At 48.2% G+C, this 72,089-nt stretch overlaps 1 protein-coding gene across 1 annotated transcript; it reads right to left on the bottom strand.

The window, feature by feature from the left end:
* Positions 1 to 26,845: 26,845 nt before the first annotated feature.
* LOC144117958 (protein argonaute-2-like) lies at positions 26,846 to 38,231 on the bottom strand. The gene is made up of 3 exons (XM_077651256.1): positions 38,195 to 38,231; positions 34,644 to 35,062; positions 26,846 to 28,933 (listed from the first exon to the last, which is right to left on the bottom strand). Exons 1-3 carry the CDS (start codon positions 38,229 to 38,231, stop codon positions 26,846 to 26,848), a joined length of 2,544 nt encoding a protein of 847 aa, XP_077507382.1.
* Positions 38,232 to 72,089: the final 33,858 nt, after the last annotated feature.

Genomic DNA, 72,089 nt, shown 5'->3' with positions numbered 1-72,089 from the left:
TCACTGCACGCGCCAGCTGTAGAATGCCTGCTGTGACACAATCGCACATCAGTTGTGCTGCCAGCGCTCGACTTGCTTTCCCACAACACAGCTTTGCGCTGCTTTTCGATTGTTATGATATGTTGCTACTAAAAAAATTCCAAGACAGTGAAGGCAACAGAGCCAATATGTACATCAAATAAAAGTACAACAAAGTAGGCACAGCTGCTTGTGAACTGACTCCTAATACCTCTACTCGCGTCTGCGTTAAATGTGTGTGCATGTTTTCTTGCGTGTTTGTTTATATTTGTTATTTTCCCCTTTTTGCATTTTAGATCTTAGTTTTCGCGCTCACGTTTGTGTGCATGTGTGTGAATATGCGAGTGCTTCTGTGCGTGTATGTGTTTATTATTCCTATTTCTGTCCTTTTATTTTTGTGTTTGTTCTTGTAAGCATGCTGCATCCACCTCTTCCTTTACAATTTCATTAACTTGTCTCATTCAAAGCACCAAGTCCTGTGAATGGCAGGGCTGGCCTCTTCGGTGTCATTAAATCCTTACACTCTTGTCTACCTTGCCTCCTCAGTCTGCCATCTTGCTGTGTTTTCTCCTACTATTCTGACCTTGCTTCTTGTGCTGTTGTCGCAACGTGATTAACCAACTTGCAGTAAAGAAACTTCTATCAGCTGTGACAACAGAAATACTGACCGATACAAAATATTAAAAGCATCACGTGGCTTGCGCAATAACTTTGTCTCTTACCCCTGTTAATGTGTTTATGCATCAGTGCATACGGCAGCTCGCCAGGAGTGCACATGAAAGGGTGCCATATTGTGCAACCGCATCTTGCAGTGTTGTTGCATTCAGTAGATGGTTTCGCTGCCCGTCACATGTGGGGGTACACATAACATTGTGCAGTGGATTATCATTTCCTGTCTTGACGCTTTCATCATTATAAGTGCAGTTTTCTAGTGAATGGAGTCCAGCAAAGCACCAATATCACTGTCTGAATCTGGCCGTCATTTTGCCTACGGCTTGTATTCAACAAAGTGACTCCCTAAAACACGTTCAACCTTGCTGAGCATTTTTCCGGTACCTAAATATGACAAAAAAATGCTAGCAAAGTTATTCACGTTAATAATTGTGCTTGCATTCGCGTTAGTGCCAAAGTCCGATAAATAAATTAAAAATTGGCTTTGACAAGGCTGCGATTTTAGGTGCATACTGCTAACAGAGCCATAAAGCGTGCTCTGACTACTGTTATTTCAACATGGGGCCCGTCAAACTCGACGATGGCTGCCTGAATGAGCATTTTGGGCCTCAATAAGCTAATGATGTTTTATATTTATTCTCTTATTCTCATTACTTGTGTGAGCCAGATAACCAAAATAAACTATGCAACCACATGAATGTGCTTTGGCGTGCAAGCTGCTAACAGTGGCTGTCAGTTTCGTGTTGATTACTGGTATCGCAGCAGCACTGGCTATGACATGACTGTGATTTCCAGTGCAGACTGCTAACAGAGCTATAAAGCGTGCCTTGTATACTGTTATTTCAACATGGGGTCCGTCAAACTCGATGGTGGCTGCCTGAATGAGCATTTTGAGCCCGCCAAAGATAATCAGAGTTAACAGTTGTGTTTCAATTCAGATATACCAGCATTTAAACATGTTTCTGTGCTACTTCTTAAATCAAGCACAATGTGTGCAGGACGTTGCTTATCAGAATTGAGCTTCTATTATAAGGAATACGCCATAAATGGAACTGCTTATTTATTTCAGAGGTCACGGAATGGATGGCTGTCTGTTGCGAACCAACCGGAAAAATTTTGGTAGCCCTAATAAAGGCTGTTCTTTCGTTAAAAGAAGCCGTTATGCTTCGTCGAGTGGCTCAATGCCAGACAGCTCGCAGTCGGAGTCGGTTTCTTCAGTGTCATCTTCATCCAGCTGGATGATGATGGGTTGAATGTGCTCGCTCCCAGACGTGTCAAGTCTGAACTTTGCCTCCAAGTCCATCATGTGCCGAATGCTCTTCGCCCAGTCTTCCGCCGCTACGTGCTTGATTTTCTTCCTCAAGATGGCGCCGACTGTGGACAGCTTGAAGTTTCTGTTGTCCGCAGCGATGCCATTTTTCACCCTAGGCCCACACAAGCTCAATGGGATTAAATTCGCAGTGGTACGGCGGGAGCCTGAGTACAATGCAACCAGCGCTTACAGCTGCATTGTCTACGATGTAGCTCAGAAAGCGTGACTTTACAGATGCCACCAGCTCAAGCAGCTGCTTCTTTATCATCCTTTCAGCGGAGGTGATCTTCTTGCTTGTGAGCCACTCCTGTATCTTCTCTTTCTTCCAGGCCGTCGTTGGCAATTTCTCTTCTCGCCGGCTATCGTAAGGTGCATTGTCTAAAAGAATGACGCTACCAGCTGGCAACTTCTGCAGAACGCCATTAAACCAGCCCTCAATGCGATTGCCGTCTATTTCCTCGTGGTAGTCGCCTGTCTTTTGGCCTCGGAAAACATCCAAGCAGCCGTCGACGAAGCCATCCTTGCTGCCGATGTGCGAGACGATCAGGCGCTGACCTTGCCCAGAAGGTTGTTTTAGACCCGTCGTTAGGCCATTTGCTCGAGCGAACAGGCGTCCGCGCTTCTGCACCACGGTGTCTGTCCACACGATCGACCGAGTGTGTCCCGCTGTCAGCCATGTCTCGTCCAGGCAGAAGATCTTTCGGCCTTCCGCTCAGTAGCGCTCCACGTCACGGAGGTAGCGATTCCGCCAATCGGTGATGTCATCCCGGTCGATAAGCAGCGAGTTGCGGCTTCTCTTTTTGTGCTTTAAGCCGATCTCGGCAAGCAGGCGGCGCACAGTACACCGCCTTAGTGATGGCAGCTCCATACGGTCCGAGAACTCGATAGTGATCTTCTCGACCGTCGGTATCTCGTTGCGGCGAAAGAAATCGTGCACACATGACCTCAGCGCGCACAACGTGAGGCTGTCAAACTTCGCGCTGCGTCTTCTCTTCTCCGCATTGCGTGGACGCTTTCGCGACGGCGTCGTCAGTTTTCTACCCGAAAAATGCGAAGCTTTAACTTCCTCCCTCACCCTGAACACAGTCCTTTCGCTGACACCGAGCATGTCAGCGACAAACTTGCTCGTCTCCTCTACGCTGCGTTCAGGCTCCCTGTTACGCCAAAACGTGTAGCAGTGGAAGATCATGTTGCGTGAATCGCTGTTCAGGATGCGGCCGCTCTTGCTCTTGCCGAGGCTCCTTGGTGGTGTGATCATCGATGCGACACAAGGCTCGTTTGGCAACAAAGGCTCGCGTTCCGATGTCACCTCGCTGGGCTCCATGGCGGAAAAGAGGTACGGAATGCCGTGCGCGAACTCACGAGATTGTAGGTTCGCAACCGCAATAAAAAAGAAACAAGTAGCAATTGAAAAATAAGCCTCACACATTAAGAAAATAAGCTTGTGAAAACACACAAAAAGTACATATGAATCCTATGCTATTGAGCCAGACTGTTTTGTAATTACACGCCCGGTGCCGTCGATCTCGCTCCGTAGCAGACGACGCACAGCGTTGTAGAAGGCACGGAGTTATTTTTCTCTCGCGATCCGGCATGTGCTGAAGCATTTGCATCATGATAGTTTTACTAAAGCACTCATCAAGATACACAAATCTTATTTATACCGAGAAATACGCGTTTTAGAAGCAGTCACAATTTTTTGAGCGGGACTATTTCTTTAGTCGCGGAGGCAATGGATTGCTGCGCTTCGGTCATCTGACGTCACATTTTTTGACCAATCAGCGTTTCCAGCCTACCGACCCGCAAACGCTTGTGAGAAGATGAGAAACGCGACGTTCTTCTGTAGTATTCTAGTTCACTATATCTGTAGGTCGTTTTCACCTGCCTCGCTGGCCACAGCTACTCCCTAAGCAGAATTCTTTTCGTCAATCTGTCTCGAAAACGAACACGGAACAGCTGGCGACACCTGGTTTGTGCGGCGGAAATCAAGAAACAGCGCGAACTTGGGAATCGAAATTGCATTGAGGAGAACAATGCTTTATCTTAGGACATTGCAACGGAAGAAGGCGCTTGTTGATGTAAACTGCGTAGAGAGCTGAGTAAGCCGGTGGGATGGTAAGTTGATTACATACATGTTTGTTTGAAAAGTGAGAGCTGCGAATGACCGGAAACGTTTTCGAAATGCCACTACATTAAATGTGTAGTTATTCCTGTGGATGACGCTCGAATGGAGTTCAAAAATGGCGTTCGGTAGGGATGGGCGAGTAGCGTCTGTTTAGTTCCGGTGTTCCAGCGGGAACCTTCCGTGGTCCAGGCTTTAATTGTACAAGGCAGTACTAGAGCACCGCCATATTGAGTTCTTGTGATGAACTTTGTTCATTACCTTGTGCATTTCTGACGGCTGTCTAGGGTTAAACCTCTACGACGATAAAAGCAACGCATCCGCTGCAGCAGTGGCGAAGTACCCCGCGCTCTGCCAGGCAACGTCTCGTGAGCTAAAAGAAATTTTTCATGCCTAAAAATTTGTCCACAGTTTCATGAAACAACGCTACCAGTTGTACTTGATTAGGAAAGATGTGCTCCGCGATAAAGCCTAAGGAAGGATCTGTGGTGGAGCTAGTCGAGGCGAAAACCATTGCTACAAGTGTACAGTCGCGAGGTTGAGCATCCGCCTCGCATGCAGGAGGTGTGAGGTTTGATCTCCAGTGTCGCTGGGTACCGAGCGGTGATACAAAGGGTACAAGCTTTCCCTGGCCTGCTGCTCGGCTTAAACAGGGTGAAATGCTAGGAAAAATGGGGCTTTGATTCCATCTTGAGCAAACGAAAATACCTTGTGCCATGGCGACAGGCAACGTTACTCTTAAACTATACTCGGATGCAACTCAATAACAAAGCGACAGATGCCCCTCAGAGGAGTCACTCCGGCCAATGGTGTCGACCGATTCTCCCCTTGACCGTTTACTTCTAAGCTGCCAGCGTGAAATACCAGATGGGGGCAGAAGGATCGGAAATAACCACGGCTAAATCGGATTAACTGTGGCGTCATGAAAAACCGGTCAACGCCATTGCCTCGAGGGTCTCCTTTGACGGGCGTCTGTCGCTTCGTTCTTGAGTTGTATCCGACTATAGCTGGCGTCACCGGCGTCAGGTCAGTTCAGCAAACCTTGTCTTGAGACCCGATCTCGGAGGCCTTAGCTTAGTATAAATGCTACTCGTTTCATGCCCTGACGTGTGGCTCTAATTCATTGTCTTTCGTCGTTAAAATTTTGATACGTATAATTTGACGGTCATAAAATAATACGTTGACTTCGCGTTGAGATGACCTCTTAGTGGAGACAAGTGTTTCTACTTTTAACAGCTGTAGAATTCCTGAATGTTTACAAACAACCGAGGTGGCGCTACAATCGCTAGCGGGCTCGAGGTAGGAAAGGGGCCGGGGGCGTCATCATGGGGTAGCCCTGAGCACCGGTTTTTCAAGGCTTGAAGGTGCGTTTTCAGTCAATGGGATAAACAACAGTGGTAGATGTTTTGCATGGGTTCGTGTTGACCCACACCCCTCACCCCCGGCCCTCACCCCCGGCCATCCTCATGTAATAGTTCGCATCCATTTCATGCGGCACGCACCACAACAGCGCAGCTATAAACGGGCTAATTTCGTATGCAGCGAAGTATAACGGGGATAGCAGGGATTTATATAGAAGAGAACTTACACGAGATATACTCTGTCCTCTTATGATTGCACACTATCTTCACGAGATAACTAAAGATACTCCTTGAGAGTGTCAGATATAATAATGAGTCTAGAATAAAATTATGAAGGAAAGAGGTGTGAAGAAGACGGCGTGGTTTAACCGAAGAATAAAGAAGATGAAGAAGCATTCGGTGAGATGGAGAGAGATGACTGGTGGAGAAGCATTCGGTGAGGTGGAGAGAGATGATTGGTGGAGAAGAGAAGAAGGAGAAGACGACAAGGATTACGTGGACGATCCCGAAGGCTATAAAAGGGCGAGGGATAGCGAGGCACGGTGGGGAAGAACGGAGATGCAGAGGCTGCGGCGAGTCATGGATGCTTCGGCTGGAAGAGAGCGACGCCGGCCACTGCTCCGGTGAGCTCGCGTTCTACGGCTTCGCATCGTGGACACCGTGCCGTTCCTGAGCCCGTTACGGGGAGTTAACTGAGGACGCTACCACCTGCTACGGTAAAGGACGTCTCCGGCCCTGTTGCCACCCAACCGGGTGGTGCCCCCAACGCCAACAGCACCGGCATCAGCTCCAAGGGCGGTTGGACCGAGAGCTTGTACGACGCCGCCAGCGACGCCAGCCGCAGCATGTCGAACGCCTACTCGACGCCGACTACTGGATCCATACAACGCCGCAGCCGCACCGAACCAACCGTGAGCACGAACGCCGACCGCTAACAGTAGAACGCTAGTAGTAGACGCTGGTAGCAGTGAGCCCGTGTCGTGTGTATTTTTAATCTTTGTGTTTTGTGTTAGTTTTGTGTGCTAGTGTGTGTGTCAGGTAGGGTGTATTAAATGTGCATTTGTGTGGGTACACCTGTCGCCTAGTCCATTCTTTCGGTCCTAGTGTTCTCCGGGGAGATCCGTGACAGACAGCACTGTGCCTTTACATCCGTTTAAAATGCGCAGTGTCTTCTTGGGATGCGCACTCCGTTGCGTTCGAGCACCCGTTCCTCAACTCCCTCGTACGTGCTCTTTTACTACGCTATCACGTGTCTTTCAGGAGGTATTTCGAGGCCTGAATTGGGAACAGTTGGGAATAAGAATATATGGAGAATACCTAAATAATCTGAGATTTGCTGATGACATTGCCTTGCTGAGTCACTCAGGAGGTGAACTGCAAATCATGATCAACGAGTTAGACAGGCAGAGCAGATCGATGGGTCTAAAAATTAACATGCAGAAAACCAAGGTAATGTTCAACAGCCTAGCAAGGGAACAACAGTTCACAATTGGCAGCGAGAGCCTAGAAATTGTGCCGGAATACGTCTACTTAGGGCAGGTAGTGGCAGCTGATCCGGATCATGAGATGGAGATAACTAGAAGGAGAAGAATGGGGTGGAGCGCATATGGCAAATTCTCGCAGATCATGAGTGGAAGTTTACCAATTTCCCTCAAGAGGAAAGTGTACAACAGCATAATCTTATTGGTACTCACCTACGGGGCAGAAACGTGGAGGCTAACGAAAAGAGTTCAGCTTAAGTTAAGGACAACGCAGCGAGCCATGGAAAGAAAAATGATAGGTGTAACGTTAAGAGATCGGAAGCGGGCAGAGTGGGTGAGGGAACAAACACGGGTTAATGACATCCTAGTCGGAATCAAGAGAAAGAAATGGGCTTGGGCAGGGCATGTAATGCGAAGGCAAGATAACCGCTGGTCTTCAAGGGTAACGGAGTGGGTTCCAAGAGAAAGTAAGCGTAGCAGGGGGCGGCAGAAGGTTAGATGGGCGGATGAGATTAAGAAGTTTGCAGGCAAAGGGTGGATGCAGCTGGCAAATGATAGGGTTAATTGGAGAGACATGGGAGAGGCCTTTGCCCTGCAGTGGGTGTAGTAAGGCTGATGATGATAATGATGATGATCACGTGTCTTTCTACACGGGGGACAGTGCCCGCGTTCGTTCTTTCGCGTGAGCGATTTTTTGTGGGTCTGGTTGGCTCTTCGGGTGCACAAAATGGCTGTAAATGTGCTGGTATCAGCAATAGCGTACTGGCTCTTTGAATTCTCCAGGTCTACCTCACCTAGTGCGCGTGACAGCATTGGAAAGAAAATTAGCTTTAAAAAAATGGTGCATGATTTAGTGGGATTAGGCCAAATGCGAATTAAGTCTGCTAGAACTTTGGCTTTCACTTCGATTTAGGTTCCAGGCTCGTTTATCAAGGTCAAGCATTCGCCTCAGACAAAGATGGGCGAAATCGGACTTAAGTTCCGCCTTAAGGATTTGACGCGCTGGCATTAATGGGCTGATGCCCATGTATGTGGAATTGGTCACTCTCCACTTTTCATTCATAGATCGCTAGTAGTCCTTGCACCACTGCTGGCGCAGTGGTGCAGCTGTTAAGCGATGCGCTTCAGCCCTGCGATGGCAGGTGCTGCCACCGGTGAGGTTTGCGCGACCCAGGTTTCTCTTACCGAGAAAACTCAAGGTTTCGGTCAGACAAGCGTCGGTGAAATCTGAGATTGGGGGTATTAGTGCTGGCGTACGAAAAAGATGCGTGCGCCGAGCCGCCGATAACAGGCGATAATTCCAAGCGGACATATCGTACACCCTACGTCATCGCTGAATGCTTACATGCGACGTAACATCCAAAGAAGTGCAAAAATTGTAAATGCAAACCAAAGTTGACCAATACAAAGATTCTAGGCAGAAGTCGTCACACTGTGGCACGATAACTACTGGTAGCGTTTATCAGAATAAAAGGCTGATACGTGTATGAGTGACACTTCAGTGCGTTTGAAACGAAAAATCATTTCTCGTGGAGTCGTGCGTAATATTGTGAAGATTTTGATATGATGGATGACTTCATGACTGTATATTTGCACGCGCGTTCTTTGTGAATAAAGAGTTGTGAGTTAGCGCGCCTTTATTGTCCCCTTCGTGTGTTGCGCTAAAAGTAGTCCCACCTTGATAACGATACAAGTGCATAAAGATTTCTAGGCTGACAATCTTTCTTGTGTTGTTGCTTGCGTGTGGATGAGATCAAAACAATGAACAGTATGCATGCATTCCTGCAGTGGGGTAATATAGGTGTAGCACGGATTATCCTGCAATTTTTTAATCGACCAGCGTCGGCCGCATTAGGATCAAGCTGAAGGATCAAAGTCACATAAGCTCGCACTACCGTACAACTTTTCTTCAGGATTCCCCTCTGCTTCCTGCTGCTGCGCACCCACCCCTCGCCGTATTTCACTCATCCGCATGGAACGACAGCCGAAAAAGCGTGTTGGCGTGGTGCTCACGTCACAATGAGACAAGGCTTTTCGTGGACAGTGATACGAGTCGGTAACCAGGGGCTGATTCATGTGTTACTCTTGGAAATACTGTTCGCATTTGAACCGTGTATTTCTTGGACTTTTTTTCGTTCAGATAATGGGGTCCAGCCTAGCTGGGGTGGGGGGCTCCCTTTACTCCCATAAATACGCCCCTGTCGGTAACCCCAAAGATGTGCCATATACAGCTCCAACAATCTAAACACGAATAAGCCGATGTAGGTGTAAAAACAGAGTAAGCTGTCTTCTAGTGCGCTCACATTTAGGGGCAGGGTATTTTGCCGAAGGTGCGTAGGAGAATTCGGTCATTAAATTAACAGAATGCTTACTCGTCGCAACGCTAGTATATTCCCACTCCAAAGCACGGTAACTTGATGCAGTTGTCAAAGGAAGGAGGCATACAAGGGCAGCGGCAGAGGCCCTTAGGCTTGCAAATACAGGCGATTGAAACCTCTCGGTTAAAATCTTCGTAAGTGCTAGAAATTCGCTTGTTTTTTAAAGAAGCAATTTGTTTCCGTTCCAAACCTCTAGAAGTTGGTATTTTTGGTGACAAAAATATACCCCAGGACATGGTGAGCGTACCCTGCCCCTTAAATGGAGTGTGCCAGAAAACGGCCTACTCCCTTTTCACTCCTTTCATGTTTTGAGTGACTGTAAAAATTTCTTTGTGAACTGTCTGCAACCAGCCCAACTCCCAGTGCTGTTATAAGAGGAGGATGTTTCGGGTTTATAAGAAGGCCTTGTATTCCGCGTAATGCAAAGAACAAGGAGAGCGGTTACGTATGTTCCAATAGACGGCGCAAGACCGCATGCTTATATTTGCGGACCCAAGCTCACGATGGGCCGAAGGATTAGAAGCTTCCCCTTCAATCACTGCGCCAAGAAAGAGCTCGTCGTGGTGTTTTTCTCATCGCTTGCACGTTTCACAGAACAACGTGGCCCACCACTGCGCAACACTGATTCTCTTGGGAGCACACAGAGCAGTTCTACGGCCATGCAGCGCTCCTACACTTTGTTCTCATCATATGTCATGCGATTAGAGCCACCTCGATTTCAGTGGAATAACGCTGTCCCCGTGCTCAGATAACAGCGTGAATAGCGTAAGCTTTCTCGGACAATGTGCAGGATACAAAAAGAAAATAAATCAAGAATGAAAATAACACCTTTACATTTTGGCTAACATTCTTCCATGTTCAAACTGCATGAAGGAATAAAACACGTTATCAATGGGTCACACATAACAAAATCCGTATACCCAGGCTTACGCCGCACAGCAAATCAAGATATCGGATCAACATAGTAAGATGCCCCGAACAGAACCACAACAACAGAACACTAAGCTACGGTTCCAATTCCAGCCGAAGGCAGAGATTGCTGCTTCCGGATAATCCGTGTTCCCTCAATGCCCCGATGTATACAGGATCCACGTATCCCGCAAACACAACTTCCTTACCCAAATTTGGAACGACATATTTTCCGACTGGTCGAATTGCGCTCCTTACAGTTAATTGTCTCGTGCAGTAGCTAGGATCGATGAGAACTAGCCTAACCTTCTTATCCGTGGGCCAATTCAGGAATTTGTCGATCAAGCCCTCGAGTATGTAAACACGAAGCCAAACACGGAGGTCTTCGAAGCAAAGGCACGGAACTATAAGGTATCCATAGTGGTAGCTAGGCTGGCCATCGCTGCTGGTGCTGTATGGCGAAGAACGTGCTTGGGCGAGAAATTAATGCCAGTCATCTATGGTTCATTCGAAAGGAACTGACTTGGCGAGGAAGTCACCACCGATGTTCCGGGAAGCGATGGCCAGCTGTTCCACAGCTTTGGCCTCGTCGTCTACTGACGTGGCCTGTTTTCCAGCAGACGCCGCCGAAGCTGAAGATCCGGCATCTCCCAGCGTGCGATCTTCACACAAGGCCTCTACGACCCTGTCCTTCATACAAAACGCTGTCCGCTCACACTCCCGCCTGACTACCTCTTTCGTGGCCCTCTCATTTCCAGCCAGTGCGTCCCTGATTTCCGATGCTAATTCGCGCCTGTGTTCAGCTAATTCCGTCTCGGCCAGGGGCTTGAGTCCCGAAATCTTGTTTTCTAGAGCGTCTGTCACTGCACTGGCGATAGTCGTGGACTGAGGTTCTACGGTGTTTTTAGTCTCAGGGCGCAGACACTGCTCGAATGAATCCAGCTTTATGCGCAGGGCAGCATTTTCTTCCTGTATTTTTCCTAACGCTTCTTTTACTTGCATGAAGACGTTGGCAAAGTTATCGTCTAGCTCGCGTGCGCGGGACGATACACAGTCGCGGTCCAGATGTTCCTCAATGAACTGGTGCAGGACCATCTCGGTGCACATGGGGGAGGTTAGGGCGTGGAACTGGCAGGTGTTGGCGAAGTGCTCCAACATTGCGGATGCCACGCACTCGGCATGACAGCCGTGCTCAGCGTTCCAGCAGCGTACCTTTCGGCCGAGAAAGTTGCCCCTGCGGATGGTTGTCCACGCCACGTCTCCCTCCTGGAAAGGCTCTTTGTGCAGTGGGCAGTGGCTGCGCTTAGATGCGGCGCCATCGTAGAAGGGCTGGCATAGGGAGTGCCGGCATGGCAACTCTGCCGCCAAAGCAGGGACGAGACCGCACAGACTGCACACTTTGCTCGAAGGGAAAGGGTTCAAGAAGAACGTCGGCTGCCGATCGAGGCCGGTGCCGAAACCGAACACTACCGGCATGCATGCGGGCGCTATAGCCTGAGGCATGTAGTCAAGTGTCTTGAGAGGGAACATCCGGCGCACACTCAGCTGAGACTGCCGCCTGTCTGGGCGACCGTTATTAAAATTTTCAGTCGTCCTTGTCCTGTCTGCCCTTATTACCTCAAGGTAGGGGCGTAAAAAGTAGACTATACTACAAAGCTCACAGCGCGGCTGCGAGTGGACCGAATGCAATGTCCTAGTAGTTTCTACTCATTGCCGAGGCGTAACCCTGACCGCGCTAACGTGATACCCTATGTCCTTCGCTCTCGCGCCGGCGTCTTCGCATCGCGAGAAGGACCCAGAGTTTTCTGGAAGGCGGTTTCCGCGCTCGACCAAAGGGGTCGCGCGCCCGGCGGGAGAATGTGAAGGAAATTGTGCAGTTGATAGCGCATGTATGTGCGCGCCTGCCTTGAGGCAAAGAACGAAAAGACGCCGACCGCACCTATAAATGAGGGCATTAACCGCTGTCGGTCAGCCCGAGCCGCCGTTAAGCTTCTGACATGCGCGCCCGCTCGACTTCCGGTAGAACGCCACTCGACCCACCACGGACCAGCGAGACAACGTGCGCCAGTCTGCGGATCGGCCCCGTCGTGCTCCTCAGGTCGTCGACTGTCGCAGTGCCCGGGGAACAAATTGTGTTTTGTTTCTCTGTGTGCTAGTGGACTTTAGGTGCAGGGATTTCGTTGAATTGTAATCTCTCTTCATTGTTACTTTGCATGAGTTGCACTGTATTTGTAAACCACTTTGTATGGGCTCGTACGAGTGATTCTGAAATCGTCTGTATCGTCTCTCTGCTGTATAAACTTTGTTTTGGTTTGTGAACCTTTGGCTCCGACCCATTGACTAACTTGCAACCGGCGAAAGCTGGGCACCAAACGACCAACACCCTTGTCACTTGGTAGCTGGTCTCTGGCTGAGCTTGCCACGTTGGGTCGAGGGAATCTTCTTTGTGACCAAGACCGCTACACCCACACGCTCTAAGGGTGTCTGGGAGAGCACACAAAAGTGCGCGAAGCAGTGACACCCAGGAGCACAACTAATCGGCCCAATATTGGAAATATATTGGGAAATTTTTATCACCAGAGTGAAACGAGTCATTCCCAAGTGTGGCCCGATCGCCTGCGCGGCTTGGGAATTCACTACTTGACGAAGTATAATCGGCTGACCGTGCTTGCGTGGAGCTTGATTTTGAGTGTCAACCTTGGCGCATGGAAAAATAAAATGTAAGTATTGCTGCGACTGGGTGATGAACCCGCGGCGGGCGAACAGATCAGCTTCGCTCGCCACCGCACGAGAGCGCTATGCTATCGCCGCAACCGATCACACCTCGCGTCAAAAAGCCACGCACACTCGTGCTGTGCACTGCACGTCGTCTTCATCAACGTCCATCTGCGGCGCGAACAGATCAGATCAGCTTAACCTCGATCAGAGCTTAACCTGAGTCCAATATCCCAGCAAAGCAAAACCCATCCAGGATTGGATTGGATTGTAAAACTTTATTTGTCCAACAGATGTAGGGAAGGCTTTAAGCCTTCCCACCTAGACGGCGGCCAGGAGTCCTTGGACCCTAGCGGCGGTTTCGGCCAGTCGGACGGTCTTCAGTTGAATCTCCGGATCGGAGCTGAGTAATAAGGTCTCCCATTGTTCTAAAGACTTTATGCTTCCCTCAGAGGGAGCCTGTGCGCATTCCCACAGAATGTGATTAAGATCAGCCCTGGCTTTACATAGCTTACACTGGCTGGAGTACTGACCCGGGTAGTAGAGGCTGCACGACACCGGGCTTGGAAACGAGGTGGTTTGCAGGCGACGCCAAGTGGAGGATTCGCTCTTGTTTAATGATATATCAGCCGGAGGATATTTAACCCGTCCTAGTATGTAGTGTTGCGTGATCTCTCTGTAACACACTAAGCGGTCCCGCCTCGTGAAGCCTTCGGCTAGCCCACCAGCTCGTAAAGTAATTCCTCGAGCTAATTCATGGGCCGCCTCGTTCCCAGCGAGGGAGGCGTGCGCAGGTGCCCAGATTATTTCAAATTTTCTGCTATCTCTGCAGGTCTGCAGGATTCTGTTCTCGGGAGAAATTCTGCTTCTGGCAAAGTTCATCACCGCAACCTTAGAAGCGCCGACTATAATTTTGGCTGAAGCACTTGCAACTTCAAATGCTATGGCAGATTCTTCTCCAATCTGTGAGCAATCCGTTGGAACAGTGCCACTGGCTAGCAATCTAGTTTCAGCGCTCGCTACAGCTAGGGCCATGCGGCCGTTGCCATAGTCTGCAGCATCAACGTAGAGCACGTCCTTCGAGTTTTTGAAACGCTTTTCAAGAGCCTTGGCCCGTTTCTCTCTGCGTTCCTTGTGATGGATTGGGTGCATGTTTTTAGGTAGTGGTGGGATTATGAGTCGGTTCCGCACGCTTAGCGGAAGGTCGACTTTGATGCCTTCCTGCCCTTCATAGTTAATGCCTAGCCTAGCTAGGATTTTCCTGACCGCAGGGCTTCTCAAGGCTATCATACTGCGAGATCCTCACTGCTTCAATAATCTCCTCAAGAGTGTTGCGGAGCCCTAGAGCTAAAAGCTTTTCATTTGCAGTGCGGACGGGAAGCCCCAGCGCCTGTTTTATACTTTTACGTATGATGCCCTCAATCTTCTTCTTCCCGAAGGACCTAAAGCTGAGGAAGGGAGCAACATAAGCTATTCTACTTATAAAAAAGGTCCGGACTAGTCTAACCAGATTCGCTTCTCTCATCCCGGACCGCCTGTTGGCAATCCTGCGGATGAGCCTCATGGTCTGCTGTGCGCAGCCGTCTAGTTTCCTTATTGTTTCGCCATTAAAGCTGTTGGCCTGAATCAGAAGTCCCAGAACTCTGATCTTGTCCACTTTTGGAATGGGGATCCCCCCAGCTGTGAGGGAGATTTGCGTTTCCTCCTTACTGGCTCTGCCTTTCGGCTGGTATAGAAGCAGTTCACATTTTTGCGGTGAACATTTAAGTCCCCTAGGTCCGAAGTAACCTTCAACTTCCTGGATAGCCCTTTGGAGGGTGTCCTCTATTTGGGCATCGCTGCCCCTAGCTATCCACAACGTGATTGTCATCAGCGTACATGCTGTGGTTTAGTCCTTCAATAGCCTCCAGTCTTTCAGGGAATTTGATCATGGCCACATTGAAAAGAAAGGGCGAGAGCACAGAGCCCTGTGGGGTCCCTTTGCTGCCTAATTTAATGTCATCCGATTTGCATTCTCCAATCTGGATTCGTGCTTCTCGGTCTGACTAAAAGTCCCTTATGTAATTGTAGGTTCGTTCGCCTACTCCCAAGTCCTGAAGGTTCCCCAGAATGGCTTTATGTGTGACGTTATCAAAAGCCTTCGCTTGGTCAAGCCCTAGGATTGCCTTTGCGTTCCCGGTTTCCGCATCGATGATTTGGTGTTTTAATTGCAGCATCACGTCCTGGATGGAGAGCCTGGGCCTAAAGCCCACTATCGAATTCGGATAGAGGTCATTATCCTCCATGTAGTTATTGAGCCGCGTTTGAAAAACGTGCTCCAAAACCTTGCCTGCACAAGAGGTTAGAGAGATAGGTCAAGTTCTATATCTGGAGTTTCCTGCCTGGTTTTGGGAGCATCAGCACCTTAGCGGTTTTCCACTGATTTGGTAGTTTACCCTCTTCCCAGCACTTCTGCATAAAGTTAGTTAATGCAGTTATAGAGTTATCGTCTAGATTGCGAAGCATTTTATTGCTAACGCCATCCGGGCCTGAAGCTGACTTGGTTTTGAGCCTGGCAATCTCCGCCCGGACCTCCGCTTCGCTGATGGGTTCGTCTAGGCTGGAGTTGCCTACGCCTTCCTAGTTAGGTAGCGGTTCCTTGCTAGTGTCCCCTATGTATGTCCCCTATATTTCCTTAATTAGATCTACCTCCGTACCTTCGTACAAATGAATAATTTTTTAAGGTTCTGTCACTGCGCTGTTTTGCAGCCCTGTGGATCCAGCAGGTAGCGGAGTAGATTCCATGTCCTAGCTAGGCCTATATTTCCGTCCATCCTATCGCAGGTGGACTACCAGTTATGCCTGGTTAGTTTTAGCGCGTAATCTTCTATATTTTTATTGAGCCTAGCGATCCGTCTCCTGAGATTGCGGTTCCACCTTTGCCTCCTGAGCCTTTTTCCATGCTGAGCTTAGCTTCCCACATATGGAGGAAGTGGCTGTCCGCTATTTCCAGTGCAGAGTCCTCCGTTATCTCCTTGGTTGCGTTCTTTACGTCCTGGCCCAGTTTCTTAGCCCATTCATCAATATCTGTTATGTCACTCACTTCTGTCTCGCTTCTTATTTCGCGAAAGGCACCCCATTCAACAATTAGCTGGTTTCTGCCTTTTCTCCTGGCAGGGCCTGCGTTCACCACTGTTTCGAGAATAAAGTGATCGCTGCCTAGGTTTTCCTGGATATTAACCCAGGTTGCATCTCCCACGTTTTTGACGAAGGTGAGGTCGGGTGAGGAGTCTACGCTGACACCGTTCTGCGTTCTAGTGGGGGTTCGGGGGTCGGTCATTAAGGTGAGCCCCTCTTGCTGTGCATCCAGCCAGAGTTCCCTTCCCTTAACCCTTTCTTTGTGTACCCCCAGGCAGCGTGTTGGGCGTTAGTCTCCCACCACTACCAAAGCTTACCTTTTGGCAATACGCAGAGTTTTTTGGAGAAGAGGTCCAAATCGGGCCTTCCTCTGTTTCGGGCTGCTGTAGATATTAAGAACAAAAAGGCTGCCTTCTTTTTTTTTGGCTGGAATAAGTTCAACATGGACGTGAGTTACGTTGATAACCTCCGTACGTGTCATGCTTTACGACTGCTAAGTTTCTCCTGACCAGGGTGGTTACCCCGGATCTTCCATCATCTGTACTAAATGATATGTAGCCCAATAATTTTGCCATCCCCGCAGTTTCTTGTAGAGCGATTACGTCTGGATTGTCTTTGCCAAGAAGGAGCTGCTGTAGGACCGCCCTTTTGCGATGGTGCCCGCGGAAATTCCACTGCCAAATCGAGTGTTTATTGTGACTGGCCATGATTGGATTGTGGATTGTCACCCAGTGGTATTAGGGTCGCAGCCGTCTGTGATCCACCATGTACCTTCTGCTCTGTTTCCCTCTGCCAGTTACTATTGCTCAGCAACTCGGCCCTGTGTTTCTGGCTTTCTTCCGATAGCGCCTGGATGGCTTGGAAGACTGCTGCGAACTCTGCTTCCCAGCTCGCCTGGAAGTCGTCCATTTTCTTGCATCGATCTGCCATTGTGGGCTCTTGCGACGCGTTCGCGCCTAGTTTCTCTTTCATAGGTGGGGAGCGGGTATCAACTACCTGCATCTCTACAGTGCTTTCATCGGTTGAGTGGGTTTTAATCGTGTTAGCTGTTTTGACTGCGTTAGCTACTTTCTTCTCCCTTTTTAGCATAGCGTTTTCCTTTTCGAGGTCATCTACACTTTTAGTGAGTTTCTCTACCATGATTCTCAACTTGGCTAGTTCCTCGGACTCCGTATGTTTTGGGGAGACCTTATCTACCCAGCTCACCTCCCTTTGCCTGTTGGCTTCAGTCCTCGGCCTTGACGATGATCTTGCCCTGGAGCCGGAGTGGCCTCTGGAGACAGAGCGACACCGGAGCTGGAGCAGCCCTTGGAGCTGGAACGGCCCGGGAGATCGAGGCGAGGGAAGGAGTCGGATCGGCTCCGGAAGCCCTCCCGGCTCCTTGAGCGGCTTTTCCGCCCAAGCGGGGGTGTTATCTGCGCCTCCTCTTCTTGGAGCTTCCGCTCCCGCTGGCGTTTCTTGACGACGTACGGAGTTCGGTAAATCTCACGACACTTCTTGTTTCCCAGTTCATGTCTATTTCCACAAACAGCATTTGGGATCGCACAAGTTTCCATCCGGTGGCTTCACCGTACCGCAGCCACGACACTTGACGTTGTCCGGGTCCGGACACACATCAGAGCGGTGCCCAAGGTGTCCGCATGCGTTGCACACTTCAAACTTCTTTTTGTGGAGGAAGCACTTGAGGAGCCCGCCTCCATAATAAATCCAAAAGGGCACATTCTCGTCGACGAAGAGTAACAGAACTGAGGTCGATGTCTTCCCCATTCTTCTGATCCCTCTGATTTTGGGGTTCCTTGAACAATCCAGGTTGTCCAGAATTTGTGCTTGTGTGTGTTCCACCGGAATCCCATGAATAACTTCTTTGCCACTACCCTCGGGGGATGACAGGTAGGCGTTTACGTCGTACTTTTTCTGATCAACCTGAAGTGTTTTTATCTTCAGGTACCGATGCATTCTTTCTTCACTCATGGTGCCCACCAAAATGTTGTTTTGCTTGGTGTTAAGTTGAATAATGTCTTTCTTAGCCTCCTTCAGATTCACGCCCGCAGCGGCTCGCACAATCTCATAATCTTCACGTCTCCACCCAAAGATAGAGCTTTTAATCCTCCGCTCGGTCTGATTATCACCTTATGGAGGCCAGTAGGTAGGCGTGGTTGCTGTGACGCCACGGCGTAATAATAATAATTGTTTTTTTAGGGGAAAGGAAACGGCGCAGTGTCTGTCTCATATATAGTTGGACACCTGAGCCGCGCCGTAAGGGAAGGAATAAAAGAGGGAGTGAAAGAAGAAAGGAATAGGTGCCGTAGTGGAAGCTCCGGAATAATTTCGACCACCTGGGGATCTTTAACGTGCACTGGCATCGCACAGCACACGGGCGCCTTAGCGTTTTTCCTCCATAAGAGCGCAGCGCCAACTTCCTCCCTGCCATCTTGATTGATTTGGTGCTCACGTGGCCGCCATCTTGTGGCCGCCGGGACGACGCGTCGAAGTCGAAAAATAGCCGCAAATTAGATCCACTTGCCGCAATTTCGGTATCCAGGTGATCCTGGCGACTTCCGCTGATGATTCCAATCGAATTTGGCTTGAGCACAAGCATAAATCCGCCAGGAACATCGAAAAACCGGGGAGCGCACGCAATACACGTCCGCATGCCTCGGCGTCCGAGGCCGAAAACCAACCCATCCAGGAGAGCAAAACCATGAGTCAACCAAGCTAAACACATGCTTTCACACGTCTACTCGGTTTAGCTACGTCTCGAAACCCGATCACTTTTTTAGCATGTGTTGTAGCAGAACAGACTGGCTTCGGCCAACGCATGGCCATTGCAAGCGTTAGTGACTGCAAAGCAAGGAAACCTCATGTAACAGTCAACTTTATTGTCCAATTTTTTTATTGCAAATTATAAATTTCAAGGCACAGAAACAACAAACAACAATGTTGGCACCCGCACTCTTCGGACAGCCCATGAAACAACAAACCAAGGAAATCCTTCGCCTTGCGAGCCTGCAAGAAAACAAACAAAAGGTGCAATTAGTGGCGGCGTGGCTGACTCACGCTAACCTCGAAATTGTTCCGTCGAATTTGAATGAAAGCAAGCCCGAACCTCTAACAAAGAAAACCACCGATTAGTAGTTGCTCATACCAGGCTCGAGGAACTACAACTGAAATATACTGATCATGCATTTCTTCCAAGAAAATAAACACCTTTTTTCATCGTCTCCGATTGTTTGCCATTGTTTCTGATCGCAAAGAATGGTTTTTGATCTCTATGTACATCACATTGGTGTCTATAGAGAATGCTGCAAAACAGTGACAAGTGGCACATACAGCAATCTCACAGAACGGACTCCGAGATCCATGCTTCCGCTCGAAAAGGCCAATGTCATCTAAATAGGCAAATAGCAAACAAATCACCGCTATGAATTTAACTCTCACCGTTATGCACTATTCATGAAGTGAACACTGTCAGCCCCTTCGTGGGAGATACTGCGCATCACCATTTAATATCTTGTAGCGTTACTTGTCCGTGCACCTGAGTCCAAATTAACTGCCCATTTATGCCTTGATCATACTTATTCTATTTTTATTCTTTTACTTCTTTAAATACATTTTCTGCGCTTCTCTCCTTGAGACTTTCTCGCCCCACGCAGAGTATGCTCTAAACATAAAGGAGTAAAAAAGGAGTAAGAAAGGGGAGTAAGCTTTCCTATGCGCTAGAAGGCAGCTTCCTCTCTTATTTACTCCCATACGGGCGTATATTTGTGTTTAGAGTGTAGCATGCGAGATAAAATCTCTTGTTTAAATTATAGGGCTTCTCCCTCTATCTATCGCAAAGCGACACCCGCGGGGCTTGACAACTAGCTGACGGCTATGCAGTTGAACGTCGCGAAGGCTGCGGTTTTTAAAGTTGGATCGCATTTTTGTGCAGCTACGAAATGCTCTCAAGCATGCAGAAATCCGGTTAAATTTAGTTCAGGTTCTTCTCTGCCTGCAATACATACAGCATATATGAGTATAGCAAGTCGGGACGCAGGCAGCGAGGAAAAGAGAAAATATCGCCGGACAGTGGTCAATAACATTTTGTTAGGACAAGACAAAAAAAGCATATTAGGCGCATTTACATTTTACGCAAAATTTTAGTTGTGCGCTCATAAAAGATGCACAGATGAACTAAGCGCAATTAAACAAACACGTGAAAGCCACACAACACAGGGCAGGCGCTGTGCGTTCATGTCCCTGTTCAGTTGCGCCTCTGTGATGTACGTGTAGCTTACTATGAACCAAACTGAAACACTTTAAATTTCGATCATAGAATTTGGATCAAAATTCTCTCGTTTTTAATTTCGTCTGGTGGTAAACTTCTTGTTTAGGTAACACAAAAAAGAATTTACAACCGACTAATTTTTTTTCTCGTGGAGGAATTCAAAGCAGCAGTCCTGAATGTGAGCGGAGCAGCACTTCACAGTTAAGTCGTCTCTCACTCCGACAAAACGCATTAAAAATTGTTGCTATACGCCAAGAGGAACTGGAGAAGATGTTCACTTCGTGTCACGTATATCTTGTCCTCTACGTGTTGCGCACATGTCCATTCTTGGACAAAAAAAAAATGAAATTTGGGAAACTATAAGATTCTGGTATTGAAATATTCAAGGTCCATTCTTCCGATATCTGGAAGAACCTTCCTTTTATACTGTTTCCATCGCTCGCATCGAGCAGTTAAGACTGTAATAGAAAACCAATGAGGAACGCTTTGGACTGTAGCAAAAACGTTAATAGCAAAGAATGCAAGCCTGCAGGCGGGAGGTTGGGGATATATTGATCGTTGTGGTAGAATCTTACAAAATATGAGGAACACTGCGCTCATAATACCCTCCCTATACCCTATGTAACACCCTCCCTGCAAAGGCCTTTAAATGCTTTCCCGTTCAAAAATGCTTTTCTCCAGAACTGTTGGGTATGACGTGAGTGGTACTCCTCCAGGCTCACCGTAAACGGAATGCAGGGGCAGCGGAGAACCTCCTCCATTACACGAAGTACATGGAGGCCTGCAGTTCCTGCAGCACCTTGACGGCCTCCACGTATTGGGCAGTGGTCAACACTGCGTCCCCGCCGCCCTCAGACGACTGGCTGACCGCGCCTGAAGTCTCCAGCTTGCTGGCGATGTGGTGTTTTGCGCGGAAGGCGGCCAGGTGCGCGTAGTACACAGGGGCCGGGATGCTCACGCTCCTTGCACACCGGGAGTATGTGTGGCACAGGTAGAAGCTGAGCTTCTGCAGGTCGTCCGCGCTGAACTTGGAGTCATCCCACACGATATAGTAGTGGGCCGGCCGGCTGGTGCCCTGCGGGAGCGCAAAGGAGTAAAGTTATTCACATGTCCAGATTCCGAGTGCCATGTCGGGCTGGGTCGCTTCGCATCGTGGTATGTGGTGGTGCGGTGTGGTCCTGCTTGTGGTGCGATGTGATGTGGGGTGGTGTGTGCGGTTTGAATACACTTATTTTATTAGCACACATTACGTGGGAAGGAGAGTGTTTAAACGCAATATACAAAAAACTGGCAGTGCCTGTGAGCACAGCACGTGCTCGCCTTGCTCTTAATGCTGCATGCACAACATGTTTCTCTCTTTATTTGGCCTTAGATGCCCTCGCGCCGATAAATACCGTGAATAACTATTATTTCCTGCCTGGCTGTCATCAGCGCATTGGTCGGTCATCGTCATCTATGTCGCTGTCCCGACTTCGGTACAGCATAAAAAAACGAGGCATACAAGCAGACACGACTATTTAAAAAAATCAGTTTTTTGGCCGTTTTTTGAGACCGCAAAGCCGCGTCCCGCTTTAACGTACGAGCAACCAGGCCCAGCCGAGCATCAAGCGCTTCTCTTTTCACCCAACCCCATGCATTCATTGTCTGAGCAGACGCCATCCTGAAAAGAACTAATGACCACATCCGTATGACAGCATCAATCCGCACTGGACATAAGGCCCCCCGTGCGCAACTTCCGATACCGCTTCCTCAAGGTCGAACGATGACGTTACAGTCACTCATAGCGCTCCTGGTGGCCTCGATGTGACGCGGAATGCTTCCGCCACGGTGTCGCTCGCAGGTGATCTCGGAGGCCATGCTTCCCTTTCCTCAAGCTGCGGAAGGCCTCCACCGCAGGTGCTCCTGGTATTTGTAGCGCACTAAAGACGCGACGCGACTGTGGCGACGCCGGCGCCCGGACTATTTCCTCCGCAAATTGATAGACGAAAACACCGCTGACCATTTCTTCCCGCTGACAATAGCAACAAGGGCGGAGAAGAGGTCGCCTACCTGGATGCCGAAGTGGCTGCAGAGGAAGAAGTCGAAGTCCAGCGGGTGCGTGACCACCGAGTCTACGGTCGTGCCTGGTGGGACGTTGCGGAACTTGCCCACGCCGTCGCGGTCGTTGGCGGGCATGAACCTCGTATGGTGTCGCTTCTGGACCACGATGAACGTCAGCGGTGGCTCGTAGGTCTCGGTGGGACACATTTCCGCACACGCCAGCCGGATGGCGCTCACCTGGGAGATTCGAGAGCGGAAACAAAGAAAAACTTGGTCAGGGTTTAAAGGCCATTCGACGAATCACGATATATACTTGGTACAGAATGTAAACAAAACGCTTTGGACCTTCACGAACTCTGCTGTCCTATCTTATATAATTGTCGTTTGGGAAAAACTCTATGGCGAAGAGCAGCGTTTTTTTAGCAACGCTATTATCGGTTGTAATCTGGTTAAACGAGCAGTTTCAGCAACTGTTCAGCTCAACGGAAGTGCAGCTTTTCCAACCAACGCCGAAATGAACAGCAGTCAGCTGCAGTTACTCGCACACTCCGCTAAATTGAGTTCACGCGGTCCACATTCTGGATCACATGATCGGTTTATATACATAACTCTAGGCATTGACTTACTATTTGACTTCACTCAACTAAAGTTTCTGTGCAAGCGTGGCGTTTGAGTATGCCGTCAGTGAACAACCACACAGAGCCAAGAAAATTCAGTAGAGGAACGCCCGGCTTCACCACTCAGCCGTTGTTTTCCTGGTGCCACTTCGCGGCATTTTTTTTTGTGGCTAAACTAATTCCAATGATACGACTCAAGAATGAAGCCTCTTTTCCCCGTAAAAGTACCCCCTTCCAGTAAATGGCGTCGGCTGGTTTTCACGAACCTGCAAGGTGGACAATGCAGCGAGCGCGGTGACAATGACAATAGTCTCTCCTGTGAGGGGGGAGACTAACCCCTTCCTTTTGCGACTTCCTACATGGTTACCTTAGGAGGCTCATGAGAAATGGTCTACGCCATTGGCTGCAAGAGAGTCCTTTCAGGGGGAAAAGCCGCTTGGTTCTTGAGTTGTATCCGACTATAATGGAAGTTGTAGAGTGAGACTTATATGAGCCAGGATAGCACTCGGCCGATGCAGCGGGTCAGTAGACTGGTCTAACTGCGACCCCCTACGGAGCTGAGATCTCAACTGCAGGTGGCGCTGCCTTTTATTACCCGTGCCACACGCGCACTAGAAATAACCGCAGATGTTTGTAGCCTTAAGTTTGTCTATGCCATTATTTTCGGAGCTGGCGCTACACGTCCAGATTTAACGACATTACAATTTATTGGCAGATTTATTGATATTACAGATTCGCAACTATAACAGAGGATATTACAATCCAGTCAATGACGAAATTCAAATGTTTTCTGATAATATTCTGACGCCCTCTTTTCAATATAGGTCAGTATTAGATAACCGCGGGTTCAATTTAGAGACAAGCTCGCCTAACTTGTAGCCAAATGTGTCCCGCTTGTCACGCTATCAAATCATAAATCTAAGCTTTGCTTTACAAGAAAGCATCGACAAATGAGAAATAAGAAAAAACGGTTGTACAAAAATGCAAAGCACGAATGTTCGCCCTGTACGCGGGGTAAATATAAAACCTACCTAAAGCTGTGTTGTGTTGGCCTTTGCGTCGAAAAAATAAATACTTTTTCAAAAGCCCTTCCGGCGCTACTTAGGAACAATAAAAGCAAGCCCTTAAAAGCAATACGTCCGAACAGTGTCAGTAATGATATATCAATACATGATATTCACAGCGCCCCCTACTTCGATGCTGAATGTCCTAAAGCTTTTAATTCGTTTTTCGCATATATTTTCACCAAGAAGATAATCCTAACATCCCGCAAGTACCAGATTTCGGTTACCCGTACATGGCACCGGTTGACATTACACTTCATGGCTTAGTACACCTGATAAATAGCCTAGTACCCTCTTCTTCTGGGGTTGATGAAATTAACTGAAAATACTAAAGAAATGCCATTTCTGTCTCCAGCATCATCTTCCTTCATATCTTTAAGCAGTCAATATCTACAGGTGAGGTTTCCACCGGTTGGAAAACAGGAAAGGTTGTACCGGTTTTCAAAAGTACTAACAAACACTCGCACGGAAACTGACGACTTGCACCTTTTTGGACTTTGCCAAAGCATTTTATCGGGTAGAACATTGCCGACAAATATCTAAGCTTTGTGCTCTCAAATTAAATTCTTTAACTCTGTCATGGGTCCGTAGTCTTCTTTCTAATCGCCAGCAGTTCACCGCTGTTAACAATTATTAATTTCCTGTTTCCGATGTTACATCGGGCGCGGCACTACGAAGCCTCCTCGGTCCATTACTATTCTTAATTTACATTAATAACCTGCCAGCAACACTCTCATCTTATATGCGCATATTTGCTGACGACTGCATTATTTATTCACCAATAAAATTTACTAGTGGCCACCTTGAACTTCAAAGTGACCTCGATTGCATAAACGACTGGTGTAAAACGTGTCTAATGACTTTAAACATTTCTAAGTGTAAGATAATTACTTTTAGCCGAAAATCAGTCACCTCGAATTTTCCATACCACAATAATAACGATACATTGGCTCGGACTACGCAGTATAAGCGTCTAGGCGTCCATATTTCACCAAACTTTTTTTGGGCTGAACACATAACCATCACTTTCGCTAATGCTTTCCGGTCACTAGTTTTCATTCACCGTAACCTGCAATGCACTACCCCTCACGTGTGTGAACAAGCCTCCATTACTTTTGTCACACCGCAGCTAGAGTACGCTTCATCCATCTGATCACCTCATCAGAAATATCTAATAGAGAAGTTGGAAGCTGTCCACAATGGGGCTTGTCGTCTCATTTCGCAAAATTGCAGTTATCAGTCTAGTCTAACCCAACTAAAGATCAAACTTTCGCTCTATGCATCCGTTGCAAATTCGTCGCAAGACTGCCCTTTTATCTATCTTTCACAAATGCGTCCATGCCACTGATTCACCGCCAGCACATCTGCAATGTCCCTCCTACTTATAAAATAGATTACATAATAACTACAGCTATGCCGCATTTATGGCAACACACATGCTTTCAACTTCTGGCCACTCCCGCGTGCCATCCGTCTCTGGAAGAATCTTCCGGACTGCATCGCCCTGCAGGCTAATCATGACACCTTTTGCGAACATCTACCCAAACACTTCGCTGATAACGGTTAGCACGTCATTTATATACTCCGGATTCGTGCAACTTCGTTTTCAGCAGCTTGAGACCTATTGCCTCTTTGGTTCCGTGGATGCGCAACTTTGCTCATTTATGCCTGATATGTTTTCTTTGGCTTTTGTATAACTCGACTTCGTGCATTTCCCCTGTTTTTGTTCCATGATGCAGTTTTTACTTTTATCCCTTTTTGTGAATTGCGATATCTTATCTGAACTCACCTGCTTTATTGTGTGTTTTGCTGCACTTTTACTATTTTTTTTTATTTGTAACATATTTTGGGCAACGTTCTGTATTTGACCCCCCCCCCTTTTATTTTTACACAATGCTTTTGCGGAGACCTGTGAGGTGTCTTTAAATACATAAAAATAAATAAAGAAAGAAAGAAAACAAAATTTAAATAAGTCACGGTGATGATAACGCCTTCAAGGGAGTAAAAAAAATCACCTGAATATAAACAGTGTCAATGAGTCAGAACCTCAGCAATGTCATTCAAATATAATATAAAAATAAATTTGTAGAAAATGCCACCGTTCTTGCTTGACAAGTCGTAAAAGTCGAACTGGTGTGCCAGCTCACAGGCTAACAGTGCTTCAGAATTGCTGGTAAAAATGGTGCTCTTTATGAATAAGCCATTATCCACAGGATAGTGACTTTTCACAAAAAAGTTGCATATCTTTCTGCATGCGGAATGGGGACAAGAGTATGCACTGCTGTGGCGAATGAGTTGTGGCGAACTCAGTAGGTCGCAAACAGCAGTTAGTCTGTCTAATGCCATTAAATACGAGCGCGTGACACTGTTCCGATGGCGTTAAAACTTGATCACTAAGTAATTAATGACATTAAACATGACCTTGTGAAACTGGCATAGCACCTCTAACTGTCGTTCAGTTCAACGGACGGTCAACTGCATAGCCGTTAATATCGCCCGTGCGTAAAAGGGGTGAGACACAGAGCGGGCACGCACAAAACCCAACCACAAGCCTCAGTCTTGGATGTTTACCACCTTTTGAAGAGAAACGATCAAGCTGACGTCAACTAACACCGAGAAGACGTCTCCAGAAATGAATGTCCCGAATGTCCTGAAATTGTAGCGCTGTGGAGATCTATTCGGTGCCGTTACGTATATGCACAGGAAGTCCGCTTGTCATAAGACAAAAGGTTATCCAATGACGCTAGCGGCATTGAATGCGGTATAGCTGTCTTAACAAGATGAGAGTTTAGTGGACACAGTATTGCAGTAGGCGCAGTTGCTTACCTCATGGTTACGGACTTCCAAGAACTGCCCCTCGCTCACTCCATCTCTGTAGAAGACGATCTGCAGGGGCTTGTGCCCGGTGGTGCGGTAGAAAACCAGTAGCAATTCCTTGATCATGTCCTTCAGGTCCTTGATAATTTCCACACGCGCCTTAGCCTTGGAGTCTTCAATCTGTACCCGAATGGTGGCGTGAAACTTGGACGGTACAGAGTCTAGGCTTCCGACGCACGCGGCGATGGATGGCCTGATCTTGTCTCCAGGCGATGGGTGCGACACGTCTGCTCCGATGACGATCACGGGCCTATGTAATAGCTTCGGCTTCTCCTGCATCAGGAGACTATTGTTGATGCCGCCCATCTTGGCGTTGATCTTTTGGCACAGGTTTTGGATGAGCGCTGCGTTACACTTTTGGACCACGTTGTTGTCCAAGATGCATTGTGTGCGCAGGGAGAGCTCAGTCTCTGCCACCTGCTTGATCTCAGCGTAGTTCGTGGCTTTTGTGATCACAGCCACAACCATCTCCAACTGCGGGCGCTGCTTGCGCTGCTCCGTGAGAACGGTCCGCATGGGCTTGCGGTTTGTGTCGAACGTGATGACCGCAAGCGGCTGCGCAATGCGCATGCCCAGTTCTTGGCCGATGCGGATCAGCATCTTGATGAAGTTGTCCAGGCACTCCTTCTGCGCGAAGCGGCTCACGTTGAGAACAATCCACTGTGTCATCGACATCGCCTTGTAGAAGCGCTGCCCTCGGAGATCCCACGTACCGTCGCGCGGCTTGCACATGCTGTTGTTCTCAAAAACCAAAGACGGCGGGTCGAGAATTCTGCCCACAACCTGAGTGGGTTCGGGGTTGATCTTGACGCCGAACTCTCGCAGGTACTTGTCCGAGGTGCTGACCATGTCGCGCACAGACTGACGAATCTCCAGGAAGCGCTTGGCTGGCGGCTTGGCCGTGCGCTTGATCATCTCGGCGGTCTGACTCTCCTCGAGTTTCTTCCGACAGTGCTGGCCTTCAGCCAGCTCGCACACCTCCAGAGGAATGTAGACCGGATGCGTCGGGCTGCCACTCTGCACGCAAGGGAAGTTCGGGTACGACAAGGGCCTGTAGCGGCTCTGGAAGTAGTCGGCGACGGAGATCTGACTACCTTCTGATTCAAAATAGATGTCCTTCGCAGCTTCCCTCGTGATCTTGACCACTTTGTACTTGCGCGGATACGGAAGGTGCGTCACTTTTACGCGGAGTCCTTTGAGCTCCCTATTCAGCCGCGCGTACTGGTTGTCGCGCAATGACCGTAAGTCCGCGGGTGTCAACACACGCCGGCTGTCGCTGAAGAACCTGCACATGAAGTCTACCAGTGGAAGCGACTCGTAGAATGCCGTTGCTGACATGTCGACGTTAAGCATGGGCTTCCATTGGGCGGGTCGAACACTCGTGTAGTAGCCAAACCACACCTCCCGGCCTCCTCCGAGGTCATTGTGCTCGTTGGGTCCCGGCGGTCTGAAGAACGAGCGTCCAACTGGCGCAAGGTTGATCGAGGGGCTGTGCCTCAAGACGATGTCGATGGCCTGGAGGACTTCCTGGGGCACAGTTTGTACGCGCTTTTGGAAGACGCCATGCAGGGCATCCAGGTTCACGGTGGCTGCATACTGGATCTTGATGATAAACGTCTGGCTTCCTTGGTCTTCCTCGAGGTCGACTGTGAATGTCCGCTCGCGGAAGTTGAGCTGGCGGCGCGTGTACAGGTTCTTGCGGCCATCGAAAGCCGGGATGCAGTTGGCCAGGTCTTGCCGGTACTTCTTTACTAGGAGCTCGATGACTATCCTGTTGATCTTTGTACTGAGGCATCGGTAGTTTTTCTGCTCAGGAACCTTGGTCTCCTTGGCAGTCTCCGAGGAGATGTCGACGTCGTAGTGGTAGACGCTGCCGGTCGGTATCTCAATGCTGAAGTGGTTGGCAAGAAGTTGTATGGTCCGGCCCAGCTGGCCGTGGGCGGGCCTCCGCGGGAAATGAGAGGGCAGGGTTCGCTCGAGTTCCTGCGCCGTGATTGGTGGTAATTAGAGCAGGGCATGAAGAAGTAAGTATGCACGCACTGTTTCGTGTGTTGAGCGTCACACAAGTTTGGCCGAATGGTCTTCGATCTACACTACAGTGCAGGACCGGTTCCGGTGAGTCTTAACGGGGAAAGCCTCCTGCACCCCGTGTGTTGTAGCGAGCCTATTAAAGGACGGCGCTTGAACATTAATATCCTCCCCTGAGAATGTCTTAAATGTTTTGTGCAAGCGAAGTTATCTGCAGTCAATATCTAAATTTCAGCGCCTTCTAGCCTTTCTATCTCCTTTCATCACTCTTTTCATGCTCACAGGTCGGCGCTCTTCAGCCAGCCCTACCCACTCGGCCCCACCGCCGGCTGCAGACGCGTTCGGGAATTTTCCCGGTAATGGTGGGGGGAGGAGGCTTCCTGAACCGCCGAAACGACTTATTATTGGCAGCGGCCACAGTAGCTGCCATACTTCTTAATCTAATCGACAGCCACATCTGAACAAAAATACGTAGGAGCGCGAGGCGGAGAAATGCGCGGGCGTGAAAAAATCGCTGGAAAGAGGTCGCCAACCTTCGCTCGGGATTGTGGGTTCTGTGCTCAATGTAGGAATATATGGTTCAGGTGTTTATGACGAAACCTCGTAGTACTTGAGCGAGGTTATGTACACGGTTGGTGAAAAGTTCCGGGGCCACAGGGCTTGCTTCTTTCATCGGTATATCGTGGCATTTAAGGTGCGATTAAAGCTATTAAGGTTTGCAGAGTATAGAACGATACCTCTTCCGCCTTCTACGGATATTTTGAGTCTTTGGGTGTGTCATGTCTGCCTGATTATACAGCTCAAAATCAGACCCTATGACCTGGGAACTTTTGACCTACCCTGGACTTTCCTCAGAAGGTATATCAAAGCCTTGTTTTATCTTGAGCACATATGACAGGGACGATCGGGTCGACTGCAAAATCAAGGAACCGCACTGCGTGGTCGTGGTGTACATCAAAAGTGAGACAGTCAGTACTAGTTCTTTCTGTGCCTTAATTTATTTATTCAGGGAACCCAGCCCATGATAGCGCCAGAGCTGAAGTATTTCTTCCAAGGTTTCAGAACCACTCAAAGGGCAACTGTGGGCGAGTTTGAATGTTTTAGACGTGGTATTGTGTTCCTATTCGCATAACATTTCTTGGGAGTCAATTCTCTGTGCCTTTAAAAACATTTTTCAAAATCCTGAGTAGAAGCCCTTTAAACCAGCAAAAGCAAAGAACACCGAAACTAAAACTGGGTTTCTCCCGAAGAATGACGTCAAGATAGAAGCTTGTCGTCATGCATACTGTCACAAAAACTTTCGGCGCGTTGACTGACTAAACTGGAGACTGTAAGCGACAGACCACTGTTTGGTGAAATGACCAAAAACAAAGGTCTTCATTTTCTTCTTCTTGCGCAAACTCCAAGCAAATATCGAAGGGCATGCAGCTGGTGACGTCACACGTGCAAGGTCGCCCGCAGAAATCGTCTCGATTGGGGCGACAAAATTGGAAACATTTAATTATTCGTGCTGAAACAAACCGACGGCCGGCGGCGAAGCTCGGCACAAGGAACTGCCTTGGAAATATCGGCATTCGTGGAGGCCAAAAAAAGACGTCGCAGCTGCCCATTAACAGCGAAAGATGAACATTCACACGAATATTTCTGTGAATTGAGAATGTGCAGACGCGTAATTTATAAGAATCAACAGCTGCAGCCCAAGGAAACATCAGTTTGCCAAAGTGGATGTTCGGGCTCGACGGTGCACCATTTCGCTTCGAGTAAAAGAGCATTTAACGAGTGACTAAAAAAGACAATACACTCACCGCGGTGGCTCGGTGGTTAGAGTGCTCGATCACTGATCCGGCGTTCCCAGGATCGAACCCGACCGCTGCGGCTGCGTTTCGATGGAACCGAAACGCTAAGGCGCCCGTGTGCTGTTCGATGTCAGTGTACGTTAAAGATCCCCAGGTGGTCGAAATCATTCCGGAGCCCTCCAATACGGCACTTCTTTCTTTCTTCTTTCACTCCCCCGCCTTTTTGTCCTTTCTCTTACGGCGCGGTACGGGTGTCTGCCGATATGAGAGAAAGGTGCTGCCCCAATTTCTTCCGCCCCACCCAAGAAAATTTAATGTGGATTAGCACAATAATAATAATAATAATAATAATAATCGATTTTGGGGGAAAGGAAATGACGCCGTATCTGTCTCATATACCGTTGGGAACCTTGACCGCGCCGTAAGGGAAGGGGAAAAGGAGGGAGTGAAAGAAGAAAGGAAGAAAGAAGTGCCGTAGTGGAGGGCTCCGGAATAATTTCGACAACTTGGGGATTTTTAACGTGCACTGACGTCACACAGCACACGGGCGCCTTAGCGTTTACCCGCCGCGGTGGCTCAGTGGTTAGGCCGCTCGGCTACTGATCCGGAGTTCGCGGGTTCGATCCCGACCGCAGCGGCTGCGTTTTTATGGAGGAAAAACGCGAAGGCGCCCGTGTGCTGTGTGACGTCGGTGCATGTTAAAGATCTCCAGGTGGCCGAAATTATTCCGGAGCCCACCGCTACGGCACTTCTCTCTTCCTTTCTTCTTTCACTCCCTCCTATATCCCTTCTCTTACTGCGCGGTTCAGGTGTCCAACGATATATGATACTGATACTGCGCATTCCCTTTCCCCCAAAATTATTATTATTACTTAGTGTTTTTCCTCCATAAAAACGCTGCCGCCGCGGACGCGTTCGAACCCGGGAACTCCGGATCAGTAGCCGAGCGACCTAACCACTGAGCCACCGCAGTGGGCCAGAATTCCGGCTCAAAACTTTTAATACAGCCAAGGTTTAAGCCTAAAATCGTTTGATATCAAAAATGAAAATTTTCATCCGCGTGATGAGTTTTGGGATCTAGTAATCATGGAAATATTTATTATGAATTCACACGTACTGTGCTACATAAAAAAACCGGCACGGAGCATTGTATTGTAGTGTACTGTATTGAGTTATACGGCGTAAAAGCAACTAAGGCTATCATCTTTAACGTGCACTGACTTCGCACAGCACACGGGCGCCTTAGCGTTTAGCCTCCATAAAAACGCAGTCGCCGTGGTCGGGTTCGAACCCAGGAACTCCGGTTCAGTAGCCGAGCGCCCTTACCACTTAGCCACCGCGGCGGGTTAGATTAGCCCCGCTAATCCAGGATATACAAAGCGAAACCGAGATTGAGGTCTCCACTGAACCACGGAGCCGATTGTGCGCTTTTCGTTTCGTGCAAATGAACGGTCTTTGCAAAGTTGTCCACGCCAATGAACTCTATGAACGCCTTCGGCTCACATGTTTTGTTTGGTTTTTTGAGGAAAGGAAATGGCACAGTAACCGTCTCACATATCGGTGGACACCCGAACCGCGCCGTGAAGGAAGGAATAAAGGAGGGAGGGAAAGAGGAAACTAAATTTAAATTTGGATTTTGAGGAAATGTGCGGCGGTGCGCAGCGGCAGAACACCTGTGGCTCGGTGCTACTAGTGGCGCATGCGCAGTAGTGATTAGGGATCGAGAGAGAGAGAAATGCGCCATGTGTCGTCAATGCTCCTCGTGCATGCGCAGCACGGCTCTCCGGGAATCACGCGAAACTGCTCAACCTGCGGTAAGTAAAGCTTCCGCTTTAAAGAGAATTTCACACGCTGGCAACACAACACTCAGCCGCTGGTGCGTAAGTAGTGAACCCAAAGGCTAAACCTGACGACGCAATAATTCCTCGAGCCATCCTTTATCCAGGCGACGACTGAGGCCCTGAACCTCACAGAAGAAACTGTGAGAATTGAAAATTGGTTATCGGGGATAGGAAATGGCACTGTACCTTTTTCACATATCGGCGGACACCTGAGACGCGCAGTAAGGGAAGGCAAAAGGCGAGAGTGAAAGAGGAAAGGAAGAAAGAAATGCCGTAGTGGAGGGCTCCGGAATAATTTAGACCACCTGGGGATCTTTAACATACACTGACATCGCACAGCACGCGGGCGCCTCAGCGCTTCGCCTCCATCGAAACGCAGCCGCCGCGGTTGGGTTCCAACCACTCATCTAAATACGGTCGTTACGTCACAAACTTTCCTTTTAAATTTCGCCCACTCGCCTTGTCTATATCACTGTTGACCAAGGAACCCATTGCGGTTCCCAAACGTTGTTCTCTATCTTGACTTTCCCCCGCCGCGGTGGCTGAGTGGTTAGGGCGCTCGACTACTGATCCGGAGTTCCCGGGTTCGAACCCGACCGCGGCGGCTGCGTTTTTATGGAGGAAAAAACGCTAAGGCGCCCGTGTGCAGTGCGATGTCAGTGCACGTTAAAGATTCCCAAGTGGTCGAAATTATTCCGGAGCCCTCCACTACGGCACCTCTTCTTCCTTTCTTCTTTCACTCCCTCCTTTATCCCTTCCCTTGCGGCGCGGTTCAGGTGTCCAACGATATATGAGACAGATACTGCGCCATTTCCTTTCCCCCAAAACCAATTATTATTATTATTATTATCTTGAATTTCTCAGCGGCTAAATCTGATGTTTCACTTCCAAAGCGCCCTATACGTCAATCACTACCACGATGCTTGCTACCCACAGAACTTTTTGTTAGTAAAAACTAAGCCCTGCATAGTCGGCTGCAATTCTAGAAAGAAGCGACGGATGCCCTACCAAGGAAGCCTTGCAGCCAACGGCGTCGGCCGATTCTCCGGACGCCGCTCTCAATCTGATTAAACGGTGGTTCATCTCCTTTCATATGCCACTCCCTGAGATGTCACGCAGGTCCAAGAGGATTGACTAACCATGAAGTCATGAGAACCAGTCGACGCCTTTGGCTGGAGGGCCTCTTTCGAGAGGCACATGCTGCTTCGTTCTTGAGTTGTATGCCCCGCCGCGGTGGCTCAGTAGTTAGGACGCTCGACTACTGATCCGGAGTTCCCGGGTTCGAACCCGACCGCGGCGGCTGCGTTTTTATGGAGGAAAAACGCTAAGGCGCCCGTGTGCTGTGCGATGTCAGTGCACGTTAAAGATCCCCAGGTGGTCGAAATTATTCCGGAGCCCTCCACTACGGTACCTATTCTTCCTTTCTCCTTTCACTCCCTCCCTTATCCCTTCCCTTACGGCGCGGTTCAGGTGTCCAACGATATGTGAGACAGATACTGCGCCATTTCCTTTCCCCAAAATCCAATTATTATTATTATTATTCTTGAGTTGTATTATACCGGGGTTTGGTTCTCGTACCGTCTGTACAAGTCGATATTTTGGAAAGGTGATGTTTCCTCTTGCCTTGAAACTAACAGTTAAAGCCCTTTGTAACGAAGCGGTTTATAACGAATCAACTGATATAACGAAGAAATTATGATTGCACGTGGAAGCTCAGCCAACAGGAGCTATAACGAAGCTACGCTTACAAAGAAGTTATCGCCGGAAACTTTCAACTTCGTGGAAAGAGGTTCAACCGCTTTAAAAGGTGCAACTTTATATGGACCCCTGGCATAACAAGCTGCACAGCATGGTTTATAACGAAATAATGGATATAACGAAGGAATTACGATTCCCCGTGGAAGCTCGGTCAACACTGCATATAACGAAGTAACAGCCGCGAACGAACTTTCTACTTTGTTATAACGAGGTTAAACGAGCTACATGCCATTGCCCAAGGTGAAGCCCTTTTCGGAAAACAGTACGCACCTTGATCCTGAGATCGTCGCCTGGAGTGGCCTGGTCTCCAGCTTCGGGGGTCTGCTCTGTTACCGCAACGGGCGGCGTACATGATGACGACGGTGGTAGGGCAGCTGCTGCCGGCTGACTGCGACTCACGGCGGCTGCTGCGGATGCAGGCCGCGGGCTGCTGGCCGCTACATTGGCGTCACCTGCGGCGGCGGCGGCGGCCCCGTAGCTGGGACGGGAGGCGCTGGGCTGAGCGGTGGGCTGCGCGGTGGGCTGAGCTCTGGTCTCCGCGGCAGGGGTCGGGCCGCGGCTGACGGCGCGCGGCTGCGGGCTGGGCGCGGCGCCCTGCTGCAGTGCTTGCGCGAATGAAACCCGCGACGGACCGGCGGGCGACGGAGCAGGAGCGGGGGCTTGATTGCCACCGCTGGCCGAAGGCACCGCTGCGAGCCGAAAATGCCCGTTTAACGTAGCGTTGATACATCTGCTGCGTTTGCGATCATAGCGATCGTTACGACACGCATATATACACCGCCGAAAGCTGAAGACTGGACAGCCGTCACCGGAGCTCCGTTGGTAGAGCACCGGACGCTAAATTAAGAGGTAGTGGGTTTCGGATACCAACGGCGGCATGTGGTTGTTTTCCTTCTGCTTTATAAACAATTATCTTTAAAAAGTTTCGTTTTTCTTCACAGCAACGAAGAAGCAACAAATGTCCCGCCGCGCATTCAATATATTTGCGACACACGCGCACGCTTTCCTTCTAGTTGTAACTTGAGAACAAAAAAAAAACAATTTTAAATTTAACTTCGCTAACCCTGGAATTCAGCGAAAACAAGGACGCTTGCTAAGCACCTGTGGCTCGTCCACGGCAGCGCCTGCATGGACAGCCGTTCTATAGTATATACACACACGACCACGTGGCTTAGACGTATCTCATGGTCTTGCACCCCCATCAAATGTGTTTAGGGTCAAACGTGAACCCAAATGTCACCTAATGTCAAAGATCAGAGGTCAACTAAAGGTCATGGGTCAAGGGCAGAGGTCAAGAGTTCCACGCCATAACTGTACCACGTACGGTCATACATGGCTAACATGGTTGGGCTGAAGGTCATTGAAGGCTATTCTCCGGGCTATGCGACGACTTCTTTACCAACGTGGTGAAGCTTTTCGCTTCGTGTTCAACTGCCGTGACTTCTTTAGTTTCATTCCTTTTAGAGCCCAGTTCGCCCGTTGCTGCGTTCCGCGTCGTAGTCGCTGTAACATGCTACCTGACAGGTGACGTGTTACGGAGTGTGACAGGTGACGTGTTGGCAGGTAGCAGCAGAGCGAAGCGCCACCTGACACACGAGAGGAATGGACAGCCGGAAGGCGGCTGCTACGGGACGATGCCGGAGGGTCGCTAGCAACGTAACAAGAACCTGCCAAGCGGTAGCAAGCGGCTTGCGAAGAGCTGCGCTCAAATTCCGAATTACCGTCTGTCATAATGGGTCGTCTGTCTGTCTGTTACTGCCAGGAAGAAAGAAAGGAAAGTGCACAGGCCTGCTCACTGGCTCAAGCCGAGCCACAATCGCTACCACGTGCAGATAGTTGGAGAGTTGAAAGATCGGATAGAAAGACAGGAGAGTAAAGACGCGCTAAAGACAAGACCGATCCCGGAGGCAGTGCAATACCGGGCCAACCGGTGGCGGGAAAGAAGCATCCTTCAAACTCCCCGCCACATTTCCAAATATAAGTCCAACTTGGACCCGTAAGAGATACTCCACGGGTCCGGACAACTATAATGGGGCGTCAATTTTTTTTCATTTATATATCGGGCGTAAAGAATGCACCTTTCCTACCGCGGACAACGCTTGCTGTCACGGAGAATGTCAACACATGCTGGTTGTGGGAAACGTTTCCCCAAATCCCTGTTTTTCCTCAAAATCGACGGAGTCCAGAACATCGTCAACGCCAATGCCAATGATCACAATGAACGCGGCGGTGGCGGCTGAATGACGTCATAGCTGTCACGTGGTTTGTCCTCGGTTCAAGGTAAAACTCTCCTACACGGCGAAGCAGCTACGCAAGGTAGTAGTAAAGCATTCCCTTCACAGGAAGGGGATGATTAGATGGCTGCCTGGCCCTATTGAGCTGCGATGTAGGGGCTGCCGCACATGTGGCGAGGGCTGCTTGTCACCGGAAGTACCTGTTGCTAAACCGTCGTCGTCGCTTCAGATGAGGCGGCTATTGCGAGTCCTTTCTGCCAATCTTTTCTCTCAAATCTCGTTTAACTCTCCAAATGTCTGCCCGTAGCAGCGATTATCTTCACGTGTCAGTGATTACCTGCACGTAGTAGCTACTGTGGATCAGCTTGAGCCGGTGGGCGGGTCCGTGAACTTTTCATTCTTCCTTAAGTCTCAACAACGACAACAAAACCCTGTCACACATCGCACCACACAGCGGGACGCCAAGCTGTTAAGCCGGCTTGATTTCATCCGGCAGCCCCATAGAGTGCGCACTCATACCTAGAAACAAGAGACACGCAGTCGCGATAAACAGCGACCACAATCCGGGGAAAGACAGACCTTTGCTGAAAATTGAAAATTGGTTTTTGAGGAAAAAAAGATGCGGTAACCGTCTCGCATATCGCGCCGCACACCTGAAGCACGCCGTAAGGGAAGGGATAGAAGGACTGGGTGCAGAAAGGAAAAAAAGAGGTGCCGTAGTGGAGGGCTCCGGAATAATTTCGGCCTTCTGGGCATCTTTAACGTGCACCGATATCGTACAGCACAAAGGAACCTTTGCGTTTCGCCTCCATCGAAACGAGGCCGCCGCGGTCGGGTTCGAACCCGGGTACCCCGGATCAGGAGCCGAGCGCCCTAATCACTGAGCCACCGCTGCGGGTAAACCGGATAGCCCAAGCAAAAAATGCAGCGCAAAGAGATTAAGGAAGCTCAAAAGCGATACCCGAAAGGCGCGGGTTCGATTCCGGCCGCGGCGGTCGAATTTCGATGGAGGTGAAATTGAAGAGGCCCGTGTTATGTGCGTTGTCAGGGCATGTTAAAAACCCCAAGGTAGTCGAAATTTCCGGACCCCTTCACTACGGCGGCTCTCATAGCCTAAGTCGCTTTGGGACGTTAAACCCAAATAAACCATAAAGAAATCGTAAATGCGCTTAGGGGATTAGGGTGCGGAGCTGCGGAGGTGTTGCTATGCACCAAAAACGGACTAAAACGAGACGACAGCGCTCGGAAACGTGCCGTGGATCAAGGCACTCATCAAGCGGAAGAGCGTTCCACAGCACCTGCTCCGTGTCAGCTCAGGAGCATGGCCGGACCACGCAGGCGCACGGGCGACGCGTGCAGAAGCGCGTGCTCGAGGAGCGGCGAGACGCACAGTGCGCATGCGCAAGGCGAACGTTCGGCAAGGCATTCTCGGCAGGAACGCACGCCGGTCACAAACGCGCGGCTGGTCTGGACCCCCTTTTTTTGGTCCTCTCAGAAAAAAAAAACGACGTGAAGCGAAGCGACGCGATCCTTCGTATTGGGTTATGCGCTTTGGTCAGGTATTTCACATAACCTGTCAGCACTCACGTTGGTAGCATCCCTGGAAGTTGGTAATTTTGTTCATTGCGAACACATTCTGTCGTATAGCAGTGCTACCACTAGGTCATATATATTCCCGAGACTGCATCATCAATGCAAAACTTCACATAGGAGCGAAAACGCTAGCAATTTCTGCCGCGGCGCACAAAGCCGTTTCGAGCCATCGCGGCGGGGGAAGCGGCCAGAGTGAAGAGGTTCCAAAAATATCTAAATTTTTCGCTGCAACGCGCTGCTCAATCGCTATATTCGCTCAGTCGCTTGCACGTGAACCAACCTTAACGCGACATAAAGGCTCTCGAGGTCGCTTCGGCTCAACCAAACGCGGTTTTTTTTTCCTCTCAAGTCACGGTCACTCACGCTTAAATAAAAATGACGGTGCATGATAGCGAAAACAAACGGGTAACGAAGCTCGTGAATTTCGTTCAGCCTTCTCGCAAAAATTTAATGCTTTAGAACAGAATCATCCTAGCCCACGAGGTTAGGCCTAAAGCGACCACCATGTGACGCCAGATGAACAAAGGGATCGAGCGCCCAAACGACAGCGGCGGAGGCCACAGAACCGAAAGGAAATTCGCTACGCACCTGGAGGTCCACCAGCTGAGTCGTTTTTCTTCTTGTCTTTGCGCTTTCCTGTCCCCATTTAGATAGCGGGCCACAAACACAAATGGCAATCACCGGAACGGACGTCTTGACTGCCTTCCGAGCCCCTGGAGAAAGGCAAAAAGGCTGCGTTGTTACTCTTTTATAGTGACCTTTTCCGCTCCGTGATTCGCTCATATGCTTCGCCACGAGCTGCACGTGTTCCGTCGTCATTGGCTGAGCTTGGAGACGTCATGCGCGTGCCGGCGCTTCTGCCTCCAAGAACGCATAAAGAAAAAAAAACAATGGATCCAAAGGAAATCGTCGTACGATACCGTGTTACCACTGCTCTTTATGGGAACGCTGAGTCCCGGCGCGTCTCGAACACGCGCGCTGTGGAACTCGAAGACTGCAAGTGGAGGGTAACTCCTCTTCGAAACCCAACTAGTCCTAGAGGCTATTTGCTGAGAGGGTCTAGTGGTGGTGGTGGTAGTGGTTTTATTAAAAATAATAGTAAAAAGGAAGGAAAAGATTTTTGCTAGCCCCGGCATCTGCCATCGATACTGAAGCACCTGAGCTGGGCCAGCGGAAATAAAGGACAGCAGGCAGAATGGAGAAATTAAATGAAAGAGGTGAGGGGACAGGAATAGAGGATAGGGGGAGAAGTAATATGTACAAACTATTTACACAATAAGAAATGTGTCCAGGTTGTGCGCGTGATTAGTTCATTTTAGAGGATTTAAATCACACACGCGCACAGCACTGTGTTGGTTACAACTGGAGTGGGGCGTCCAGTTATTAATCTTTCAAGGTAGAACTCGCGGAGTGTTCGGGTCTAGTTGGCAAAATACAGAGGCGCATACAGGGGTCACGGCCGTACAAAGTGAAAGAATGGGACGAGTGCTGCTAGCATTCATTTCTAATTTTGTCCAAGTCCGTGGTTTCAGCTCAGAGATCCGCATGACTGAGCCACCAGAAAGCGGCGAATAAAGAACTGTAGCGATTTGTCAACATTTCTGGCTTTTACCTATGTCTCTATGTATTTGTTAATGCATCCGTTTAATTAATTTTATTCCCACGTGCTGGCGTCTCGGAGTAAGGAGTGTGTTTTACTGTCCACATGTGAGGCGACAGTCTGAAAAATTGGATTTGGGGGGAAATAAAATGGCGCAGTATCTGCCTCACATATCCGCGGAACCCTGAACCGGACCGTAAGAGAAGGGATAAAGCAGGGACTAAGAATGAAGGAAGAAACAGGTGCAGTGGTGGAGGGCTCCTGAATAACTCGGACCACCTGGGGATCTCTAACGTGCACTGACATCGCACAGCATACGGGCGCCAATCTCAGAGTTAATGCCGAGTCGTTGCGGTGGCCATTGCTCTCGATGGAGGCCCCGATGCACGGTTCGCCGGTCACAACAGTAGCACTCGCTCGGCAAAGAGGAGCCGCCAAACTTTGACGTCTCCCTTTGTGCGAGGCGAAAAAAAACTCAAGTCGGCGACGCTAGGCCAGGCTTAGCTCAGCCGGAATACCTGATACGCGTCTCGCTGGCAATCTCCAACGCGGGCGTTTGATGGTATTGTAAGATTATCGCAGACATCCATGTCCGAGGTTATACATTCCCTAAGTTATCCATGTTGTTGCGATTACAGGATGATACAGGAAAGTGCACGGGCCTGCCGACGGGCTCTAGCTATGCGTAACCATGCAATGCCGCGTGCAAACTAAGGACAGTTCAGAGGTGTGAGAGGGACTACTGAAAGAAAAATGGTGCGCTCGATCAACTGCGACCGTAGGAGCGACGGTGGTTCTGGTGGGGCGCTATTTGTAGAGTCAGTTGTGTGGCGTTCGCAACATAGCGACAGCACGCGTCACAGCGCTCATGTAAGGATGGTGCCGAGCGTGTCTTCGTGATTAGGCGTTAGGTGCCTTAGCCAGAGGACGTGGGAACAAAGCCTGACAGCGACGGCCCCGTTTCGATGTATACGCGAAATTATTTAAAGAACCCTATGTGTTCGAAGTTACTGCAGTACCCCCCTATACGATGACCACGTTTGACTTCAACCTGCGTTTAATGGTGGCTATCAAATTAAGGCAAAGTGCCGAGTAGAATGGCAAAGCAGTCGCCACGTTTCGCTTGATGAGCGCGAACGGCAAGTTTAGTTTAAATATTTAGCTTAAACGCTTGTCGGCACCTCGTGTTCGGGAAAGAGGCCACGCTGGGTCGAACACTGCTGCCTACCACAGCAACGCCAGCATCAAGGAAGCGCCACGTGACAACGTTTAGCCGCCGCGGTGGCCCAGTGGTTACGGCGTTTGGCTGCTGACCCGACAGACACGGGTTCGATCCCAGCCGCGGCGGTCGAATTTCAATGGAGGCGAAATTCTAGATGCCCGTGTACTGTGCGATGTCAGAGCACGCTAAATAACCCCAGGTGGTCGAAATTTCCGGAGCCCTTCACTATTGTCTGAGTTGTTTTGGGACGTTGAACCCTTCAAACTAAACCAAACAATGTTTTCTTCCTTTTTTTGATGTTAGGAACGCTAGATGATAATGGAACTCCGTTACTGCAGAGTTGTGCTGCCGCCACACTCTTCATGAGCGCTTCTGATCGAATGTCGTGTAGTTCGCAAAGCGCTGAGACCTGATGCGGCAGCGCTGGGCTACGAAAAATTGGTTTTGCAAAAAGGAAACGGCGATGTAATTGTCTCGCTTCTCGGTGGAACAATCCGCTTTCAAACCAGCGCCCGTTCGAAAATAGAAGCAATGGTATCACCGTAGCGTTCTGCTACAATAAGGTGATGGTTACAACTTTATTGCCACAAAATGGAAGCCTGGATTAGTTGGGGCTGGTGCGAGGCAGTGTGGCCTCCAGTCGGGGGCGGCCTCTTGAGCTCGCGTGATGATGGCCAGCTGCGTTGTTTTCTTGAACTTGCCAAGAGCTTGTCCCATTCCTTCGCCGAGAGAGGTGGCAAGAATGTCATCGAAGAGGGTGGGCTATCGCATTAGGGCAGTGAGCGCACCCTCCGACCCGAATTTTACGAGGGACAGCCTGATCTCATTTCATGACATCACCCATCACTTTACACTGGAGAGGCGCGCTTATGCCCCTCCCCACAAGTTCACAAAAGCGCAGGAAGTTACCTGGCGCCGACTGCAAACACGCTCCCTTCTGAATCCGGCAGTGCTTCCCCTCAAGGACCCCCGACCAGTACGACCCAAACTGCCATAAATGTGGCGAAAGGGCCAAATACGACCACATTCTCTGAAACTGCGCAAATGATACGCTTCAGGCGGAGTTGATACAGCTCCCTTCTCCCGAGCGGTGGGACGCCGCGCTGGTGAGGTCGGATCCCAAGATTAAAGTATGGGCATTGCAGCGAGCCAATGAAGTCGCCGCTAGCCATGGTCTAGCGGCCATCTAGTATGTCTCCTGCAAACTGTTCTCGGCGCAATAAATGTTTTACAATCCAATCCATGAAAATTGAAAATTGGCTGTTGGGGACCCCCCGCGGTGGCTCAGTGGTTAGGGCGCTCGACTACTGATCCGGAGTTCCCGGGTTCGAACCCGACCGCGGCGGCTGCGTTTTTATGGAGGAAAAACGCTAACGGGCCCGTGTGCTGTACGATGTCAGTGCACGTTAAAGATCCCCGAGTGGTCGAAATTATTCCAGAGCCCTCTACTACGGCACCTATTCCTTTCTTCTTTCAGTCCCTCCTTTATTCGTTCCCTTACGGCGCGGTCCACGTGTCCAACGATATATGAGACAGATACTGCGCCATTTTTCTTCCCCCCCCCCTAAAAAAAAACAATTATTATGGCTGTTGCGGAAAGGAAATGGTGCAGTATGTCTCAAATCTCGGCGGAAACCTGAACCGCGCCGTAAGGGAAGGGATAAAGGAGGGACTGCGAAAAGAAAGCAAGAAATCCAGTAGTGGAGGGTTCCGGAATTATTTTGACAACCAGGGGACCTTTATTTATTACAATTGGTTTTTTGTGGAAAGGAAATGGCGCAGTATCTGTCCCGTATATCGTTGGACACCTGAACCGCGCTCTATGGGACGGGATAAAGGAGGGAGTGAAATAAGAAAGGAAGAAATAGGTGCCGTAGTGGAGGGCTCCGGAATAATTTCAATCACCCGGGGATTTTTAACGTGCACTGACATCGCACAGCACACGGGCGCCTTAGCGTTTTTCCTCCATAAAAACGCAGCCGCCGCGGTCGGGTTCGAACCCGGTAACTCTGGATCAGTAGCCGAGCGCCATAACCACTGAGCCACCGCGGCGGGTGGACCTTTAACTAGCACTAAAATTTCACAGCACAGGGGCGTTACCTCGTGTTCGAGAAAGAGGCGCCCCTGGGTCCAACACTGCTGCCGACCACAGCAACGCCAGCTTCAAGGAAGCGCCACGTGACAACGTTTTCTTTATTTTTTTATGTTAGGAGCAATATATTATGGTTTAATACCGTTGCCGCAGCGTTTCTTGCATTAATTTTGACGTTAGGAACGCTACATAGGGGTGGAACTCCAATGGCGCAGCATTGGGCTGCCACAACACCCTTCCAGACGGCTCCTGTTCGAATGTCGTGTAGTTCGCAAAGTGCTGAGACCCTATGCCGCTTAGAAAAATTGTTTTTGAAGAAAGGAAACGGTCCCGCTATCCTCCCTTCCTCTCCCCTCGCCTCTTTCTTTTTATTTCTCAATTCTGTCTGCTATTCGTTATTTCCGCCGCCCCAGCTCAGGTGCTTCAGTATCGATGGCACTTGCAGAGGCTAGCAAAAATCTTTTCCTTCCTTTTTACTATTATTTTAATGAAAAAAAAACACTACCACCAGAAAGAAACCGGCGTAGTAATCGTTTTTATGGAGGAGAAACGCTAAAGCGCTCGTGTGCTGTGCGATGTCAGTGCACGTTAAAGATCCCCAGGTGGTAGAAATTATTCCGGAGCCCTCCACTACGGCACCTCTTTCTTCCTTTTTTCTTTCACTCCCTCCTTTATCCCTTCCCTTAAGGCGCGGTTCAGGTGTCCAACGATATATGAGACAGATAATGCGCCATCTCCTCCCCCCCCCCCCAAAAAAAAGCAATTATTATTAAGTAATTGTCTCACTTCTCGGTGGAACAACCCGCTTTCAATCCAGTGTCCATTCGAAACCGCCGTAGCGTTCTACTACAATAAGGTGGTGGTTACAACTTTATTGCCACAAAATGGAAGGAACTAGGTGGGGCTCGTGCGAGCTCAGGGTAGCAGCAAGCCGGGGGCGACCTCTTGAGCTCGCTTGATGAGGGCCAGCTGCGTTGTTTTTCTTTAAGTGGCCAACAGCTTGACCCATTCCTCCGCCGAGGAGGCAGGCAAAAGTGTCGTCACAGCGGGTTTGCTAGCGCATTCCCGTAATATACGGTCTTGTGTGGCATGCGTCCCGTCACCACAGTGCGGGCATGCAGGGTCATATTCACCGTTGGTGATTAAACATAATCGGTAGGGGCTAAGAATGGCCTTTGTTAGTAGGCGTCTGAGTGCCGCGGCTTGCGCCCTGTCCAGGTCGGGGTGAGGAGCGGGATACGTGCAACTTAGTCCGCGATAAAAGTTTGTAATCTTCGCGTACGGGCGAGGCGCCTCGGCGGGGGCATCCGCTCCCGAGAGGTCTCCCGTCCCCCGGTTGGTGAAACCTACAGTAAGCCACTTTCAACTGTGCGTTTCTTCGAATGTCTCGCAGTTGCTGCGGCACTGTTCAGATTCACTTCTACCTATCATCCCTAGCTTCGAATGCCACGCTGTTCCCTTATGGTTTTTCTGTGGATTGTAGGCGTATTGAGTGTTTTCAGCTGTAGATTTGTGGAGGGCTATCCTATGCGCAAACGGTGTTGCTGTCGGCGCAGTGTGGCATAACCGGAAAGTTGCAGACAAGGGAACATCCACGTGTCCTTGAGCGATAAAGTGACACGTGGCCCTGGCAAACGGCGCCTCCGAGATTGTTCCTTGTGAGGCCGCGTAAACGCTATACTATTCCGAACAGACACTGTGTCGGTAGAGTTAGCATAGGCTGGCAAAGGGAAAGCTTAGATAACACACTCCTCCGTGGCTTGTACGCGCTGCAAGGGAAGGGACGAAAGAGGAAGTGAAAAAGAAAGAAGTGCAAAAGAGGCAGCGTAATAGAGGGCTACGCAGTAATTTCGACCGCTTTTCGTTCTTTACGAGCGCGCATGTTGCACAGCACACGGCCGCTATTGCGATATAAAGGGCCCCTGAAGTGTCTGAAATAGAGCGACTCGGTTGAGCACCGTAACAATCCAAGGGCCGCCTATAAAATATATACCAACGCAGCACTGTAGTGTTCCAAATACCCTACGCTACAGCTGCGTCCGGCATGGTTAGAGCAGGGATGAAAAGACGGATCTTTTGCTGAGACAGCCGTCGTCACTTCTGGGGAGGTAGTTGGTGCAACACATCATTTTCCTCTCAGTAGTTTCCCTCACACCTCTTTGAACTGCCCTTTGTTTGCACGCGGCAGTGGTTAGGCATAGCTGGAGCCCGTCGGCAGGCCCGTGCACTTTCCTGTATCATCCTGTAATCGCAGCAACATGGACACCTTAGGGAATGTACAACCTCGGACATGGATGTCTGCGATAATCTTACAATACCACCAAACGCCAGCGTCGGAGATCGCCAGCGAGACGCGTATCGGTTATTCCGACTGAGATAAGCCCGGGCTAGTGTACGCTGAGATAAGCCTGGGCTAGCGAAAATCGCACGCTGGCGCGAAGACTTAAGCTCGTTCGGTATTGGACATTTCAGGTACTGGAACAGAAACAAGCGGCTGTGGATAGAAACTGCGGGAGTATCGTAGGTGATCTACTTTGTGGGACGTCAGAGTGCCATATATTTTCTTTTAGGAACACAGAGAACTTCGAACTACCAAAAAGTTTTGCAAAATGAGATAACATAAAACATGCAGCTCTTGAGCCTGTGGACTGGAATTAAATGAAACACATCTGCAGAAATGTGGGCTGTTGGGAGAAGACGATGACGAAACACAAGAGACAATTAAGATGAGCGTCAACTTAACTGATTACGCATTTCCGGAAGAAAAAAAAACGCTTAAAACTAATAACGAAACACGAAGAACCATAGCGGTGGACTAGTCGTTTGAGCATCCGCCTCGCTTTCGGGAGGTGCGGGGTTCGATCCCCAGTGCCGCTGGGTGCCCACCGGTGATGCAATGGGTACAAGCTTTCTCCTCCCTGGTGCTCGGCTTGTTTACTGTGAAATGCTTGGGAAATGGTTCGTTGACCCCCCCTTGACTATAAGAAAAATAAACCTTGTGACATGGCGCTCTTTGGCCACAGATGCCCCTGCGCCATCAAAATGCACCACCATCATCATCATCAGCATCGAAACACGAACGCACACAAGTAATAAGAACGAGCGCTGGCTCAAGGCTAAGATGCGCCTGCAGAAGTAGGAAGGAAGCAGAGATTAAAGGGACACTCGGAACAATTTGAAATTGGCCAGTATCACAGATCACAGAATTCTGACGACAAAAAATCACTCGCATGAAAACGCACTATTACAAGGCAGGAAAGACAAAAAAATTGCACAGACATTTAAGACTGCTTACGTGTGGGAATGTGAAAGGATTACTGTACCTGGGCGAATGTATTGTTTAAGCGTAATGTCTGTACATGCGTTAAAGTTCTTTTGTACGCGTTTATGTGTATGACACCACCCCGAACGCTGTACAACGAACAGTTTGCGTCACAATATTGGTATGAAAGTCTATGAAGGCACACAACTGAAGGTCCATATGTCATCGGTTCGATTCCCTCTCGCAAGATAGCCTCAAACTCGGCCAGTATATATGCAAGCTTATGCGACGAGAAATCATATGACACCACTCGGAACGCTGAACGACAAACGGTTGCGTCACATCTTTATTATAAAAGTCTGAAAGGGCATAAAATTAAATATTTATATGCCGTCGGTTCGAATCCCTGTCGCAGGCTAGCCTCAAACTCGACTAGCACATGTAAGCTTTATACAATGAGAAATCGTATTACACCACCCGGAGCGCTGTATGAAAAACCGTTGCGTCACAGTTTTGGTGTGAATGTCATCACAAGGACGGCGCCTCATGGAGGTCGGTAAGTGGCGAGTACATACAGGCGAACGAAATCGCTAGGATTGTCTGAAGTGGTGTTGCTCGGCTTGCTGTGTGCGTCATACGGCGGCTTGATGACGCGACGCTATTTTTTCTTGCCATTGATGGAATTGTCTGTGCCATACTCACAGAAAAGCCTTCGTTCTCTTAAGGGAACTAATAATGTGTTCGCATTAAAAAAACGACGTACACGGGTCACTGCGCACTGCGTATTTAGCAAGCGCACTGCATGCTTCCACACCTAATTTTGAGGCGAACGAAATCGCTAGGATTGTCTGAAGTGGTGTTGCTCGGCTTGCTGTGTGCGTCATACGGCGGCTTGATGACGCGACGCTATTTTTTCTTGCCATTGATGGAATTGTCTGTGCCATACTCACAGAAAAGCCTTCGTTCTCTTAAGGGAACTAATAATGTGTTCGCATTAAAAAAACGACGTACACGGGTCACTGCGCACTGCGTATTTAGCAAGCGCACTGCATGCTTCCACACCTAATTTTGAGCGCGCATTTCAGTGGCTATTCCAGTTCTATTGCAATTCTATTTCAAATCTGCAGCAATTCTATTCTGATTCCATTCTAACTCTATTCTATTCCTCCCTGTTGGTGCAGCTGTAATTAGCAGTGCTGATTAGCAGTGCTAGAGGCCCGTGAACTGTGCGATGTCTTTCCACGTTAAAGATCCCCAGGTGGTCGAATTTATTCAGAGCCATTCACAAAGGGGTCCCTCATAGCCTGAGTCGCTTTGTGACGTTAAATGCCATTAAACCATAAAAAATAAGTTACTAGCTAACATTTCGTACTTTCCCGCATTTGATGACATCACTCAGTTTCGACCAATCGCGTCTTTCGTAACGCCGACACTGGGGCGACGCCGGTTTTTCGTGTCGTCCATAGGCATTTAATGTTTCCGCATTATTAATTGGATGACGTTGTCGGAGTGTGCCTTTAAAACGCTGGCGTCGACCTGTTCATAAAAGAAGAATCTATATCCGACAATGACAAATATGGCCTGCTCATATAAGTGGGGCCGTTTTTTCTGCTTTTCACGCAGCTGTTTACGTCGGCCACTCATTTGTTGAAAACGTCGCGAGCCGCTCTTTCTGCAGCCCCGACAGACGACAATGACCACGCCGTCGTCTTGAGGCCGCACTGTATACGCAATGACAGAACATATTAGGATGGGAGCCGCCGCCGTGGCTCAGTGGTTATGGCGCTCGGCTGCTGGCCCGAAAGGCGCGCTTTCGATCCTGGCCGCGACGGTCGAATTTCGATGGAGGCGAAATTCTAGAGGCCCCTGTACTGTGCGATGTCAGTGCACGTGAAAAAACCCTAGGTGGCCGAAATTTCCAGAGCCTTTCACTACGGCTCTCTCATAGCCCGAGTCGCTTTGGGACGTTAAACCCCCATAAACCATACTAGGATGCGACGCAGCGGCAAACCGCGAGGCCGCAGAGAAAATGAAGTTGGCAGCCATGCTGCTGGCCCGCTGGCCCGTCAGTCTGGCCCTCAGGTGACGTAAGTAGTGCGATGCAAAGCGCTGCGCTGAGCGATCGACGTCACAGGCGCTCGTTGACTTACGGCGTGAAGCAGCCCGCCAGGGTGACTTTCTTTTTTTTCGCCTCGTAAAGCGCGATGAAGGTTTGTTGGGGAATATTTTATTTTTCTTAGCTTGATTGCGCGGACGAATTCTGCAAATACAGCATGTCCCCTGTAATAAAAATGATAGAGATCACTAACGTGCTCAGTTAATTAACGAATTAAATAAAGCATTCTGCCGCTTACCTGGTGCCCGCCGTCACTCCCAGTATAGCCTTAGGGATAAAATAAATCTAACGCAAGTCGGCCGTTTTTTTTCAGTTTAGGATCTTCTGAAGAAAAAAAATACAACTGAAGTATCCTTGATGTGTGAGCGGCGCTGAGGGACAGGTAATATTGAGGCTTTCGTAATGTAAAGACGAGAGCAACTAATCCTCCGGTCTTCGACAAAAGATCTACGAGTTCCCCGGAGAAAAAAACAATCAGCAAAAGTTGCTAATTGCGCAACCAGGACAAAACTGAGACACGCTCAGTGCTTAAGTCTGCAGCGCAAAATGGTATTCAGTAAGGTGCCAGAACATTTAAGGCCCAAGATCTACAACATACCACAAAACCAAATACATCACTGCAGCAAAATAGCGAAGGAAATTAGAGGCGATAAGCACCCTCACAAATGCGTACTTACGCCGAAGCTGGGCTGTCCGTGCTGTTGAATTTGCGGTTGCGTTCTCCTCACGTCCGTTACACCTACAAGCCATTCAGCCTCTACAAACCTCTTCTTCATCTTTGATCAGCGTGGCCAACTTCAACGCGGGCGCTTGTAGTAAATATTTCCGGACTATATTTACGAATAATATTGCTTCATTATCACATGATCGGCCCTTCTAGAGACGATGTGCCAATGGCAGAAGATTGTGAATCAAGAGTATTTCCGAAACACCACTGAAACCTGCAGAAAATGAATACCCAACAATTGCCCACAGAAACCGCTGTACTACATCGGGGCTATCTTCTGTTTCTACACAGCATTTTTAAGATGAGCGGATTATCAGCACCTGAGATATTCTGGGAGCAGGAAAGTTTGCCGATCTCGGCAGCTTGAAGTATCTCTGACGAGACTGCGAGGCGACATCCCTCCTCTAAATTTCCATCTACGTAGGTCTGGTTTGGCGCTATCTCCCCTCTGGCCATTTTGCCGTGAGCCTGGATCTATTAATAATAATAATAATAATAATAATAATAATAATAATAATAATAATAATAATAATAATAATAATAATAATAATAATAATAATAATAATAATAATAATAATAATAATAATAAGTCGCCTCTATTGTCGCCATTTCACCTCCTTGAGAAGAAGGTTTCTGGACGAGCCCTTGCAGCATTTTGGCCTTAATTTGAGCAGCCCGCTCTTGCCACCATTGGGCGCCACCGCACTTGGGTACATCCACAGATGTTTGTACCGTTGTTCAAAATTTCTTGCTGGAATCTCATCGACTGTCTTGCTAAGTGTTGCAATATTTCCTTTTCTATCCATTATTATTTTTTAATTAATTATTCTTATTTAATCCCTATATTTTTTTCACATAAAAACTCATCCCTTTTCTGTTCATGCCTTTCTTGAGTTAGAATCCATCGGTGTTTCACTCCCGCGTGCTTTTCTTTTGCTTTTACCGAGTACAGGTGAATAGCAACCTCTGCCTCTGATTCTTGGCCGATCCCCTAGTGTGGGTATGTGCCATATTTTGATAGGCCAACAACAACAACAACAACAACAACGACGACGACGACGACGACGACGACGACGACGACAACAACAACAACAACAACAACAACAACAACAACAACAACAACAACAACAACAACAACAACAACAACAACAACAACAACAACAACAACAACAACAACAACAACAACAACAACAACAACAACAACAACAACAACATTCTTTCCAAGGTCACCTGGATAATATGAGCAGCTTGCATTCATAGTAAAACGCGGTGATATATGTAGTGTTATGATTTCTATCTCTCATTCAGCCCTTCTGTATATGCTACGCAGCCGTCTATACAATGAACACTTATGATGATTGCACGGATTTTATTGTTAGAGTTGTTGCTGGAAAGTGCAAATGGAAGTGTTTGCCGCAGAGTGCGGGCAGAAAATTGGGTCAGTGAAAATCGCGCTGGCAGGCATTTGCCCCTCAAAAGACTGGAAACTTGAAAGGCGCTCAAAGTTTTGTGATTTAGCTTACTGACTTCCTCCATCCCTAAAGAGGTACAAGCGCCAGCGCCGCTTAGAGCTACCTCTCCGCGCGTCTAAGAATGAAAGGTTCACTGGTCGCATGACATGGGGGATCAAAGTTCTCTTCGCTGTTAAAAAGTTTCTGTCTACTAGAAGAAACATGAAGAACCATTGCAAGCAGGGTAAGCCTGGTAGAAAGCACAGTATCAGACGGATGAAAATGACCTTTTCTAAGACCCACAGTCACTGGTCGGTGTGAGAGCTTGTCCATATTCCGGCAATAATTTTACTCGAGGTACACAAATAAACACTGCTTTCTCTTTTTTTTTCTTTTATTTAAAGCGAAAATATTTATTATATGCTAGGTAAAGCAGTCGTCGCGTAGGCCGGAGAATCACCTTGAACGACCTTCAGTCCAACCACGTTAGCCGTGTATGACCATATCTGGTACACCTATGGTGCCGAACCCTTGACCTCTTACCTTTAGTTGACCTCTGATCTTTGGGTTGACCTTTGATCTTAGGAACATCCGAAGGGTTCATGTGAACCCACGTGATGACATCCGATTGGGGTGTCGTAAGACCATGTGAGACCACGTCATAACCACGTGGTCGTGTGGGTACACATAGAACGGCTGTCGCGAGCGAGTAGCGGAGCTGCCATGGACGAACCTCCGACGCTTAGCAAGCGTGCTTGCTTTTCGCTGAATTCCAGGGTCAGCCAAGTTAAGACACTGCAAATTCTTTTCCGCGAAGCCTCGCAAGATAGCGCTGAAAAAAAAGACATTGTTGCTGTGAGAACAAACACTGTATGAGGTATAGGAAAGAACAATGCTATAGGTCGACAGCGAGGATGATTCGTGGCGAAGCTTTCTACGCCCCATCTGTCCATTGTTTTATCATCTCCTGTCCTCTGATACGCATGTACATCGACGACAGATGTTTTGTAATTCATTTAGCCAACTGTCCGAAGCTTCTAATTAAGATACTTGGCTCCCCACTGTCCCCGGCGTATTGTGCAAGCCTTAAAAGCACTATAGCGCGTGACGAAAGTAGAAGGCGCCGACCAAAAGAAAGGATGGGATGACGTTTCGGCTACCCCACGGGAGCTCCCCTGGGGAAGCCGAAACGTCGTTCCATCCTTTCTTTTGGTCGGCGCCTTCTACTTTCGTCATGTACCATCCCGACCCGACAGGTTTCCGTCAGACTCTAGACTTCGAGCCCTATAGCGCCCGGCGCACAGTTGTCAGGATGAAAACTGAACATGAAAAGTGTGCAGTCTCTACTCCTTGAGTTCTGTCAAATGAATCAGTGAACAAAGGGTACTGGGCACACACAAACAAAGACGACCCTTCATGTCCTTCTTTGCGTGTGTTGATAATGACTGACTGACCGATTCGGTAATAAACGCGATCCCTTAAAGAAGCAATCAGATTGGTTATATGGTCACGTCATGTGGTTTTGGTGCGACGATACGGCACTCACAACCAATCCGAACTTTCTTGTCACAACGCCGACGCCGGCTTTCCCGCCGAACGGGGCCTTTAATGCCACTGCGTTAATAAATCGCAGTAGATGGAATCGCAGCAAACTGTTCCACGTCGATCACAAGGCGACCACTTTGTTGGGGTTATTTTGATATGAGCTTTAGTGCAACACGCGTAGGAACGACCTGTCTCAGGCAGTGCCGAAGAACGCTGTTTGCAGTGAAGTGATTGGGACTGCCATGAAATAGGCGAATTATTTGAGAACCGGCTACATTCACTGCGTAAAACAATAGCTCCTCATGCAAGAATAGTCGCATTATGCTGCAGTAGCTTGCATGATTTACAGAGCAATGAGAAGCACCACTCAGTAACACTGCTCCTGTTGGAAGCTTATGAGTATATGTACAACCACGTAGATCGCGTGCTCTCTGAAGTCATATCATCAGCCACGGCTAACTGCGGGTAAGAGCAAGGGGATTTCACCCATTTACTGCGCATATAACATGAACCGTCGCGTCGGCTTTGTGGCATTGGCGGTCCGCTGCTCATCCCAAGGTAGCGGGAACGAATGCCGCGGTCGCAGTGGTGGAATTTTGATGGAACCTCAGGTGGTCTAATTTAGTCTGGAGACTTCCACCACGGCGTCCCTCCTAGCCCGTGTGGCGATGCGGAAAGTTGAACCCCACATAAGCACCTATTTGAACACTAAATTTCATGATTCCAGCGGAAAAAGAAAGACACCGCCTGCACTGAAGTGCACGGATTGAAACTCACGGATAGCCTGTGGCTTATTGGCGGAAATGTAGAACACACGCCGAAGAAGATAAACAAACGGGAAAAAACTTCGCTACTGTTTTCACAAACATTCTTCGACGTTCACATTGGATGCAAGCGACAGCAAAAGTCGAAAGCATTGTTTGGTTCGTGGTTTATGGGAGTTTAACGTCCCAAAGCAACTCAGGCTATATGAGAGACGCCGTAGTGAAGGGCTCCGGAAATTTCGACCGCCTGGGGTTCTTTAACGTGCACTGACATCGCACAGCACACGGGCCTCTAGAATTCAGCCTCCGTCGAAATTCGACCGCCGCGGCCGAAATCGAACCCGCGTCGTTCGTGCCAGCAGCCGAGCGCCATAACCACTGAGCCACCGCGGCGGCTGAAAAGGCTGAAAGCATTGTAAAGCACTCTGTAAAATGTTAGCACTACTAGGGAACTTTTTTTTTAGAAGGGGAAATCTGTACTCTCATGCTTACGTCGCACAGCAAATCAAGACACTTGCTATCCAAGAATATCGAACCCATTTATTAACGTGAAACAGTAGATTACGAAACAGCACGTCAATGTATTAGTTCACAGACACACAAAAAGAAGAGAGACCTACGGTATAAATTCGAGCCGCAGGCGGAGTTTGTTGCTACCAATCAAGACATGCCCGCCAAATTTCTGAACAGGTATCTTATCTGACCGTCCTAAAAACACAACTTTCTTACGATATTCAGCAAGAGGTCTAGTTAGTTCCTGCGAAATTGCACTCTCTATAGCCAGTTCCCTTGTGCTGTCGCAAGGGTTGATGAAAAGCAGCTTAATCTTTTTCTCCATGGGCCACTTAAGGAACCTGTCGAACAAGCCTTCGATCATATATACACGAAGCCAAACCTTCGAGTCACTAAGGCATAACCTGGGTACAATAAGGTACCCATAGTGGTAGCTAGGTCGGCCATCGTTACCTGTAAAATACTGGGCAGAAAGTGGGGCTTTCGTGCAAAATTCAGTCCAGTCTTCTACGGTCCATTCGTACGGTACGGATTTGTTCAGGAAGTCGTTAGTGCTACTGAGAGACGCTACAAACCAAAAGTTCCATAGCTTTCAGTTCGTCGTCTACTATCTCCGTTAGCTTCTCGGCTGTCTCCGAAGATGTAGCTCCGGCATCAGCGAGTCTGCGGTCGCCACGGAAGGCTTCTACGATGCTCGCCTTCAGACCCAGGACGTTCCGCTGACACTCCCGGCTGATCACCCCCTTCACGGCCCGCACGCTTCCCGCCATCGCCTGTCTGATCTCCGTAGGTGCTTGACCCCAGCGCTTATCTAATGCTGCCGCGGTTTCCGCCCGGCACACAGCAGCAGTTTTCAGCACTGCGGTACTGAGGGCATCAGACACTATTGTGGACAACGTCGCCATCGCATTTTTCATGTAGAGATGTTCCTCCAGCAAGTCTAGCTTGGTATGCAGAACGGCATTTTCTTCCGAGAGTTTGTTCAACGCTGCTTGCACTGCACGGTATTCAAGTAAAGTGGCCTCGGCCTGGGCCCTAAGCACCGGAATAATATTTTCCAGTGCGACTGTCGCTGCATCGGCTGTACTGGTGGACTGCGTTGCAAAGGTGCTACCGGCCTCAGAACGAAAGCGGTCTTCGAATGAATCCAGCTTCCTACGCACGGCGGCATTGCCTTCCAATATTTTCCCCAGCGCTTCTTTTACTTCCATAAAGGCGTTGGCAAAGTTGTCGTCCAGCGGTCGCTCGCGTGGGCAGGACGGCACACAGTCGCACTCCAGATGTTCCGCAATGTCCCGATGCAAGACCTCCTCGCTGCACCTGGTACAGCTCACGGCGTGGAATTGGCAGGCGTTGGTAAAGTGCTCCAACATGGCGGACGCCACACCCTCGTTGTCGCAGCCGTGCTCAGCGTTCCAGCAGCGTACCTTCCTGCCAAGGATACCGTCCCTGCCGATGGTTGTCCACGCCACGTCATCCTCCTGGAAAGGCTCTTTGTCCAGTGGGCAGTGGCTGCGCTTGGCAGAGGCACCGTCGTAGCAGGACTGGCAGAGGAGGTGGCGACAGGCCAACATGGCCGCCGAGGAGGGAACGAGACAGCAGGCACTGCACACTCTGCTCGACGGGAACGGGCTCACGAAACACGTCGGCCGCCAGTCCAGACCGGTGCCGAAACCGAACACTGTCTGCGCGCTCGCGGGCGCCATGGCTGGAGCACACCGACAGGTGCTCCAACTTCGAGCGTCTCTCTCACAGCAGAATGAGAGTGCCGTCTTCCCGTCAGCGACAGTTATCAAATATTCCGTTGTTCTTATCAGATACAGGAAAGGGTGTAGGAGAAAGAAAGCTCGATTGCAAAACAATCAGCGCGGTATGGAGCGAACGGGTCGATGACAATAGCACCGCGTTTTGGATGCGTTGGCAGTAATTAGAAAGTACTTTCTCTACTTCGAATTTTTCTTCAGAATTAACGCGACGGCTGTAAAAAGGTCGTTTTTAACCGAAGTGAGGCGCAGGCACTTTCAAAGGGAGAAAACGTTTCGGCGATCGCTCATGAAAACGGCTACGAAACGGCTGGCGAGTGACACCTGGCATTCACAGCGAAGATCTTGAGTTCAAATCAAATCAAGTCATATCAAATTTATTTCTACTTTGAAAAGGTACAGACAGCAAAGGCGCAGAAAAAGCTGTAAGATACAGCTTGACAAAGCCGCAGCCCCCTTTCGCATGGCAGCGACTTGACAGCAAGGGTTAGAAAACAAAGGCAGTTGGTCAACGCATTAACAGTTACACAATATTGAAACTATAAAATAAAATGAGACAGCTCTATACAATATTAAATCGACATTCACACTCGATAAACACAGATAGCGAATGAAAAGAATAAACATATTCTACATCTCTACTTACATACCACGCAGAGATTTCTTTGACGAACAAAATTATTATATGCGCATGTATTTAACAGGGAAGGAAGAGTGAATTACAGGCGTTCTGTACCTGAATTTATTCGAGGAGTCGGCACTACCCATGTCTCCGAGTACCTTGTCGTGTAGCTGGCTTCTCGGACATGTAATTCAGCAAGGTTACGTATGTAGTTTACATTGCAACGTATTTCAAGTTTAGAACGGATACTTTTACGATATTTACAAAAGTTGTGAAATTTTACCACACCGCTTTGTAGAAAAAGATCCGCGCTTGGCTAGTCCCAGGGGACATTCTAAATAAGACGAAGGAACTTCTGCAGAAAATAGATACGTTGAAGACAGCTATCCGTGGCTGTACCCCACACTAATTGGCAGTAGGTTAAACAGGAGTAGAAAAGGGAATTAAAGAGGAGTAGCTTTATTTTCTTGGAATGACATATCTCAGCCGACTTATGACCCCGGTTAGTTGAGCCAGCTTCGTTGCTATATGGTCTACGTGGTGATACCAAGTCATGTTGGAAGAAAAAACTATTCCTAGACATTTAAATTGTTCAACGAAATCTATATACCGCGAGCTTAGTTTAATCACTATGGAGGAAAGAAGCATTTTATTCTTAGGACAAAAAATAACATCTTGAGTTTTCTTATCATTTAAACACATACATTTGGATACGGACAATTTTTGTAATTCAATCATGGTGTGATTGCATTCCTGAACAAGGAGATAAAGATCATTTCCAGGAAAAAAAAATGCTTGTGTCATCAGCGTAGATAATAAATGTTGCTGCGGAATTAATGTTAGAGATAACATTTACATATATATTAAAGAGTAATGGTCCCCATATACTTCCTTGTGGGACACCAGAAGTAATACGTTTTAGTTTATATTTCATATTGCCTATGCATACAGCTTGTTTTCTGTGCGATAGATACGATTTCAGAAGCATCTGGGTCTGCCCTCGAATACCATGACACTCTAAGTTTTTTAGGAGTACACACTGGCTCACTAGATCAAATTCCTTCGAAAAGTCTACGAAGACACCAGTAACGATGGCCTTCTTTCCAAACTGTGTTAGTATATATTCCTTTTGCTCGAGTAGCGCTAATTCGGTAGATTGATTTTTACAAAATCCAAATCGACTTCGTGACAAAAGGTTATGCTTGTAAATGAATTGAGACAACCCTGTATGTAGCACTTTTTCAAGAGCCTTGGAAAAGGCAGGGAGTATAGATACTGGTCTATAATTTCCTAAATCGTTACGGTCACCTTTCTTATACAGAACCATTACTTTGGCTATTTGCATTTTGTCAAGAATTATACTGGTAGTAAAACATAAATTAAATATATTCGCAAGAATAGGGGCAATAACTGCTACAACATGCTTCAAAGGCCTGACTTGAATGCCATCTCTGTCACAAGCATGGCTGTTATAAAGATTCTGTATGACTGATATCAATTCTTCTTGTGTAACCGTGTTCAAAAATATTGCATTATTATTGCAGGAAATATTAATTGCAAGTTGTAAGGAACTTGTAATAATATAATGTAAATTGTAAGGAATATACTGTAAGGAACTAATTTACTGTAACTAATATTGTAAATTGGCGCGAAGATCTGAACGCACTCTGCCTTCAGCTAATTAACTTTTCCTAAAGCTCTTTATTCCTGATGGCGTGGAATAGGCGAGGTGTTTTAAAAACTTCTTTCAGATCAGTTCCTGCACCCCCGACACTAATTCTGCTTTAGGAGTGGTTAGCTATGATTTTCCTACTAAGTCATTTATAGCTTTATTGTAGAATTGTGAAAACAAACTATTGTCTGAGATGAAAGTGAAACTCTGTCTCCGGCCCTGATGGCATTGCGTTTGTTGTGTTCAAATCCTGTACACCTACTTTTGTGAAATTTCGGGTTGTCTCATTCGAACTGTCAAAAAAATCAGAACTACAGTGAGATTGTAAAACAGATTACATTGTTCCAGTACAAAACACAATGGTTCTCAATGTCTCCTTTCAAATTACACTCCCGGCATTTCGCAACCAAGTGCATGACTGAATTCTGCATAGCTCAGGAAAAGCGAAGGCTCAACCCAAAGACGACTCAATGGACTTTCAGAACATTAGAACTCTATGGGACATGGAAGCATGAATGAAGGTGAAGACATTATTTGATTGCCAGAGCGCATTCTTCGCTCTGTTGTCGGAATACGCAATATCTTCCAGCATTAATTGACACAAAACGGAAAATTATTTCTCACCCGAATTCTCACCACGGCTTCAGGGCATGCCACACCAGCGCGACACAACTGATTTCAGTTTACCTATTACATTTCTTTACATTACATTTTTTTTCCGGCAGACAAGGCGACAGCATGTAGGTAGTCTTTCTGAATGGCCTTGGCGCGGCTCTGGGTTCATTTCTTTTTCTTTTAAAACTCTCCTAGCTTGGCTTGCCGAATGGTATACTGGCATAGCTTCAAGTTCATTTGGCAAAATAAACATTAAAATTGTAATAAATGGAATAGAATCAGAAATAATGTCGACCCTGTCAGGTGCCCCGTCGGGGTTTGTATCGGGACCCCTTTAAGTTTTATCAAATATTTAAACATAAGCTTCGATATGACAGGACAGAATGAATTACATGCTGGCGTTCGTAATGCATTATAATGATTTTGATAATCACGAAGACGCCACTGCGTAGCAGTCAGAGCTAAGCCGCACTTTTGCGCTCTATCAAAATTGGCATGTGACAATAAGTAGCGCGAGTTTTTTCACATGCGGGCTTGTGGGAAGCGCGTGTACGTAGACAAAGATGACAGGTATAACATAACTAAACTTAAATAGTAATGCAGACAACATAACAACAAAAAGCTGGCCCGGCAATTATTGAGTTAGAAGAAATTCAAGCAAACCAAGAGAGAGATAAATGTATACTGATTAGACACGCAGATAGTTCGGCAGGAAAGATGGATATCAGGCCTGCTAATCTGCCCCGGGGAAGGGAAAGAGAAGAAAGAGGGTCGTCATGGGTGAGTATGTGGCGAGAAGAGAGATCAACCATGATCATACCCAGAAATTCCGAACAAAATCATATTTGAGCGGGAAACCGTTTATGAAAGAAATTTCTTCATATAATGCAAGATTTCACTACAGCGATCAGTATATGTGCAGATAACCCGACGGCAGTCGTGTATTTTTTTTTTTCTAGTCACGTTTTTGTTATCGCAAAAAGTATTCCCCAATGTTTTTCTATCGCAGGCTTAACTGTTCGATGCGATCGATGGAAACACTGTAAAGGAAATATTTTGCTACATATCATTAGAATGGACCATTGCCTTCGATATTTCCTTAAGAGTGTCTAACAACTTTCAAACTTTCAAACTTTTTCCCCGAGAAAGATGGACACGGAATGCACAGAGAGGTACTACGCGTTTTAGAAGTGCGTTTTAGTCTGAGAGTATGCAGCTGCGGCGTAGTACTCTGACTCAGTAACCCTCGCTAACATGTTGGAAGCCACCCGAAATAATGTAGCGCGATTCGTAAGAAACTCTTAATATATCATGTTAACGATAACATCACCACGCTCTAAAAAACACGATCAAATGGGAAACGCTTGCGGGCCGCCGCAGCGTAGCAAAAATATATTCAATGTTGAATAACATAGGTCACAGTCATATTGCAATCAACCGCTCCGTTTTCAGGGTCCGTGAAAAAGGCGCTTGAGGTTGGCTATAATACGTTTGCATTATGTACAGTGCAGGCCACCGAGTGTTCATGCCGCGTACACGACCTCAAAAGCGGAGCGATCATTTACAATTTATTTTGAAATTTTTAAAAATTACGAAAATATCTTGATGACAAGCCCCAGTACTCGGGTTCCCGGGTGGCATGGGACCAACACATGGGGGAACAGTGCCGCCCCTGGGCATGCGCGTGCTCGCTTGCACCGAGTAACACCCCTAAAAAAGATGACGATAGGTATACAACGATGCAATTGTCGTCATCTTCCATGGAAACTTCTTTGTTTATTCTTCTACACCTTGGCCAATCCCCCCGCGTGGGTATGTGCCATATACCTGGGGCGAAGAAGAAGAAGAACGCTGCCAACAACCTCTCACGCTGAATACCTTCATTCCCACAGGAAGTCTAGACAGGTACACCCAGTACCTCATGTATCGCTCGTCCAGGAGGAGGAATGTAATCTCCGCAAATTACAAACTCACTTTTACACAACAGCCGGGCCACACCAATAGAACCCTGTGTCTTAATTAGAGCCCGGAATTTCAACGCTGTGAGGCAAAATTCACATAATTTCACATCTTGTAAGCATTCCAAAGCCCTCAGAGGAGCAGTGTCAGGCCTATCTGCTCAGCGAGGACCCTGGCCCAAAATAGGGGCTAATCCAAACACCGCACGTCACAGCAGGCACGGCGGGACTGCTGGACTAGGCGTCCCACTCAAGGCACCCAAAAATCTTTATCGTCAATGAAGATGTGTTCGCTTGGTCTTTAACCACCAGCTCTAGCAACAGCTACCCTCCGGCATCCATTTCGACCAACGCGATCCCCATCACCAGGCTACCACAACTGATGGCTTCCAGACAAAGATGACAAGCAATAGCCTTGGTACGCTAAACTTATGTCTATTGTCACCATCTTAAATCCGTTACGGCATCACTATTAGACCTATTATACGCTGAGCTTACGTGCATTGTCACCATCCTAACTCCATTAAAGCATCACTATAAGAGAACTTTCATCTACTTTCTGGTCGGCGCCCTTAGACGGTCGTTTAAGCACCGTCCTTTGTCCTGCACAGAATATATGGCCTAAGTGAGGGTGATAGCACGAACCACTCCTCTATAGTGACACACATGAGCGACGTCGCGCCTTGTGTTGCAACCGCCCGCATTTTCGCAATGTATACTACGGCAAAGTAATGTACAGCTTGTTTGGTGCTGAGAAAACAAATGGTGCCTTGCGTCTGTATAGCCACGATCTCGAGTTAACGTCGTCACACACCTTCTACGCCTACGGCAATGTCTGGCACACATCCTCGGATCTTTTCGCTTCCAAAGAGGGCGAGAGAAAAAGAACAGTTCTTCAGGAGGCTGCTGGGGCGTGATGATGATGAAAACATTTTAATGCGCCAAAAATTGGCTCTCGGTACCCCTATTCGAGTAATCTGTCGGATCTTGCAGGTGCTCTTGACCTTGTGGCTATCAGTATACGTGTCCCGATGCTGCCAGTAAACAGTCGGAAGGTGCCAAATGCGGCCGTCGTCTCGATTCTCTCTCTAATACGTGTTGCACGTTTTTCTAATTAACCACCCCACTGCACACGCCGAGATTTTCGCAAGGATTTATTTCAGACAAGCTTTGGTGATGACAGCCCACTAGAAATAGCCTAGCTCATTCACTGTGATGGAACGTTGTTCGCAGCAAAGCCTATTTTGCTGCAAAAAACATCCGCATTGAATATGCACCAGTTTCTGTAATTGCTCCAAGCAACAACCCCTTCATGCAAGAATAGAGGCTTTCCCTCATAGCTTGTACGCTAGAGAGCAAGGCAGCCGAACTACTCTAGACGGTTCTAACGTTGGGAGCGCATGCAATTACTATACGGCCCTGCAATGTGCCTACACAAATGATTGAGATTGCACGTTTTCTGGCTATAATAACAGTTACATGGAAGCGGACGACATAAATATTTGATTGTATCAGTCAATTCCCACCCATTCCACGCACCCTGAACCTCAACGACACATGCCGTGTAAGATACTCGCAATAGTTCGCACTAGGAACACCTTTAACCAGCGCTCTTTACGGAGACTCCCATCAGTGCTGGAATCTTGTCGACTAGAAATATTGGAAGTCGGCACACTGCGAGGAACGGGAAAAGAAATTTTCACGCTTATCCTTCGAAAAAAAAATATGATCCCAGCCAAATATTATAGGCTTGACTTCATCAAAAATAATGGATACCGTTGGCTGTTTCGAAAAACTGCAACACCCACGAAACCAAATAAACTGCAACCAAAACAAACTGTCTAATGTTTAATTATTAAGAACAGATGGGAAAGTAAACAACCAGGAAGAACATCAGAGCAAGTGCTCAATATGTTGCACAAACTGCCAGGGGGAACATACTTACGTCGCAATGCAGGTAGATGTAACGTGGCGGTGGACCAGTAAACAGAACGTGCTATAAGTTCACACCAAAATAAAAAAGCAAAGTAATAATAATAATAATTGGTTTTTGGGGAAAGGAAATGGCTCAGTATCGGTCTCATATATCGTTGGACACCTGAACCGCGCCGTAAGGGAAGGAATAAAGGAGGGAGTGAAAGAAGAAAGGTAGAGGAAGGTGTCGTAGTGGAGGGCTCCGGAATAATTTTGACCACCTGGGGATCTTTAACGTGCACTGACATCGCACAGCACACGGACGCCTCAGCGTTTTGCCTTGTTGAAGGTGGGGATCGGGGTCGCTTCTCGACACAGCCTCGGTCAAGATGATGCCCGCTCCGTCCAGGTCAGGAGTGCCGCTGAGCGAAGGATTCGTTAGTGGAGGAAGAAGACTTGGTTTATTTTACATATTTACAAGCTTTTGAGTTCTGAAGTGAGCTCCTTCAACTGCATCTGCAGTCCAGTTTTATACACTGCGTCTTCCCTAGATTCCCCAGGTAGGGGACGCCCTCGCCGTGGTTGTGGGCAAAACTTGCGCTATCACACACAGACACCTCCGCACACATGGACACGCCCCTGGCATAAGTTGGGCCCGAGGGAGAGGGGTGTGCGGCCAGGACCTCGTCAGGCTGGCAGGCGACGTCAGGTGGTCGGCACCGCTCTCCGCCGGTCGGTGAACTTCGAAGAAACCGAGGCGCAGCCCCGTCGGGAGATAATCCCCAGTGGTTATGCCATTAGGCATGGCCGGCGAAGCACGCAGACAAGCCACGGTGGCAATCCGTTCCCACGCTGGCGCTGTGCCCGTGAGGCCAGGGGTAGTCCGGTCGGTGGAGATGTCGGGGAAAATCGGAAGACGTCCGGAACCACTTCGCGGCGCGTGGCAGCGACTCCTTAAAGGGATTTTCGCAGAACCATGCTCCCCGCTTGTCCCACGCAGCAACGACCGGGCGAGCGCTGTAAATGCACCCCGCAGACACCTGGCGAGAGATTCTGTCTTGGTGGCAATCCTCGAGACATGCTGGTGCCAATCCTAATTACAGCTGGCGGCCATTCCTAATAGCCTCCATAAAAACACAGCCGCCGCGGTCGGGTTCGAACCCGGGAACTCCGGATCAGTAGCTTATGATTCGAATTCAAGCCGGAGCTGGAGTTGTTTCCGATCAAGCCACGTTTGTTGAATGCGTGAATCGTAATGTTAGTGTGAGAACTCCCTACAAACGCAACTTCTTTACTACAACCAGGAATGGGATGTTTTGGGAGTGGAGAAAGTGAGCTGCTTAATGCCAGTTGTCTTGTGCAGTCGCAAGGATTGATTAAATGTATCTTCACCTTCTTCTCTATGGGCCACTTCAGGAACTTGTCAAACAAGCCTTCAATTATATACACACGAAACCAAACATAGACACGGCTAAAGCATAGCCTCGGAACTACCAGGTATCCATAGTGGTAACTAGGCCGGCCATTGTAGCCTGTGAAATAATGCAAACGATCAGACGATTTCCTGCAGAACCCATTCCAGTCATCTATGGTCCATACGTACGGGACGGACTTGCTGAGGACGTCGCTTCTGATGCTGAGAGACGCTACGGCCAGCAGTTCCAGAGCTTTCGCCTCGTCCTCTACTGAAGCCGCCTCTTTTATAGCTGCTGTCATCTCCGAAAGTGAATATTCGGCATCTGTCAGCGTGCGTTCTCCACAAACGGCTTTGACGACCCTGTCCTCCAAACGCGACACGTTCCGCTCACACCCTTCGCTGTTCTTCTCTTTCACGGTCCGCTGGATGTCAGCCAGTGTGTCCCCGACCTCTGCGATGACTTCGCGTTGGTCTTCAGCTAACGCTGCCTACGCTCCGGTCGTCAGCTCCGAAAACTTCCGTTCCAGGGAGGCTGTCACTGCGTCGGCAATACTGGTGCACTGCGCTGCAAAGGCGCCACTGGTATCAGGGCGCAGACGGTCCTCGAACGAATCCATCTTCGTGTGCAGGGCAGAATTTTCGTCCAATATCTTTGCCAGCGTTCCTTTGACTTCCATAAAGGCGTTCGAAAAGTTGTCCTCTGATGCTTGGTCGCGTGCGCGCGGTGGTTCACAGTCACACGCCAGATGTTCCGCAATGTCTCGGTGTCGGACACTCTCGCTGCAGGCGTTGGCGAAGTGCTCCAACATGGCGGATGCGACGTCCTCCGCGTCGCAGCCGTGCTCAGCGTTCCAGCAGCGTACCTTGTGGCCGAGGATACTGTCCCTGCTGAAGGTTGACCACACCACGTCTTCTTCCTGGAAGGGCTCCTTGTGAAAGGGGCAGTGGTTGCGTTTGGCACTGGCGCCCTCGTAGCAGGACTGGCAGAGCAGGTGTAGACAGGGTAACATGGCTGCCGATGAAGGAAGGAGACCGCAGACACTGCACACTCTAGTTGGTGGGCACGGGTTCACAAAACACGTCGGCCTCCAATCGAAGCCGCTGTCGAAACCGAACACTGTCTGCAGGCTCGCGGGCGCCATCGCTGGAGGCACGTCCGAACATGCAGCGTATCGCCCACACAAGCGACTGCGGGTCGGTAGGCTGGAAACGCTGATTGGCCCCAAAAAAGTGACGTCACGCCTGTAACGTCATGGTCACGTGACATTTAATGACGTCATGTCCGGTTGGGGACAGACACATTTTCCCTAGAGTTTTTCTCGGAATTCCCCACGTTTGTGACAGCGTGCGCGGGATAAAGAAGCGCATCTTTACCTCCACCCCACCCAGTTCGACCACTTTGCCGAGCGGGGTGCAGTTGAAGAACCATTGCCTAAATGCTCCCGCCATTCACGTTCACCCCCGCCTCCCCCCCCCCCCACGACACTTTCCCGAACGTGGATGTTTTGTCGCATTTTTTATTTTTATTTTGTGTGTTTGTGTTTGCATGCACAGTGCACGTGTCTCTACTTAAGCTAACTGCGCCGCTGATTCCGCATTGACTATTCCTGCCGAAGAGGCTCCAGGGAAGTGTCCTGCCATGTCTGCGCTTTATTCTGTTTTTTTTTTACTCGTTTAGGCCAGGGGCACGCGAGTACACGCATCTCCGCGAATCCGCCACCGTCTGTTTCTGTACTCGCCGCCGCTCTGCCTTGAGGGCCGACCATTCTCACCTCCCGCTCCTCGTTTTCCTTTTTTTCTTTCTCTTTTGCCCCGCCGCGGTGGCTCAGTGGTTAGGGCGCTCGACTACTGATCCGGAGTTCCCGGGTTCGAACCCGACCGCGGCGGCTGCGTTTTTATGGAGGAAAAACGCTAAGGCGCCCGTGTGCTGTGCGATGTCAGTGCACGTTAAAGATCCCCAGGTGGTCGAAATTATTCCGGAGCCCTCCACTACGGACCTATTTGTTCCTCTCTTCTTTCACTCCCTCCTTTATCTCTTCCCCTACGGCGCGGTTCAGGTATCCAACGATATATATGAGACAGATACTGCGGCATTTCCTTTCCACCAAAAACCAATTATTATTATTCTTTCTCTTTTTTTTCTGCACGCTCCCAGCGGCTTCTCGGTGGACAGGGTGCGACAGCGCGTTTTTCTTTTTCTATTTATTCCTCTTTTTTCCTTTTCTAGTATTTTTCTTTTGTGTCCATCTTCTTTCCAGCACCCGATTGCTTGTTGCGACTTTCATGTGGCGGACATGTGTGCCAATTACAACTCCTCAAGGACGGGAGGAAGATCGCTGTAACTTCAGTCTTGAGAAAGGACAGGCTCTGTCCGAAACGTCGACTCAAAATAAATCTGTCTAAAAGAAGCGTCTCTCAACTTTGCATATATATATTTAGTTACCCTTGATGTAGTGTCTCTGTACACAAACATACCGCATGATGACGGCATCAGAGCTCTGGTCGCATCCTATGGAAAACACAAAAACGCTGATGCTCCTAGCCAAAGTACCATCGCTGTACTTACTGATCTGGTGCTCAAACTCCACTTTTTTGAATTCAACGACTCCTTTTACCTACAAACGAGTGGTACCGCTATGGGAACGAAAATGGCGCCAAACTATGCCAACATATATATGCATAGCATTGAATCGGAGTTTATCCGCTCATACCCAACAAAAACGGCTTTTTACAAACGCTTCCTAGACAAGATATTCATGGTATGGACGAAAACAGAGGACCAATTCATCCAGTTTATTTCAGCATTTAACAACGTACATGCAAACATCCGTTTCACACACCCTTACTCCACCAGTCAAATTAATTTCTTGGATGTCTCAATTCGAATGGAGAAGGGTACCTTAATCACCAGTGTCTATAGAAAGCCCACGGATAGGCAACAGTACCTTCATTAGAAGAGCTGCCACCCACGCCACTGCAAAACTTCAATTCCATATTCCCAAGCCATCAGATTCAAACGGATCTGCTCACGACCAGAAGACTTCGAAGAAAATTCTAGCCGTATGCGGGAGGTTCTGAGGGACCAATGCTATCCGGCCTCCATTATTGATGATGCCGTTACGAAAGCGGAAGCAACAGATCGTAATGAAATGTTTGGGGATCCCCCATCAGTGACTTCAAATGAACACCGCTCTAATCTCGTCTTAACCTTCGGAAACAGCCTTCCTAATGCCAACAAAACTCTAAAAAAAACATTTCAACATAATCGAACAAAACGATCGACTGTCAAAAATTTTTCCAACGGTTCTACAGGTTACCTAACTACTACCAAAAAACATGCAAAATTATGTAGTTCACTCTACTGTCAATAAGTAAAAGCCTGTGGTTTGCCTATCTTGCAGGAAGAATTGCTGTCAAGTTTGCCAGCACATGCGGACAACACAAGCTCAAAGCACACACTCTAACTTCAAACACTCCATCCGTGAAAACTTGAACTGTGACAGTAGTAACGTAGTATGCATGCTCGAGTGTGGCGATTGTCAGATGCAATACATTGGCCAAACAGAGAATTCCTTCCGAATTAGATTCAACAACCACCGCGCGCACACCAGATCTCTTTCTCTCCTCCCCCTGTCGAAACATCTTTCCCAGGAAGGTCACGAGTTTCACAAACTAAAAGTTACGCTGCTACAGAGCGGCTTCCAAAATACCCGTGAGCGTGAGCAACGAGAGTCATACTTTATATATCAATTTAATACTGTGCAGGCCAGTATAAATGAAAACCCTGGTACTCTCTCCACACTTCAGAGATCATAGTCCTAGCCCTACGGAAATTCACAGCACCACGACTGCATCACCTGGGGTCATACCAATTTGCGTGCTTGCTTCCACATGCCGCCCTTCTCCTCCCCCTGCCATTCTTTCTTGCTCATGACCAGAGAAAACAGTTCTGATAGCAAAGCATATTGCCTATTCCCCCCTCAACTTTTTATATTTTTATATATTTTATTTATTTCTTTTTTCCTGCTTTGCAGATAATAGAGCGTCATGATCCATATAGGGCAGTAACCCATTGCAATAACGCACACTTGGGCGATTTCGCGCCTTCGTTCCCCATTTTCTTTCTGTTACTCTCCCCTCTCTCTCAGTTTTTAGGAAGGAGCCCTCTTTTTGTCTCCGCGACGGAAGGCGGGCGGAGGCACCTTCGACGCATCTTCGCGTTTCGTAACTTCACTTAATTGAGGTCTCCTTCGTTTTAAAATTGCGCTCGTGGCGGGAGGCGTTCCGGAACGACGCTGACCTCCGACGCCGCGCGAATGCGAAGCATCTATAGCTTTGCGCCGGGATGCAGGAAACTCAGGCGCCAGACGCCTCTAAGTAGGTAGAAAACAGTGCCTTCCACTGGTTCCATGATATTGGTGGCTGATCTGGGGTTTTCAGGAATGTACGAGGGGGCGTAAGATCCCGTTGAAACTCATAGTAAAGGTTTACCTCGTCGGCACGTTGTTGTATTGTAGATGCAAGATCGAACGACACACCGGAGCGAGCGATGTCATGCTGACGCCAAGTTTCCTCCGACCCCCCCCCCCCCTCTACTTTTCCTGCGTCACGTATACGCGGTGTCAAGCAACATGCATGTGACTGAAACTGAAACTCTGAAGAAGAGAAACTGAAAGTAAGAGAATTGAATTTGAAAATAAGAGAAGAGAAACTGAAACTGCCGCACAAGTTCATTACCTGATGGACACAACAGTATCACGTATTACTTAACGTCTTCATAAAACCACTGTTGTTCGTCTATAACATTAGCAGCATTAGCATATGTTTGCTATTAATGACACCCAGGTAATGAACATGATTTACCACTTAAGTAGGAGTTGGTTCTGGTGTAACGCACGAATAATTTCTAGACATGCTTTGAATATACGCCAGAATATAAATGAGAAGCAAGCCTTGAAACTGCCTACCTGATGGACACAACAGTATCGCGTATTACTTAACGTCTTCATAAAACCACTGTTTGTTCGTCTATAACATTAGCATATGTTTGCTATTAATGACACCCAGGTAATGAACATGATTTACCAACTTAAGTAGTGTTGGTTCTGGTGTAACGCACGAATAATTTTATAGACATGCCTTTGAATATACGCCAGAAATTAAATTGTTAAGCAAGCCTTGAAACTGCCTACCTGATGGACACAACAGTATCACGTATTACTTAACGTCTTCATAAAACCACTGTTTGTTTGTCCTATAACATTAGCAGCATTAGCATATGTTTGCTTATCCCTTCCCTTACGGGCGCGGTTCAGGTGTCCAACGATATATGAGACAGATACTGCGCCATTCCTTCCCCCCAAAAAAAACAATTATTATTATTGCTATTAATGACACCCAGGAAATGAACATGATTTACCAACTTAAGTAGTGTTGGTTCTGGTGTAACGCACGAATAATTTATAGGACATGGCTTTGTGTATACGCCAGAAATTAAATTGTGAAGCAAACTTGAAAACTGCCTGTGCATTTCTCATAAAAAAAAGGAAAAAAATATCTTGCTTCATAGCATGCGTGTCATCTATATCAGATGTAATTGTAACCTTGAGCTATAACTTGAAATGACCCATGCTAGCTGCCATGAAAAATCCCTTTTTTAATTGTTCAACAAACCTCACAACTCATTTATGTCACGAAAGGAATGAAATGCTACACTTATGTCTCATTGCTTTGGTACATTCATGGTTCATTATGCAATGTAAAATCTGATTTAGGATATTTTGTTACTTGTTGCATGGTTTGTTCCTGAAATTCAGCACATCCGCCAGTGTTGCGTTCCCGCGTTGTTTTCTTTTTTGTTAATTGAGTACAGATGAATAGCCACCGTAATCTTCGCCGATCGCCCAGTGTGGGTATGTGCCATCTTTTGATAGGCTAACAACAACAGCAACATTGGCCAGGCTATCAGCTTCCGCAAGTTAGGTTCACGCAAGCTCCGCTTCAGGTTGATCTGATCTCCTTGCAACGAGTTGCTGATACGCAGGCTGACCCCGTCTTCTATTAGGACCATATTTACCCGTTCCATGCGAAACATATGCCCGCAAATATCCTAAATGGTCTTCTTTCTGAACACCTACACAATTTTCCTCATCATACTGTTCTCTTTACTGATGCCTCCGGCAGCTGTGAGAAGGCGGCGATTGGGATATATTCGTAGGATCTGGCTTGGAGCTATTCCGTTCGTATCCCTGATTATACTTCTAAATTCTTCGTAGAGTTTCTGGCTATTGGTTTGGTTCTTCTCAAAATTCCGAGACATGTAGCACGGGATCTTATTCTTGCAGACTGCCTTTCAGTTTTAGGCTCTCTCCAAAACTCCGGAAAATCTTTATTGAATCGGCCGCTTAGGTTTTTCGTTCCGTGCACAGTGCGTGAGATCCGCTTTGTCCGGGTACCTGCAGGCATTCGGGTGTCTATTTTAACGAGGTGGCTGATTTATTGGCAAGGTCAGCTCTCAGCGCTCCTGTAATCTTAATATATCGCATCCCTCACCTCATTCTGTTGGAAACTTCACGTTTCCAGTGGTTCCAACATATTTCAGCCAGCTTGAGTGATCCGTTGCTCAATACCGTGGATTTTCACCACTTAAAGTACCTATGGGATGTCCGGTGGTGTAAATCAAGGCGTTTTGAGGTGTCAATGACGCTTCTGCGATGCAGAATCCCTCACTTAAATTTGTACTTACGCAGATACGGGTTCCCTGCGTCAAACCTTTGTGTCTCATGTGGGCAAGCTGAAACATTAGACCATTTTCTCCTCTCTTGCCGGCCGTTGTTCAAGGAAATCAGTATTTGGAGGTCCCTCTTCCAGTCTCTTCCAGTTCTTCCCTCCTTCGGTGCGAGCGCCAAGGAATTCCCGTTAAGCAGTGTTTGTGACTACCTTCATGATTACATAAGTGCAACTGATCGGTTACCTTGTTAGCTGTATACAAAATTCTGTCTCATGTCCGAAATGCTTGGTTCTATTCCAGGTAATTCATATTTCTGAAATTTAATTGAATTTTCCTATCTTTATCTTGATTCAGTATTCTACGCCGCCGCCTCACGCCTTTTTTCCCGTGCAAATACTTCATTGGCAAATCTCCACTGTACCTTGCCCAATCCCGCGTGGGTATGTGCCATATTTATTGAGGTGAAGAAGAAGAGTGTGGACTACAAACACTATCTGTACTCGTGCTCTATGTCTTTTTTTGTGTCTGTTTGCAATGTAAGCCATTACTAGGTGGAAAGGCATGCACGTAATGGGCATACCCTGTGCATATGAATGCGGGAAGCTGGCCATGGTTGTCCAAGCATTGCCAACAAAGCAACGGGACCTTCAAGAAACAGGATATGAAGTGACCCCTCACATGCAATGATTTTCACACAAGTTGAAAATGTGGCAATTTACAGCAGTCCCGTGGTTATATTGTTGCAAAACAAGCCAGCTCATTTAGGCGGAAACATTTTTAGAGGCTGCCAAAAAGGAACATGTCATAAAGTTACACATATCATCCTGTTTCATTGATGATGTTTATAGTGTGGTAAACGATATGAACAAGCAGCTCTTTGTTGGTTAACTGTTCTGCAATCCAGGCACTGTCATGCAGTTCATACACAATCACAGTCCAGTGACTGCAGAGCGGTCTGCAACCAGTAACTTGCAACTACACTATGCAGCAAGCTTCTTTGCACGGTATTTGTTACATTTATCGAACGATGAGATGGAATTGGTATGACTATTTCAACACAGTGCATTGTCTAAAGACTCCTTTCTGCCATACTGTACTTTTTACCAAAAAGCTTCCTACAGAGTCATTTAAATTGCTACGAATAAAGATGTTTGTAGCAGGTGTGTGAGCCCGAACAAAAAAATGTTTTAATTTTCCTTAATTCTTCAGTATTCCTGATTATCACGACAAGGGCATCTATATGTTGGTACAACTTTTTTCAGGCATCACAACTGATGCACCGATGTGTTTGGTACTAATTCATCTTCAGACCTTTCATGTCTGTTGGGTAAAAAAAAATACACACAGCATGCTCTTGAAATTCCTCTAGCTGTCTGTAATTGGCTTCACTGTATAGCTTCATACTTGCTTCATTTAAACTCTGCACACTGCTCTTTTCACCGCACCTGGCGACATGGCACGCGGAGCCATGTGGGAATGGGCGAGGAGGATTCAGAGGTCGGCTGCTACTTCCCTGGAATCCAAACACAGCTATAGGCACCTGCAAGTCACGGTTAATTTCGGAAAGGCAGCTTTCCCCGCTTCCCTTCGTCGTCTTGTCCGTCGTGCGTCGCGTGTCGCGGCGAACCCGACAAAGGGGAGGCCATCAACCCCCCTCCCCCTCCCCTCCTGAAGCAGAGGAAAGATCCCGCAAATAGTTTCCTAGAGAGGTCCTTTTTTTCCAGTGCGGTCAACGAGGGGTCAAACGACAGGCCCAAGCAGTGTGAGGCAACGTTCTCTGTTCATTCTAGAGACGCAAGCTTACACTGCAAAATGAAACCTTGACTTTCTCTTCCAAATGCAATTTCATTTCATTTTTTACAAAATGCAAGTTACATACTAGAGATGCAAGGGCTAAAAGCTGCTA

This window comes from Amblyomma americanum, chromosome 1 (assembly GCF_052857255.1).
Source record: "Amblyomma americanum isolate KBUSLIRL-KWMA chromosome 1, ASM5285725v1, whole genome shotgun sequence".
Classification (NCBI taxonomy): Eukaryota; Metazoa; Arthropoda; class Arachnida; order Ixodida; family Ixodidae; genus Amblyomma; species Amblyomma americanum.
Note: the sequence above shows the minus strand (reverse complement) of the source record. Positions and strands in the feature narration are given on the sequence as shown.

What these genes read in the sequence shown, in the direction of transcription:
- LOC144117958 (XM_077651256.1), bottom strand. Translation starts at nt 38,231, where the DNA reads ATGAACAAAATTACCAACTTCCAGGGATGCTACCAAC. An exon ending in CTTCCAGGGATGCTACCAAC is followed by an intron (nt 35,063 to 38,194) that starts GTGAGTGCTGAC and finishes TTCGGCTCGCAG; the next exon opens with CGGTGCCTTCGGCCAGCGGT. An exon ending in GCGACGATCTCAGGATCAAG is followed by an intron (nt 28,934 to 34,643) that starts GTGCGTACTGTT and finishes ATCACGGCGCAG; the next exon opens with GAACTCGAGCGAACCCTGCC.